Here is a 63,388-nt window from a genome sequence, read left to right on the forward strand (position 1 = left end):
CCCCATGTTAACCCTGATATGCCACCTTACAGCCCTTCCCTGCACAGTCATGGGAGAAATCCTCTCTCGGGTGAGGCTCAGCTGAGCAGAGCTGTGCTGTGGATCTGAGGGAATCCCTTTGCTATCCAGGGAGCAGAGCTGGAGCTGGAGCTGTGCTGAAGGGACTCCGGCATTGATGAGCCACTGTCCAGCAGACCTGTGTGTCTGGGATCATCTGTGCTGTCCAAGTCCTGGAAAGCTTCCCTAGAAATGGCAGCAGGAAAGCATAAAGAACACACTTTACACAGTTTGTGCTGGATTTGGCAGCACAAAACTCAGGGCAGGTTAAACTCGTGGAGTTGAGTTACTACAGAAAGCCAAGGCGCTTGCAGAGCTCAGACCACCTGTGTTGAACACTCTGCCCTGGCCATTAAACCCGCGTCTAGACGAGGCCACGGGGCCGGGCTGTGCTGCTGTTCAGAGCGACGGAGCAAACCACATCCTCACGTCCTGGCGCTGCAGGAAACTGGAATAACACCGGCGATATGAAAATAGCGTGTGAACAGCTCAGACCTCCCACCGCTCTGGAGCCCTTCCTTTCAACCTTCGCTCCGCCGTCCAAAACACTCCCGTGAAATCTCTCCCCGGAGTCGCTTTAGGCCGCAGCGCGGAGAGCAATTCAATCTAATGGCATTAAATGGATCCCCTCAGGCTGCAGTGTCAGACCACCTGCCTCGCTCGCACCCTGCGGCCCGGACCGGAGCGGGGCACGGGGAGGGCAAGGACGTTTAAAAATGTCTTTTAAAAAGGACACTGTGAGGCAGCAGCGTGTCCAAAGAACGGGAACAAGGCTCATGAGGGTCTACAGAACACCCTGTGAGGAGCGGCTGCGGGAGCTGGGCGTGTGGAGCTCGGAGGAGCTCAGGGAGCTCATCGCTAACCTCTGGACAGGAGGCTACAGCCAGCTGGGCTCGGTCTGTTCTGCCGGGCCTGCAGTGGGAGAACGAGGGGAAATGGCCTAGCTGAGACAGGGGAGCTCAGATTAGATATGAGGGAAAAAAATAAAAATCACAGTCAGGGCGGTCAGGCATTGGACCAGGCTGCCCAGGGAGGTGCTGGAGTCACCATCCCCGGCGGTGTTTAGGAGGAGTCCGGACCTGGCGCTGGGTTTAGCGGTTCCAGGGGCGCTGCTGAAAGCACGGCTACACTGTTCATCCCACAGGCTTCCTCCAGCCCCGGCGGTTCCACGGCTCCCGCTCCTGAGGGGGCTCGGAGGTAGCCGCGCTCTCACCCAACATGGCGGCCGGCGCTGGGCGGGCCGCGCCCCCGCGCGCTGAGGGCGCTGCGGCCGCCGGGCGGCAGGGGGCGCGCGAGGCGGGCGGCGCTGCCGGGCAGGCCGGCCGGGCGGAAGGACGGACAGACAGACAGACGGAGCGGCCGGCGGGGCCCAGCGGCACCGGAGCCCCGGCCCGGCGGGGACAGGTGAACGGGGACGGGCGGGCCGAGGGTGAAGGCTGCCGTGGGGTCTGACGGGCGGGCCGGGCCCTGCCAGCCCCGCTGGGAACGCAGTGCCGCCCCCCGGGCCGGGCTGTGACCCGCGGGCAGCGGGCGAAGCTCCCGCAGTGGCGGCCCTGGCTGTGCTGTTCGGCAGCCGGCGTTACCCGGGGCTCCCGTGTGTTAAAACCGCGCTCTGCTCGGTGCCCGGGGTCGGAGCGGCCTTGGGGGGAGCGCGGTAGAGCCGGGCTTCCTTCCCAGGGGCTGCTGATGGCCCCTGCCTGCCAGGGGCCGCTTGTGCGGGTGCCGGGCGGGCACTGGGAGGTGTCGTCTTGGGAGACTTCTGCCGTCGGGAGCAAAGCCCCCGCACCGCTGAGAGCCCTTCCCGGAGGCTCTGCTGGCCTGGGAGCTGGCGGGCAGGGCGCCTGGAAAGCCGGGAACAGCCGCTCTGTGAGCTGGTGTGTGTTTCAGGTGAATGCTCTGTATGCGGCTGTCATTCACTCCGCACGGAAGCTAAATGGGAATTCCGCCTCTTTCTGGTAGCGAATCCACATTGTCCTTTACTACCAATCCCTCTGGCTTTCCCTGCCGGGCTCCTGTCTCTTCCAGGGTGTTCTGTGTCTTACTTCTGACTTTCACGTTTACAATCTGTTAAAAATAAGATACAAAAGGGTTAATGCTCTTAACTCATAGTTGCGTGAGTAATGGTTTGTTTTGGCTCCGGAGAGCCGCACCTGGGCACAGACCTTTGCAGATGCTTTTGCCAGCTGGAGTTTCAATAGCCATTAAAAAAGCTGGAAGGCTGGGGGTGCCACAGGCGGCTCCGTGTTTGATCCGGAGAGGAGCTTCCCTGGAGAGGGGCGGTGTGTTTGCAGCTGGCTGTTGTACAGCAGGTCTCAGCTACATCCCAGGCGTGAGGATGACTCTGGTGTTGCAATATTCAGCATGAGAAGAGCATGGAACTGTTGGAGCAAGTCCATGGTAGACCATGAGGTTGATAAGGGAACTGGGGCACCTGCCCTGTGGCTGGTAGAGTCGGGGTTGTTCTGCCTGGAGGAGGTTGCATGGAGACCTCACAGAAGCCTTCCAGTATCTGAAGGGGCTACGGGGAAGCTGGAGAGGGACTCTTCATCAGGAAATGTGACAGGACAAGGTGGGAATGGCTGCAAATGGAACCTGGGGAAAATTAGGTGAGGTGTGTGGAAGAAATTCTTCCCTGTGAGGGTGGGGAGGCCCTGGCACAGGTTGCCCAGGGAAGCTGTGGCTGCCCCATCCCTGGAAGTGCCCAGAGCCAGGCTGGATGGGGCTTGGAGCAACCTGGGATAGTGGAAGGTGTCCCTGCCCATATCAGGGGAGTGGAATGAGATGAGCTTTTAAAGTCTTTTCCAACCCACACCGTTCTGTTCCTGTGTGTGTGTGTGTCTCTGCAGCCAAATATGTCCACGTGCACTTGGAGGAACCTGAGGCATCAGGTTAGCCCAGATACTTTCAGGTGTCCTGAGTGAGAAATCATTGAGGTAGAATAACTAAATGAGGCACAGCTGGGAAGAGCAGAATGCAGAGAAATGCCCTGGCTGTGCCCAGGAGCAGCAGCTGCTGCCTTGCACACAGGTGAGGAGGATGAGCTGGGGCAGCCGGGGCAGAGCTCCCAGGTTGTGTCTGGAGAGGAGAATGTTCTGCTGGGGGCAGCTTGAACGCTTTTGTGCCAGGGAGCTCACTAAAGAAAAACCAAGTTTAGAGCCATGTGTTATTGCTGCATTGTGTTTCCTTTTCACCTGTCAGCCCCTCTGTGTAGTGCTGGGAAGCTGTAGTTTAGATTTCCATAACTTTCCCTTTATGTCTTAAAGGTCCCATTTAAGGAATCAGTGCTGAAAAGGTGCAGATCCATGCCTGACACCAGAGGGGAGAGAATGAGGAAGCTGCAAGCTCTGTAGTTAATTCAGTTCAGATTTTAGGTGGATCAGGACACAGAATTAATTAAAAGCCCCTCTTCCCCCTCATTTCAGGCTGCAGGGGTTGTTGTACCCTCACTTGGCACTCTCTGGAGGGTTTAAGAGCCAGGGAACTGTAACAGACTTCTGACCTCAGGGCTCCTGGGAGACCTAACTGGAGGCACTGGTGAGGGGCCAGAGCAGCAGCTTGGGTGGAACAGCTGTGCTGGGGAGCTGGGAGACTCCTGTGTTGTTGCCTCCCTGAGCCTCAGGTCATGGCTGGGGACAACCACAATAAAGCAATTCTCCAGTTGCAAAAAATAAAAAGCTTGGGGGTAGGCAATGTCCCCCACCTTCCCTGAAAACTGAGGGTTTGCTCTGTCCCTCTGATTCCTGAGGAAGGTTTGCTGACTTCTGTGTGCAGACAGGTTCAGGTCTCACCCGTGGCCTGTGATCACAAGGCCTGATGACAGAGCATGTGCTGGGTCAGTGTTTTCCAAAAAAGCCTCTGCAATCAGTGTGTTTGTTTTACTGGTTTTGTGTGTGAGGAAACAGCACAGAAATCTGTGTCAGCCTCCTCCTGACAGGCTGTGGGAGGAAGGAAGGTTTGGCAGGCAGAAGGAATATTTGTCACATGGAGAGAAGGTAATCAAGGGGGAAAACATCCTCCTGATGGAGGGTACCTGGCTGTAGGTAACCTCCTGAAATCCGGCTTGTAACCCTTCCTCCTTCACTGAATTCTTCTCTGGCTTGGAGAGTTGAGGAATGGTGTTTTTAAGAAGGCCAGGGGCTCCTTGTGGAGTGGCAGTCACACTTCCTAACTGCTGGCTGTGCTTGGTGTCAGTTAAACCCTTGGAGTGGGTGTCTGTGTGGCTGGGGTTGTTGGTGGATCCTGCTTTTGGTGGATCTCAGCTCGGCAGCCAAGTCAGGGATGGGCTGTGGGTGCTGCACTGTGTCAGAGCTGCTGGTGATGCTGACACCATGGGTGCCAGTGCAGTCCAAGCCCCACTGCTGAGAGCTGCTCACCTGTTGATCCAAACCCTTTTGTGGACACTGGGTTTCCTTTACAAAGTAAACTTTGGGGATTTCATTCTTGTCCTTAAACTCAAGGGGAGGATACTGGCAGGAGGAGGTTCTTCATGGCTGTTCTGTGCTTTGCAGAAAATGCTCTGAACGTGACCTGGACAGCACCTGCTGGAACTAAACCTGCCCAAAGCAAATCCTCCTCCAGCCAGGGCCTGTTTGTGGTGAGCAGGGCACCTGTGCAAGGGATGGGCTCGGAGAACAGTGCTTTGAAGAGCTACAGCCTGGAGGAGCCGGCCCTGACGCTGCCCAGCGGGAACACCCTCTACCCGGCCGTGCTGCAGGATGGCAAACGCGCCTCCGTGTTCGTGTACAAGAGGGACAGCCAGGAGAAGGTCAACAAAGCTGCCAAGGTACTCCATGTGCCTGGGACACACTGCACAGCTCTCCCTCCTTCTCTTGGCAGGATGGGAATCTGTTAATGGGGTCAAAGCCTTGGGAGTGAGGGCAGGAGGAAAGTGGAAGCCAACCTGGCCATGGGGCAGAAGGGGGTTGGCAGCTGCCGAGGTCGTTGTGTGCTGCATGCTGAGGGCAGCAATGTTCAGGCAATGCAGTGTTCAGACAGCCTTTGCAAGGTGCTGCCTCCTCCTACTGATTCAAGTCAGGGTCTTTCTTGGGTGAAACCCACGCAAAAGACCATATTTATTATGAGTAAGGCTTTTATTCTGTGTAAGATTTTTCTCCATCCAGTGCCAGCAGGGAATTTTCAAGACAGATGGAGACAAGAACATGTAGTGACAGGACAAGGGGAAATGGCTTCAGACTGAGAGAGAGAGTAGGTTTAGATTGGATATAGGGGAAGAAATTCTTCTCTGTGAGGTTGGTGAGGCCCTGGCACAGGTTGCCCACAAAGCTGTGGCTGCCTCTGAATCCTTGGAAGTGTCACAGCCAGGCTGGGCAGGGCTTGGAACAACCTGGGATAGTGGAAGGTGTCCCTGCCCATGGTAGGGGGATGGAACAAGATGGTCTTTATGGTCCTTCCAATCCAGACCATTCTATGATTCTGTTTCATTGTATGATAAAAAATTGTGCAGTCTGAGCAAGGAATTTTGCTGGGTGCTTGGTGAGGAGCAGGGATGGGCTGTCTGAATTCCATGAGACAGCATGGCTAAGGGGGCAGGACTAAGCTGTGCACCTGGAGGAGCTGCCTCAGAGGAGGTCTAACAGACATCTTTGTTCCTGGAAGCACCTGAAAACCTTGCGCCACCCTTGCCTCCTGCGCTTCTTCTCCTGCACCGTGGAAGCCAACGGGATCCACCTGGTCACAGAGCGGGTGAAGCCCCTGGAGATGGTCCTGGAGACACTCTCTGCTGCAGAAATCTGTGCAGGCATCTATGATGTGTTGCTGGCACTCATCTTCCTCCATGACAGGGTAGGTGGCCCTGGCTCTGCTGTGTGACAGGAGAGTGTTGTACCTGGCCTTGTCTGGGTGACTCACTGCTGATTCCTCCCTAAAGGACAGACACGTGCCCCACAGTTCTTGTAGGCTGAAACTGCTAAACTTGCCTGCTTTGGAGGAGAGAGGGTAATTAAAAATGTTGTGGAAATGAGGGAAGAAGCAGTTCTCAGTTCATGGATCTGCTTGTAGTACTTCTTGCTTTAGGGAACTGGGATTGCTTGGCCTTGGTGTTTGTGTACAGCTCATGCCAGAGATTGGTGTCACTGCTGTCCTGTCTGGGCACTGTGTGTTTGCCCAGGACTCCAGGTAAATCCCAGCTCAGACTGTAGCTCTGGGGTTTTGTGTTCACAGTTGGAGAACTTCCCTGGATTTTCAGTTGCATTGCAGGGGCTGTGACAATTAGGGCTTTGTCTGCTCTAAAACCCTGGCCCTCCTGCCTGGCACCTGCTGGTCGCCCACAAAGTCCCAGAGGAGCTGTGTGGTTTTTGGCAGCTTTCCCTCAGCCCCCTGCAGTACCTAATTAGTGCTGATTGAGATTCTACATCTTCATCTATCCCCCAAGTCAGTTACCCTTTATTTGGTTTTTATGTTTTAGGGAAACCTAACACATAACAACGTGTGTTTATCATCCGTGTTTGTGAGTGAGGATGGGCACTGGAAGCTGGGAGGAATGGAAACAGTCTGTAAATTCAGTGAAGCCACCCCAGAGGTAAGAGCCAAGCCAAGTGCACCCTGGATGGCCAGGGGAGGATTCTTGGCCTGTGGAATCTGGCCATCTATGGGGGTGAGGGCCCAAGTCCTTCCACTTAGCTGGATTTGCTATTAAATGTGTTGGCTCACTTCCAACTCTGTCCTGGATCTTTGCTCTGAGGACACTGTTACTATAAACTAAAATGTCCACACAAATTAATTTTCCATTAGCCAAAACACTGCTGCTTTTCTAAGGGACACTGCTGGCTGGAGAGTGAGAAATCTTTGCTCTTCTGGACTGATATAAAAGTTTAAAAAGAGCAGGAAGATTCAGGTTGAAACGAGCCATTAAGGAAAATAATTTAAATGCCTCCTTAGCTTTTCCTAGTGGCGTTTTCACTGCTTGGTAGCAGAAAGAACAATTCCTGTTTTGATTTCTGCTGCCTGCTGTGCAGAGTCAGGCACAGCCTGCCCTGGGTGCCAGCAGAAGGGGCAGGGGCACAGCTGCTGCCACCCCCTAGCCCTGGCTCAGGGGCACAGCCTGCTCTGCTGCTTGTCACCGAGGGGACAGGGAGGCAGCTCATGGCCCCCTCTTGTCCTTGCAGTTCCTCTGTCACGTGAGGTCGGTGCGAGACCAGTCGTGCATCCCCTGCGAGGAGATGGTGAGTGACAGCTCAAGGGCTCCCTGCTGCCAGCAAAGAAAAACCTGGTGGTCAGAAAATACTTTTACATTCATGTTGTATTCCCTCATGCCTAAATGGCATGGAAGTGGCTCTTGGATATTATCTGAGGTTTCCTCTGTTCCTTTTGTCCCTCCTCTGTCCCATCCCTGCTTTGGCAATGGTGTTGGGCACAGGTAATGCTACTTTTCAAACTCTTTGTGTTGCTTCTGAATCACCAAAGTTTTGCAAAAATCAGAGTAGTTGCTGAGAGTGCCCAGATCACTGTATTCCCGTGGTTGTGTAATTTCAGCACAGCCTTTTTCCTACCTGTTAGTCACTTCCTAGCCATTGGGAATCCTTGGAGCTGCTTGTTCTGAAGGAGCACACTTCTGCTCTCTAATTACTGCCTGTTTCCATAGAAATGCTGAAAGCTGTTGACTGCCTGCGTTCATCAGGGAGTTGTTTCATCATGATGGAGTTGCTCCTTTGGGTTATAAATTCCCCAGTGGAGGTTTTTTTAGCATAATATTTTTTAGCATAATATTCTACTTGTAGGGTACACAGTGGAGCTTTGGTGCTATAAAAAGATCTAGAGAGTGTATATGGTGGGGTGGGGGAATAAAGACTTATAGAAAACACTACATATTTCATAAGCTCCTGCCTTGCTGGGTTTTTTTCTTTTTTTGTTTTTTTTTGTTTTGTTTTGTTTTCAGTCTGCAGACTTCAAAATCCTGCCCAGCAGCTACGGGCATGCGAGGGACGCCTACGCATTTGGGACAACAGTTGAGAATCTCCTGACAGTTCTCAATGATCAGGGTGAGAATGACACTGGTTTGTTTTGCTGGTGACAGGCCCTGTGCTTCACTCCTTGGGTGGTTGAACATTCCACCTTGCTCTGCAGCTGGCAGGAGTGCTGTGGGCTCAGTGGCCAGTGTTGTTCCTTGTCTGCAGACTTTTTTCCTGTGTTCCCCTTTTCCTGTGGGGAAGTGATCAGGTGTGGCTGGAGGTCACCAGCCCATGTGACACGAGCACTCCCAAACCTGCTCTGGTCCTGCCAAGGGTTTTGGATGTGGCAAGTGGGTCTTGAGAGCCACAGCTGAGCAGGGGCTGCCACTTCCAGCAGAGAGGCAGCAGGAAGTTTCTTGGGAGAACAGTAGCACTCCTTGGAGGCCCAGTAGCCAGGCAGGTTAGGAAGGGAAATGGAAATGCTATTTTCCCCTTCCTTTTGCACTTTTGCTAAAAATAACTTTTGAGGGGGGTGGAGGAGTCCTGAATGTATCTTGTTCAGTGTGGAGAGAGAAATCTAACTGTAGGTGCTCTGGATTTCAGTTTCAGCAGATATTCTCTCCAGCTTTCAGCAAACCTTGCACTGTACACTGCTGAATCCAGACCCAAAGTGTCGCCCACCACTGTCCAGCCTATTGTCTCACCAGTTCTTCAGGTAAGGACAGGAATATCAGGCCTCTCTTGATACGGCTTTGAAGGTGGGATGGGAGTGCAGACTTAATCCCTGCATCTTGCAGGGATCTTTGACAAAGAGGTTCTTTGAATTAGGAAGGTGTTACCAGCTCTCCCAAAGAGGTGCTGAGCAGCAGCCTTCAGCTGTCACCTCCTTGCTGGCACTCTTGATCCACCAGCATTTGACTTGGGTCCCTCTGTCTGTTTTCTCTGCTAAAGGAGTGGTGGGGGGGGGTTTCGGTCTCTTCACAGTGGGTGGTTTAAGCATCAATGATTACACTTGACAGCTTTTGGTTTTGTGCTTAGGAATGATTTTCTGGAAGTTGTGAATTTTCTGAAGACCTTAACGCTAAAGTCTGAGGAGGAGAAAACTGAATTTTTCAAGTAAGTGAAGGAACTGTAATGTGGAAACTTCTTATTTCAAAATGATAAAGCTCACTTCTGCAAATGGTTTGTGGGGGGACCTGGGAAGGCTTCTGGCCAGAGGTGCTTCCTCAGGTGGCAGATTTGGTGGCTTTGGCAGAACCTTGTTCACTCTGTAACACTTTGGGTACTCCAGCCAAAGTAAGAGCCCTGTCAAAGAGGAAACCCCCCACCTCTCATTTCCCAATTCCTTGTGACTGGTTTGGTGTTTGGGAGGAGCAGTCCCTGCTAGACTCTGCAGCATCCTCATGCTCCCCAGCCTCCAGAGGGATGCAGCTGCCAATGAGAGAGTTTGCAGTAAGACTTGCTGGGTGAATAAATCATGTGGTGCCAAGAATAAAGCTGTTGCCTGTAATGGATGTCTCAGCTGCAGTAGTGGAACATCTTGCAGTAAATCCCACTGTTGTGGTCCCCAAGAATTTTTCTGTCAGGGAATTTTCTGTGTAATCATGGCATTATCTAGGCCTGAAACGGGAGGAGCTGATTTTTTCTTTTTCCATATAAAATAGCCTTGGTGTTCTCAGAGAGCTGTTTTCCTGCCTATTTTATCCATCAGTTATTTTTAATTAATTTGAGGTTTAAGTGGAGAACTAAGAGGAGAATGGGGATTCTTAGCAGGAACATTCAGAGTGTTTCTCACTATCTCTGTGTCAGCAGAGTTTACTGAGGGAGGGGATGAACACTTTGCTAAAGACTGGGGAATGCTGCCCTTTCATCTGGCAGAGGTGCCTTCACAGTATGTGCACCCTCTCTTGGTCTCCTCCAAGCACAGAGAGAAAGCAGTAAGTGATAGTTAATATTTTAAAAATGAAAATGTGACAGACAAGAGCAGTTGCACAAAATTAAACTCTGATAAACCCAATCTGTTGGCCTCATTAGATGGAAGTGGTTTCAAAATTGGATTCCCTTTGTGCAAGGGAAACTTCCCTTGTGTGGTAGGTAGAACAGCCTTTTCCAAAGCAGCAGGAAAATCCTTGCAATGGACCAGGGTGTGGAGTGAGAGGAGAACTCTCTGCTGCAGTTCTGACTGTAGCTCTTCACAGGAGATGCCAGCAGCTCTGAGGCAGTTTGATGCCCCAGCAGCTTCCTGTGCCAGCTGGATGTGCTTGTGCCAGCCCGTGATCCGGGTGTGGGGTGTTACAGGATGTGGTTCTGGCTCCTGGTTTGTGCTGTCTTTGCCTCAGGCAGGAGCAGAGGCTTCTCTCTGTAGGTCAGAGTGCAGACAGAGGAAGAGGCTGCAGTGGGACACTGGCTCTAGATGAGTCAGACACAAAAAGGGGAAAGTGATATTAAGGGAAGCAGGCATAAATGCATGGAAGGCTGCCTTGATATTAATTGCTGTCTCCTGGAATGCAGATTCCTGCTGGACAGGGTGGCTGGCTTGTCAGAGGAGCTGATAGCATCACGGCTGGTGCCTCTCCTGCTCAATCAGCTCGTGTTTGCAGAACCTGTAGCTGTCAAGAGTTTTCTTCCTCATCTGCTGGGCCCAAAGAAAGGTGACCTTTAAATACTTCCTCATCACAATTATTCCTGACAAGTTTGGAATGAATTCAGAGCAGTTGTTTCATTGGGTCAAGGGAATAGTGGTGTTTCCCTAAGCAGAACAAATGCTGTAAGAGACAGAACTGGACAGGACAATTATCTGTGCTTCCTCCTTTGCACTGCTCTGCTGATGCTGGGAGGAGAATTAGCGACGATCCTGGTGTCACCACTCAGTAGCTTCTGGGTGAGCTGTCTCTGGTGGGTGAAGCAGCCTTTTCCCATCCTCACCTCTGTTCCCTAGAGCAAAGTGGGGAGAGCCAGACCAGCTGCCTGCTGTCACCAGCCCTGTTCCAGGCCCACGTGATCCCTGTGCTGCTGAAGCTCTTTGAGGTGCACGAGGAGCACGTGAGGATGGTGCTGCTGTCTCACATCCACGCCTACGCCGAGCTGTTCTCTCGGGAGGAGCTGAAGAACATCATACTGCCACAGGTCAGGGGCAGCACAGGGGGTGCTGCATCCTGGAATATGGGGGTGGGACAGACAGACACCAGAGATCTCTGCAGCCAGGTCATGGAACTTGTGGGTTATTGCACAGGGCCTGGGAGCTGCCAGCCACAGCTCAGAGCAGGCCTGAGAGAAGTAAAGAGAGAGAAGGCAAGAATGTGGTAAAGAGGATGAGAGAGTGAGGAAGAGTAAAAGAGAGAGAAGTTCCCGTTACAATACCATAAATCTTCTTCTGTGCTGAATGTTCTAATTCTCACTAACCAATCTAAGATACAAATCCTATAGCATGTACATACAGCCTGTAAGAATCATTACATTACCATACTGTGTTACATTTTAAACCCTAAAAACTCCTCTTTGGACCCCTACTGCCAAGCCAGCAGAGTCTGCTCTGACCCTTGGAGCTGCCTGCAAGCAGAGGGTATTGTTTCATCAAAAGGGAATTACCTTCAGCCAGCCATACCATTGTTTTCCAGTTGTTCAGTAACTAAGGTATCTCAGAGCTTGCTTTCATTTCAATCTCGCTTATAGTTTTTATATTCTCAAAATCTTTTGCCAGGCAATCGTATTTATAAGGCTTTCCTGTTTCATCTTCCCCAACATATGGGACTTCACAGAATCACTGAATGGTTTGGGTTGGAAGGGACTCCAAGGACCATCTAATCTAATCTAATCTAACCCTCTGCCATGGGCAGGGACACCTTCCACTAGAGCAGGTTGCTCAGAGCCCCATTCACCCACTAGGATCAGCCACCCTACTTAATTGGTAGCACAAAGTGGAAGGCTGATTTTATGCTAGGAAACAACATCCAGTCTCTAGTAAGAGCTGTAGGGGATTAGAAATGAGATGTGCTGTAAAAGTAGCACTTGAGGAGGCAAGCAGTGCAAAACTCGAGTTTTCTGCTGTGCTGACATCAGTGTGTTGTTGGTGCAGGTGTTGCTGGGCCTGAGGGACACCAGTGACTCCATCGTGGCCATAACCCTGCACAGCCTGGCTGTCCTCGTCTCCCTGCTTGGGCCTGAAGTGGTTGTGGGTGGAGAAAGAACAAAGATCTTCAAAAGCTCTGCACCAAGTTTCATGAAAACTGCTGATCTCTCCCCAGAAGGTAAAAGATACAGTCAGAGTGTTCTTGGGATGCTCACCTGTTCTGTCCAAGCAGCATAGGCTGAATTTCTTGGATTATTAATCTGTTCCTGGTGACAGGTTAATTGCAAAAAAAAAGCTAATTTGCAGCCAAACTTGGATTTTAAGTTAGGGGCTATTAGCAGATACCAGAGTTGATATCAGAAGAGTAGTTACATAAAAGTATTTTAAATACACCAAAATATATTGGGAAGAAGTGAAACCTCTTCTTCAGTTAAGAGTAACGTATGTGTGTGTGTGTCTTTTGTGGAAAAACTGTGTTTGCTTTCTGAAGGACTTATATAGGCAGTTATTTAATATTCCCTCTGTCCTTTCTGTTCTTAAAACCAGTAAATCTCACATTCTTCCCCCAATTTCTATTCATAGATTGGAAAAGGAATACGAACTTCCCTATTTTATCAGCTCTCTGGAGGCTTTTCAGCTAATGCAAGTGAAGACAGTAGCCCCTGCACCTGCTAGATAACTTGGAACCAAGTGTGCTAAGGGAAAGCTTCTCTGGATATTGAAACTAAGAATGTTTATAACAAGGGAAAAGTCAGCATCTGTGCAACTTTAGATGTAGAGATACCAAATGCAATACATGACAGATCAGTTTAAGTGCTTGCTTCCTGTTTATGTGTGTACTGGCAGCTACCACCCTTCATTAAAATCTGTGGATGGCTCACTGCATTAGTTTCTTTACATTATTTATTTTGGTAGACTGTAGTAAATAAACCACTTTGGATCACAGGCTGAAACCAGGTTTATTTTTCAGAATATACTTAAAATTAGATCTGATTTAACTACTGATAAACAACAGAAACCCCCCCTTTGTCCTCAACAGTGAGCGATGATCTGCCAAAAGCAGCACAGGAGGCTGAGCATATGATGCTTAACGAGCTGTTTGCTCAAGCCTTTCAAAGGATGTGTCCTTAATGAAGGGCACTGGGGGAGGGGATGTTCCTTGCAGTCCTTTCCCATGGGCCACACGTGTGTCTGGTGGCACTGGTGATCCCTAGCCTAGGCAGGCACAGCTGGCTGGGAACACACATGAGCCCTGTGGAAGGAAGTGGCCCAAAATGTGCCATTTAGAAGTGGTGGCAACAGAGTCCCACACAGCTGAGGCTGGTAAAACATCACCAGTACTGATCATACCCTGCAGTGCCCAAAAATGACCTGCAACCACGTGCTTGCCAAGCTGGCATCACTGAGCCAGGGAAATACACCTGCCTTGGGCAGCCCTAAAGCATGGCCTCGACTGCCCACCACCCACCTCACCTCAGGCTGGGATATGAGGGCAGCTGGCAGTCAGCCTTCAGAGTAGAGACTCTCATTCCAGGAAGCTGCTGAGCCCATGCCCAGGCATGGAAAGGGCTTTGTGCAGTGTCATGAGTTATGCTTGGAATTGCTGTGAGTGAGTGCAGTGCTTTTGTATAAGGCAGGTACCAGGGGATTTGTGATGCAGTTGGGATTTTGGATCCAGCCAGGTGGCAAACAGCATTTTTGAAGCATCTGCTCTGATCCTAATTAGTTTATTCATGGTGTGTTTCTTGAAAGAACATCTCAGTGAAAGCTGACCATGTACAGTTGCCATAACTTTGTACTGACACAAGCTGCAGGCAGCAGGAACAGAGGAGTATTGCATTCTATAGGGATCAGGAGGTGCAGCTGTTGGATTGCTGTGCCAGGCCTCAGTGTTGTTCAAAAAGAACATTTCAGCGCTGCAGGCAGTTCAGCTCAGACTGACAGCACACCTTGTGCACTTGTGTCCTTTCTTTTGCTTTATCCTGGCAGGCTCCCCCAGTCACAGAGTGATCAGTCAGAGAAACCAAACCTCTCAGCCCCTGAAGAGCAGTCCCAGCTCGTTCCCCAGCTCTGGCAAAAAGCTTCCTGTGCAACAGGACAATCCCCTGGCTTCACAGACAGGTAAAACGTGCCCTAGTGCTTCCTTTCAGAAATCCAGTGTTCACCATGGAAGTGTTGCTTGAAAAGATGTGCCTTTTCCCCCCATGTGCTGATCTGAAAGTCAGTGAACCACAGAAGGCAACAGTGAAGGAGGGGGAGTGTGATCCTTAATATCCTAGGGAAAAGCTCTTTGGGAAGCTGACATACTGGGTGCCTGGACTTGAATTTGTTTTGTTATGGCAGATTCTGTGCTGTGCTTTCACCCCTCACAGCTCAGCAGATACTCTGCATTTACAGGGCAGCTCATTCTGACAGAGCTGATTCTGTTTCCTTCCATGGCCTTTTCTCAGTCACCTCGAGCTTATCAGCACTCAGCTTGTATTGCCCCGGGGCTCTGAGGTGCATTCCCTCCTTTGCAAGCAGGAAGGTGTCCCTGCTTTCTAATCCAAAAGGATTTCTTTCCAATCAATTACTGGCTTGTTCCCATGCCAGGTGGTGCCTGTAATGTCAAAACGTTTTAGACATAACTCCAACTCTGCCTGCACTTGCTCTCTTTAAATGGGTAGGTAACACCTTTGTCTTCCACAGGTGAGCAAGGCACTCAGCCCCCCCTGAATGGAATTCCTGGAAGCATTAATACACTGGGGAGCAGCAGGAGCTCTTTGACTACCTCGGAAAAGCCAGCAGAGGAGTGGCCAGACTGGAGTGAGCCGGAGGAGACAGACCCTGAGAAAACTGTGAACATTCAGATCCAGCCCCGGGAGCTGCAGGGCAGCACGGGACCTTATTTTGCTGATCATGATGTAGATGAGAAGCCTTGGGATGACTTTGAACCCAGGAGCCCCAGTCATAAACTGTCCTCAGGAAACTGCCCCACTGTGACACAGGCTGATGCAGCTGAAAGGCCTCTGCCAGGTACCCAGCAACTGAGCAAAGAATTCAAAAGCCTCAGACTGAGTCCCCCCACAAAGCCTTGCCCTGGGAACAGCTGGAGCAATGACAAGTGGGACCACGAGGAACAACTGGGAGAAACTGTGTTGCCAAAAACCTTTCAGGAAAGGCTGAAGTCTTCATCAGAGTCTGGCCTGGGAGAAGAATTCACAATCAAAGTGAAGAGGAAACTGGTGCAAGACCCAGAGCTGGACTGGTTTGCTGACATGATCCCAGACATTAAACCTTCTTCCTCCCTCTTGATTTTACCTGAGGCAAGGACAGAAGCAGTTATTCCCACTCACTCAGGTGGGGTATCCAGCAGAGAAGGGGCTTCCCAGACTGTGCTGTTTTCATCCAAATTTGCAGCAGCTGATGTGATTGAGGTAAGAGGCTGGAGGTTTAGGTGACTGCAGCCCTGAGAGGCTCCTCAGCACACAGCATCTTAGCAGGCACTAGGTACTGCAGTGGGCACTTGATAGAGCAAAGAGAGCTCTGTTAGGGAACAGGGAATGGACTCCATTTGTACACTACTACAAGTACTAAGGAGTTTTAGCTCCAGCTTTTACTCTGTACTGCTGTATCCTGGAATCCTGTGATCTGTTAAGGAGAGTTTTGGTTTGTCAAGACAGGTAAAACAAGGCTGGATCCTGGCTGCTGAACAGACAAGGTCCCATCCACAAACAGAAGGGGCTTTCAGGCACAGAGAGTGCTCAGGACTGAAGTGTTTTTCCTGACTCTTTAGCAAAACATAATAGCATTATAATTTAAGGTCCAGAAAACCTGAACCTCTGGATTACAGAGTAAAGATTTTTTGGGTGTGTTGTTTTCATGAAAGAATAGCTGAAACATTTCTCTATTTCAGAGATGGGGTGGGGGGGGGAATCACAAAACTGGAGTTTCTTTAAGCAGATAAATCCCTGTAGCCCAATCAGGGAGACTCCAAAGACCATTGCTGTTTCCTAGGAGGGGAAGGCAGCATTCCCACTTGAACATGTAACTCCCTTAGGGAACAGGTGTTGACTTCAAGTTGTTTTGCTCATTCAGCCTCAAGAGAGCTACCCCAGGGCCAGCAGGGAGCATGGGGAGAGGAGCCTGGGCTGTAAACTGAAGTTGTTTATGACATTTGAAAGTGGCACAGTGTCCTGTGGCTGTCATGACCCCAACCCCATTTTAGGAAAAGGCAGTGAGCTTTGTGTCAGTGAGAAGGGGAGATCAAACAGTGTAATACAACAAGAAAACAGCTCTTTCCTAGGGGAAAGATACCATCTACTGTATGGCATCCTTTTTTTAATGGAGAGTGGGTTTGATAAAAAAAGTAAAAAAAAAAAAAAAAGACTCCCTGTTAAGTCTGTTTTTGAACTACAAGAGGAATCACCTTAAAGACAAAGTTCTTTAAGACCAGAAGCTGCAAATACTGACTTTTCATTTCTGGGCTTTTGGCCTTGTGGATGGATGCTCTGCCATCCCAAGCCACACAAGGCTCCTGCCTGGCTCCTGGGCCTGTGCTAAGCACACAAGTACATTCCCCATCCCTTAATCTTGATAATTTTATGTGATTCTAGGCTGAAGCTACAGGCTGGGGTGAAGAAGAGGAGTTGAACTGGGAAGATGATACAAACTGGTAACAGTTCTGAAGGAGACCAAGGTGATTTATGGTGTGTGGGATCCTGTGACAGGAGTTGCTGCTTCCCCAGTACAATGGATAAAGTACCTCAGCGCTGCTTTAGCCACAAGGCAGGCACTTGCTGCACAGCCACAAGATCCTGTGGGGCCTGAGCTCTTGCCAGGGATGCTCCTTCCCAGTCTGTGCCAAAAGCTGCAGGGGTGAGCCTGCACTCCAGCAATATGCCCAGCTGTGGTGCTGCCCCTGCTCCCAGAGAGAGGACAGTGTGATGGTGGTGATGGTGCTGATGTGCTACGGCAGGCCAAGAGTGGTGGAGGAGATTGATCCAGAACTCACCCCTTCCCTGGAAAACTGCTGACAATAAATCAAAGTCACACTGAGTTTCTTGGTTAATGTGCCTTTTTCCTTTGGTTTTCCTGTTTGTTTTTTTCCTTTCCCAGAAAAATAAAGCCCTTAGAAATGGCTCCTTTTAACTTTTCAGCTAAGAGATGATTTTAAAATGAATGTACAGTTTATTCAACTTATTTATTTCTGTTTGTATAGTTCTGTCAGTGGATGGCACAAGAGGTGCTAGGAACCATACAGTGAATGACCACACACTGCTTAAGCACCATGTTCTTTCTGCTCTTAACTGTAAAGACCAATAAAGATTATTTTTAAAGGATCACCCTAGCCTGGAGTACCTGCATGTGACAGGAAAAGGGTCACTGCTACTTTTACAACAAATTCAAACCTCTCAGTATTCAGAATCCAAGGTCATGGAATGTTTATCTCCAATCAGTAGAAGAACAAGCAATATACAAACCCACAGCTCCCATGTCCAGTAGTGTCCACTCAAACCCCTCAGGCCATGCACGAGGGGCTGGCACAGCACCCCTCAGTCCCTCCTGGCACACAACCCAAGAGCAGCAGTTCTGTAGAGCACTGCCCCATGGCACAGCTTTTTCTTCTGCAGCACTCCTGGCACAAAGGCACCTCCTCCCTCCACCAGGGAGCTGAGCTGGGTCATTGTCCCCAAGTCCTGAGGAGCACCTACCGCAGGCTGTCCCTGAGGGTGGCTATGGCTGCGTGCAGAGCCTCCAGCTTCACTGCAAACCAGCCTGGGGGGGACCCTTTCTGGAGCAGCAGCTTCACAGCCTCCACTGCTCCCTCCATGGTGCCTACTGCTGCCTTGTACTGCTCCTCAGAGGGCGGGTGACAGGCTCTTTTGGCCACAGGCTGCAGATTTAAGCAAACATGAAACATCAATTTAATACTGTACTTGAGGGATCAGTCTTCATCCAAATGCAAGAAAGCCCTTAGGTGGAACAGAGCTGCAAGTGTCCCTTGTCCTGTGAGAGTTCTTGCTGCCTGGCAGGCACTCCAGACCATTAAAATATCATACAAAGGGCCAGGAGTGCATGTGACCTTTCTTCTTAGGACATGGAAGGCAGCAAAACCAGCTCAGCTTTTCAGGGACTCCCGAGAACTGACAGAAATTAACAGTGTAAAGAATCACACATACCTCTCCTGTTGACTCCAATTCTCCATCCACTTTCAAAACCTGTGCACTCCAGGTAATCCTTTCTTGCTTCAGGCGTTCTGTTCTTGCTTCTCTTGTCTCTTGCACCTGCCTTGTCTAGGGAGAAAGCCCCAGGAGAGGTAACTAAACCCAGGAAGCATTACCAACCTTCATAGGCACAACTTATAGGCCAGAACAAAAGGGAGAGAGGGAGGGATTTTAGTGTGCAGTTCAAAGAATATTATTTCTCACAAACTCTTCTGATCAAAGACTGAGGTTATCTACAGCTTTGGGTTAGCATCACTGGCAGCTACCAGTTCTTTTGTAAATTATCTGCTTGCCAAAAGCTGCTCAACCAGAGAGCCCTGCCTCAAGCTGCAGCTGCCCCCCCTTTCCCAATGCCACTGTTTTGTAGCAACAGCCACCTGCCCTGAGAGGATTTCTCCTAATATGCAAAAGGTACTGCGATGTTTCATACACATTCATTTAGATTTCAGAAACTCATCTAAGAGAAATGGGGAAGGAAATCAAACCAAATTATCAAATCCTGTCTTTTAAACAGGTAACTTCTTTCAAAAACAACAGAGCAATTTAATAAGTATTTTTTGTTTAAGGATAATAAATGCTTTGCTTTTAAGTTGAAAGTACTGGAGGACCAGTGTGCATAGGAATGGCAGTTGCTAATTCTACCGATTAAAGCAAGTAGTGAAGTTCAACCAGACAGTTTATTTTAAAGTTATTTAATGGCCATGCAGATAATGCAAGTGTAGACCCATGCTGTGTATTGCTGATAGCAGATGTACAGCATCAATTAAGATAGCAGTAAAATGGTTAAACAATATACATACCTTAGCCAGAAAATTAACAACTTTGTTCTTAGCTTCTTCAGAATTAAGGCACCAAGGAACAACATCTTCATGTCTTGTTTCCTGTCAAAAATGTTATTGGTTGTTCAGTACATTCATGCTAACAAGGGAACAAAATAGATGTCTCTGTGACAGTCCCTGCCCTCTTGCAACCAATCTAAGCAAGCAGTGCCCAATCCTTCTTTATTCCAGCTCCTGAAATCTCTTCCAATTACACCAGCCCCAGCACTTTCAGTGTGCAACAGCTGTAACTCAGATCCAGATTGTGCAGTGAGGAGCAGCAAACATTTGAGTCAGGAGAATTTGTGTACAGCAGAAGTTAACAGAACCAAATGCCTGCACCCAGAGTTGTGCTCTGCTCACCTCTGCGAAATGTGTGAATGCCTCCAGTGCGTGCTGGTGAATCAGCCAGGTCTGGTCAGCCAGCAGGGAGGCAAAGAGGCAGGACAGCTGGGGCACAACCTGCCTCTGCAACAGGAACAAACAGCCATCAGTTCTCAAGAGTTAGTTGAGCATATCTCACCATCATGATTTATTATTGAAGACTGGCTGTCAGACTGAGGGACAGGTGTGGGAAATGTGAGAGTGCTACTGCCCTGTCTGGCTAAAGAACCACTGTGAGGGAGGTGACATTCTATTCTCACTTCTTGTTGCTCCTCACCAGTGAGAAAGGACTGGCATTTGAAGCATCTTGCATGCACTCAGCACATCTTGATGAAAAATAAACCTGCTGCAGAGCATTAATCCAAGACAACTATCCTGGCATTCCTGTATCTATTTAATGAACTTGATCCCTTAACTGTATATTTAAATAAAAGTCATTTTATCAAAAGACAAGGCAATTTCTCTAAGGCCACAATTCCATTTACCTGTGCTTCTTGAGGAATAAACACCTTTCCCATGGAAGACAGAAAATCCACCATGGCTAGACGGACATGATCCGGGGGATGCAGCTGGAGCAGGGATGACTGCAGTGCAAACACCTGCAGGACACAAACCCCAGCAAAGCCCCATCAGACTGACTGCAGGTGAAAACTGAGCAGGCTCATCTTTCAATCCAAATACATGGAGTTCAGAAACCTGAAGGAGGTATGCTACCAGGATGAAGCTGCAGGGGGCATTTTAGGAAGAAATGAGCATGATCCCTATAGCACTTCCTTACATCTCAATTATCTTACAGAGGAAAGGGATTCTCAAAAGCAGTGTTAACCAAAATGTCATGTGCTTGGTTTGAAGGCCAGGAAAGTAATCAAGGAAGATTATTTCCTTGTTAAAAGAAGGTCAGACCATGAAATAACTCTTTTGAGATTTCAACAAATCACAAAAAACTTGGTTTTCATGTAGTGAATTATTCATAAGGTGGTGTTGGGGGTTTAAGGATTTTTTTGTTTTGTTTTTTTTTTTACCTGGGTCATCATTTGAGCATCTAATGCTTGGATGAAATATTCCAAAAGGTGAAGTAATAAACACAGTGTCTTCTGGAGACATGGCTCATCTGAGACCTTGAAGAGAGCACAAGGTATCAGCAACATTGCATTTCAGCTCATGGAATAACTGCTTAGGAGAGAATGTCAAGTTACAGCAGCATTCCAAAACTGTTAGCCTGATTTCACAGATGTAAAACATTGCACTGTAAGCAGCAAAGAAAATATTGAAATATTCATATCAGTATTTCTAGGAAGTCATATTTTATGAGACCATTTTCTTTGATTTTTAACCCTCCTCTCCTACCACCACTCACTAAAATAAGCACCTAAAGATTATCTGAACTCTTTCTTTTCACTTCCAGTTGCTAAATGTCCTCACAGAATGGCTGAGGTTTGAAAAGACCTCTGAAGGGGCACATTGTTGGCTCTTCACTCCCTCTCTCAAACTTTCTTTTCTAATCTGGAGCATGTAAACCTGACAATCCTTTTTTTCTTTTCTTTATGCAGCTGCAGCCATGAACAGGTACGTGGTCACAAGGACATTGCCTGGCCACCTTGGGAGGAGGGTGACTGGCCCTGTGTGTCTCCATGTGCTGGGCTGTGCTCTAATTAGACACCCTGAGTTTTGGTCACATTCTGATGAATATTTAAAATACACTGAATTTGTAACTGCTATGAAGCAAAATCAGGTATTTCAGGCTTCTCCTTGAGCAAGTCTGGATGTGACACTGAGTAACACATGGAGTAACAAGGAACCATATACGTAACATTCAGGAAATTTAAACTCAAGCTTCCCAGAGCTTGCCCTATACAAAAAGCAGCTGAGAGCAGATGGGCAGCACTGGTACACTGTGCTTTACTGAAACAGTCCAATCCAAGTCACAGATGAGTAACAACAACCTGAGGAAACAGCACCAGCCTCCCCAAGACACGCTTTCACTGCTGGAGCAGCAAACTCTCTTACCTGCTTAGCCTGGAGAAAAGACCAGAACTGACTGAGCACTCCCAAGACAGATGTCTTAAGTTCTGCCTCCAGAGTGGCATCAGCAGAACTGCAGGCAGCCAGCAGGACAGAAAGGGCGGTGTTCTAGGAGGAAAAAATGTGTAAGACCACCCAAAACACATTACATGAGAGCCAACCCAAAACTCATATGAAAAATCTAAAATGATACAAGGTGGCAAGAAGCCCAATGTGCTGCCTCAGCTGTACAGAACAGCTAATCCAGCAGGAGAGCAGCCAACCAAGATTCCAGAGCTGGGAAACCAACCACTACTCCTGGGAGTTTCACAGACACTGCAGGACATTTGCTGCACTGGCAGGTGAAGTCTGGCAGCAGACACTTCATGTGGAAGCCTCTGGTTTCTCACGTTCCCTCATCAGAGAGACCAGTGAGCATCTTTCAGATCTGATGCTGCATAAAACCAGCAGGTTTTAAAACTGAAGAGGAATTGTATGCTAAGGTACAGCATAAATGAGAAATTCTGAAGAAAAATACATCTGCTCAGCCAGAGAGCAAACAACAACTAGAATAACTAGAGAATCACAGAACCTCTACTAGCACAGCAGAGGCCCTAAGGCGCTGCATATTACAAGAAGACATTAAAATGAGAGTTCTTGCTTCTGCATATGCCAGCTAGGCATGGCAAAAAGATGTGCAACAGACTGAATAACAGAACTGAGGTGACAACAGAAGCCTTGTAGTGTGAAAAACTGGAGTTCATTCATTTTTCCAGCGAGAAGCAGAGCTCCTTACCACAGGAGGGAGCCCTCCCAAGGCCCGGCTGCTGTTCAGCCACTGCTGGCACTGCTGGAGCCCTGCTGAGCACAGCTGAGACGCCACTTGTGCCCTGAGGTCAGGGTTCAGGGCTCTGAGGGACACGTGCTGCCACACAGCCAAGTTCTGCACCTCTTCAGGAGGAAACTCATGAGCAAATTCTACCTGGAAACAAAAGGCAATAGAAATTAAACAGACCAGAAAACAATTTTATAGCCTGGAAGATGAGAAACCAAAATGCCCTGCTGGTTTGCTTCAGATTTATTATGTGAAACAATTTGTGCAAAGTATTTCAATAAAATCCATCTTTTTATATGAAAAACGTTTAGAAACTGCCACTTCTCCTGTCACATACAGGACATCAGAATGATTAAGCAACTGATTCTTTAAGCTGCTTGAAGCAATGCCCCTAGTGAGTAGAAGAGAGGGCTTCAGCCCCTCCAGGGCACACAGAGAGGCACTGACAGGACAGGACACTCCCATTGACACCTGATGTCACAAGAACACTCACAGATGCAATGACAGGACACAGTTTCAGCCAATCTGGGAAGATGTGCTGTTTTCATACTTTGTCAAAAAAAAAAAGACTTTATTGCTACCCAGCAAGACTCTAAGAAAGGTCAACGTGCTTTTCTTGTTTTAAAGAGCACAAAGTGGGACCCACAATAAGTAATAACTTAGTGACTTAATGACTTAGACTAAGTAATAACAAGTACAATAACAAGTGCAGCAAGCGAGCACTCAACATCTTGTGACTTCTCCAGAACTGAATATTTGAACACAGGGCACTGATACAAATCTCTTCTACTGACAGCAGCAGATGCTGGTGCTGTACTTGCCTGATGCTCTGGAGCCATCAGGAACAGCATTCGCCTCAGCAGCACACCCAGGGCAGGGACCTGGCAGCAGTCACTGGGCCAAGCCCTGACCTGCATTAGGATAAAAGAATAATGCACCTCATTACACAGAAGGAAAAATCACCACGGAGCAAACAAATTCTGTACAGGATATTCTGAGAGTTGCTATGCAGTAACACTGTAAATATAATAAGCAGGGCATATTGGTTTATATTTTCACTGTACTGCTTCTGCTAATTACTAAGCCAGTTTGAAGAACTGAAAAAAAAAATCTCCATTTGAAGCTTTGCTGGTAGCACTCACATTAAAACTGGTGCCAAACTGAAAACATCACTGTGGTTCTTACCAAGTGGGCAATCACATTAACGTGGTGAGCACACAGCTCAGCTGTTCCATATCTGAAACATGAAAGACAGCAGCTTGTGAATCTGTATTCCTATTCTTCTCCAGACTAAATATCATAAATCTGGTCTGAGAAATTGCCATTTCCTCTAGCATATTTAAACTTGATTTGCAGTGACACACTTTACTTGAGACAACCATTTCAAAAATCAGTTATTAAAGAGAGAAGCTATGTTCCTCTTGATTGCAAAAACATAAAAATGGCTAAGCCATTTCTGCTCCTAATTTTCAAAATATTTTCTGTATCTGAAAATAATCCAAGACTGGGAAAATTCTGTCTTACAAAAATCTCTCTCAAGCAAACTGCAAATTATGTACAACAACAGAATGAAGTGGATCTGTGGGAAAGCTGCTTGACTTGTACTAGGAGCATCTCACCGGGCAAGGAAGCACCAGGAGTCCATTGCCAGCAGAGATGTGATCATACTGGAACCCAGCACAGCTTCCAGCAGGGCACACTCCTGAGGAGAAACAGGAAAATTAGCACAGTCTGAATAGCACAGAAAAGAAAGCACTAAACTTTTATAACAATCTGACCTTCCCTGGTCTGAAAGAGAACAAAAATTGCCAAGACCACTGAGCAAGAACTTTCTTTTCCCCTTTCCCAAAAGTGACATTTGCTGTGTAACTGAACTCCAGATATGCAACTGTGCCACAACTGACTTCTACAAAACCCTCTTTGAGATGGTTCCCTCTGAGCATCTTTTCAGAGCCACATCATTAAAAAGAACCCATTCTTTTTAAGTAGCATCTATGCATCACAACAGCTTGATAAGCAAATTGATAAGCAAAACCCAATCTTACCAGCTGAGGGAAGTGTGATGGGAGTGTGGAAGCAATGAAGGAACACAGGTGGACACAGACATAGTGATAGAGGGTGATGGGAACTGCTGGCTGTCCTGTACTGACCACCTGTGGCAAACACACAGGGAGAGAAAGCTCCACACAACATTGCTGGAAACTGAGGAAGAGAGCTGAAAACAAAGACAGGCTGCAAGGGGGAAAGGAAAAAAAACAAAACCAAAAAAGAGAAAAAGAGAACAGTTTGGTTAGAGACATGTAAGTCTCAAATCCTGCAAGCAACATTGGTATTACAAAATCTTTGTCTTCAGCCAGAAAAGATAGCAATAACTTCAGTGCTTTTACACTAGATTTATGCTGCTGACTGCCTTCCTTTTTTACCAATTCAGGTGATTATTAGAGGGTTCAGGCATAAAAGTGTAAGACTTTAATTTAGTTACATTCAGAGCCTTATTCCTACCCTACAAGTACTCTAAATACCACTCCTTCCCTGAAATAACAAAGACATCTCTGTATCCTTCACTCGTGAGGTAATGAACATCAGATCCTGTTAGTCTTGGCATAAGGATGGAAATCCATAGTGACAATTTTCCAAGTTCAGTTGCAAAGGAAGCTCCAGCAGCTGAGCCCCTTTGTTTGCCTGTATGGAATGACTGCTGTGGTGAAAACAAAAACCTTTTTAGTACCTTTTTCCTGTGTTCCAGAGAGTTTGCACTTCTTCTGGCTGAGAGGACAGCTTGTCCATTATGGTGAGCAGGAGGAGACATTGGGGGAGCTGCTGCTCAGGAGGGAGACCTGTAGAAATTTGGGTTTCAAGAGTGAAGTAAGTTGTCTGGATATATTTACTGTGTGTGTCAACTGGCTTTTAAGCAAGTGTAGAGGCAAACTGATGGGGTATCTCAGAATTGTGAGATGTTGGTCAGGGCAGAAATCAAGGAGAAGAGCTTGTTGAAACAAAAAGCTCATATTTTCCCAGGCATGCTACTTTTCACAGAAAATATTTACTTTATGAAAAAAAAGCTGTCTTTCCCTACCAACACAATAGCAGAAAAAAAAAATCCATCTAACTTTGAAAGTTTGTGGCAAATGTGGACTGAAATTATGCAAAAGAGCAGAATTGACAGGATTTCTGTTAATCAGATTAACAGGGCAGTTGCTATGCGTACTTTGGAAAAGATAAATCCAAAAACTGTCATAAACAACACATCTGTCATAAAATCCACCCAAATTAGCAGGTAATCAGCTCTATCACAGCACTTACAGAAGAACCAGAGACAAGCAAGTGAGTACAGAATATTATGGTCCAGAAAGTCAAAATGTCAATGCTGACCCCTCAGACAGCACTGGGATTGTACTTTCAACTCACCTAAATTTTCACTTAACACTTGTTCCATGAAAGGACTAAAGGGAAGGAGCTGGGTGATGAGAGGGTCCAGAGCCACAAGAAAAACCTGGGATATTTCATCTTGATGAACTTCCAAGATCTCTGGAGCATAAAGACTGGGAGGAAATTTGCTGAGGGGGAATGGAAAAAAAAAAAAAAGTTAAATAGTCTCAGTAGCATTTTTAGCAATACTACTTTTCTCCAAAAGAACACAAAAAGGCAAATTCATTATTTCCTGGTTCCTGTGAAATAAAAGACAGAAAAGGCTCTCCATTTTAGAACATCTGTTATAGCCCAAGAGTTACAACTCTGCATCCAGCCTTTAAAATAAGCATCACAATCCAATATTTTACTAAATATTTAAAGAAAACCTTACAAGCTCACAGAAAATATGTATAAAATACATAACATCTCTCAGAAGAAACATATCAGATCACAAAGAGTCAAGTGAAAGGGAAAAGCCAAAAAACCACCTTTATACATGATTTTAAAGCCATAAATATCACAGCACTAACTTAACACATGACCCTAAAAGGGTATCACAGCTTCTCTGAAGAGGAAAAAAATTACCTTGAGCAATAAAAGAAAAAAAGAACCAATATGAGAATAAAGCAAGAGATCATGAAATGAAAACCTTCTACTCTTGCAGCTTATAAAGTGAACTGTAAAAATGCTACTTTCCTACTCAAAAATCCCACTCAGTTTCCCTGAGTGAATAAAAGTTTACAACCTTCCACTTGGGAAAAACCTACAAGGGGAGTAAACTTAGAAGAAGAAACTCATGAAAAAATATCCACCCAATCCTGCAGTGGGATATGCAGTGAGCTCAGGTGCACATCTCACCACAGAACCCGGTTTGAATTCCAGCAAAGGGCAGAAATCAGCCCTCTGATTTCACAGAATAAACCATTATTAGTATAAAGTCTGGGTTCTCTTTTGCTTCTCCACCACTGCAGCAACCAAACTTTTTGAAAGGAAAGTAATAAACCACTTGCAGATATTTATAAGTGTAGTATTAAAAGAGCATCTATTTCCAGGAGAACCAGCATCCTTCTGTGAGATTCCACAAGATTATTAACACAACAGTACAGTTATGAAAAATTTCAGGACACTCTGTTTCTGATCCCCTCTTTCTCCAGGACAAATTTTTCCAAACTTTGTGTTAAACTAGAAACAATCTCTCAAAAGGCACTGCTGACACCTGCATTTAGATGTAGAATTTTTTTTCTGCATATCCTACACATAATTTGTTAATAAATCTTGCATAAATAATCACAACTAAGTTAATGGTTTGTCATTATGAGACATGCACAGTATTGATCAAGAATGGAGTTTAAGGTAATTATCAAACACTAAACCATCTAATTTATTTAAAATATTTTAGCTTTCTGTACATGAAAAAAGATGGCAACAACTCTGGAATGAGAAGTGCATTTTTACATCTCAAAGTATCTGTAATTTAAGAATGTAATTTTGAAATGTTTTTAAGATACTATCAATAATCAATTATTTGTACTTCACATACCTGTATATCTGAAGAAAGAGCTGATGCAACTGAGAACAGGAATCAGAGAGGCAGGCACGAAATTCCTGTAAAAGCCATCCATTTTGAGTGATACTTTTAAAATAAAATCCATTATTACATGAATTACTGCACATCTCCTACCAACTCCTCAGTGCCACTGCATGAAACAACCCGTTCCAGTTTATTTTTCTGGGAAATCCCAGCAGTAACCCTGCACAGGCTTGTGAAGTATTTACAGGTGGAAGAACAAAAGCAGGTTATGCATGGATGTTAATTATACTGCCCATATGGGACAGCTGTAAATCATAAAGATATTACACAGTACAAAATTATTCCATTTGCAGACCAGAGGCTTAAATTTAACACTAACATAGCATTGAAGTATTAAAACCTACCCTGGTGTAGTGTACAAGGGAGTTAGCAAAGAACCTGCACAGTTTCACTGTCTTCTGGAACAGCCTGAAGTCAGTGCCCTCCTGTCCAAAAGAAGCAGTTCTAAAAGTTAATAGAGAGTAAAACAGTAAAATAGGAAGTTAGATTGCTAACAGTGTTCAAAAGCTATTTCACATTTGATTCTCCACTGACTCTAAAGCTAAGGGTGGAAAACTTTAAAAATATTTTCAGTATGTATGCTTCAGTACTTACAGAGAAATATTAAGGATTTGCCCAACCTTGGGATTTTGTCAGTTTAGGAAATAAAAAAAAAATTCTCACATAGTATGGTGAAAACTTAGTGCCTCACTAAAACATCCTCAATCTACACAAAGCTGTGGGCCTCCTTTTCATGTGGTTTCAAAGCTATTCTGTCATGAATAAAGAAAACTCCAAAAAACCCAAACCAAATGGCTCCAAGCAATAATACAGCACAAAGAATTTCTCCTCCTCAAGTTCACTGGCAGCTCTGAGAGCTTTTTAACTCACCTGTATTTCTGACAACTTCATTTGCTCAGCCAGCTGCAAACAGGAGTCAAAAGAAAGAGCAATGTCCTTGCACAGGCCACTGAGGATGTCACTGTGCTTTAGGTGGCACTGCAGCAGGGAGTGATGCTTCAGGCTTTGCCTGAAAGACAGGAATATAACCAGGTATTTAATTGTCAGCAGTGATCATGCAATGAGCTCTTACAAATCCAAATAACTAATTCTTCTATTTAGCCTTTTATACAGCAGTGATTGGTGCAATATCCATGAACACTGAAAGCAGAAACTCAGAGAGAACAACCCTCTCCATGGCCATGACTGAAACCCAGGGCAGAGGCAGGATGGAAGTATGAAACAGCCAACTCAAGGCAAAAACATCTACAGAACTGCAGGTCAGACCTCTTAATGCTCCTCACTCAGACAACAGTGTTGTAAATTTTCTTCTGCATTTTTTGCAGTACAGAAAGTCAAGTTTCTATTACTTTTCATACCAATTCCTATCAACTTTCACTGGCAGTGCTTTAATATTACCTCCTAGCTCAATTTCCTTACTAAATAGCTACACTGAATTCTCTCATTTAAATGATATTAGAAACTCTGAGCAGAAAGCAATTGAGACATTAATTATTTAAAACTACACCACAATAAAACCCAGAGTTTAGCTACATACTTGATTATGAACTTCCATGTATTGGCATGAAGAGCATGGTCCATATTGGAAATGACAGAGCAGATCTCCAGCACAGTGTGGATTACTAAGGAAATAACAGCAGCAGCAACAGAGTTAAATCAGATTTACGAGTTCACAGCAATCCCAAGAGAATACCAGCACACAGACATGAATTAGGAAAATGGCTCAGTGTTTAGGTGCTGCCCCTGTCCTACAAACCTACAGAACATTGCCACAGAGGAGGCTTCAGGAGAAAAATGGAAATATTTCGGGTTCAAAAAGCTGCTTTCTGAAAAGTTGGTCAGGACAGCAGGAACTGAGCACACTAAGAAACCTGTTTTAAAATTTCAAACATACTCTCCAAGGAAAAAAAGAATGAGCAAGACTAAAAAAGTAACAAATCCAGGTATACCTGACACCATATATGTGATGTCATCTTCAGTGGAAGCAGAGCCAATGGAAATCAGATCAACCAGTTCCATCAGCTGTTTCTGAAGGGAGTAAGTCTCCTTGAACACTGATTGTAGGAGGTCAGAAATTAAATGCAGGTGCCCATAGTACACTGATTCACTGTCCTGAAATAGGAAGAAGAGATTTGTAAAACAGCTCAGGATTTACAGCCTGATTTTTCACATGCAGAAAACACCAAGAGCTTTGGCATACATTTCTCTGGAAAAAAAGAACAAGGCACAGATGTACCTACTTTAACTTAATACACAACCCCTGAGCACTCAATATAAAACGTGTTCACCTGCAGCTCGTGGGAAACTAACAAGGTCTGGCTGGCTCTTGTGAGTTTAGGGGGCTCTGGATCAGACCTCCATGTATGAACCTGAGATCATATTTCTCAATCAAACAGGACAACGTCAACAGCAAAGGAAGTGGCATGCCAAAGACTTCCCAATGCTTTCATATTAGAATTACTAGATAAAGACAGGGCACCTGAGTTTGAGTCCTGACATGGAAAACTGATGTAAATGTTCCCATAAGAAAGAAATATTAAAAGTGAAGATGAAAGGCAACCAAAAGTTAGTGTGTCCTTATGATAATTTTGTTTTATTTTCACTGCTTAGAGGGAATTACTGTTGCATCTGAAAATCCAGACCAGTCCATATCTGAAATGAATACACACTGCCCACTGTAACCAACATAAACCAGCTAATGTCAACTTTCAATCCACTCTGGAACTTGCCATTTGTAGCTCTGTAACTACTGTAGCCATCAGGACTGCACAGATCCCTCAGAGCATTCTGCTCCTGAGCAGAATGCTCAGTTAACACTGATGCAAAGGAGGGAAATAGCCCAGTCTGAGTCTCTCACCAGCAGGTCAGATTTGCTGGGCAGGCAGGTGAAAAATCATTTTTGTATCTGTGTACTGAGTTCAGTCTGAAAACGACTTAAAAACTAAAATTAAAAGAATAATACTTTAATGTGGTATTCACATTCTCTGAACAGAGAGAGACATAATTCTCTCTCCCAGGATTTTTACTGGGAGAGGCAGTGATAACCTCAGAAAGAAAACAATTCTTGTCTCTATTCACTGCTCCTGTTGTTTGGCACATATGGAATGTGTTATGGAGATTGTTTACCCAAAGTGATTTGTTCATTGGACACCAGTGAAGGTTGTTTTAATTCCTTGTCCAGCTGGGTCAAAGCTGTGTCCTGGCTGCCTGCAGACAGTCACAGTTTTTTCTTTAGTATCTCTTTTAATAGAGTATTCTTTAGTATAGTATCTTTTTAATGTGTAATTTAACATAGTATTCGTATAATATAGTATAGCTTAATAAAACAATTGTTCAACCTTCTGAATCACAGAGTCAGAGCACATTACTCCCTGCACTGGGGTCACCTTACAACTATACTTCAACAACAGTATAATTTCAAAATAAGATCTTCTTCTGAAGTGTTTCCCTGTTGCATTGCACTCAATAGTTATTTAGTTGGTTGCACTGGGTGTTTGGTAATTTGCACTGTTCAGATGATTTGTGTCCTACCACCACATGGTCTTGGTCTTCCCTCCCTGACCCCCCAAGTGTCAGTGGTCTCTCCCTGGTTTACTCCTCCCGTTGCCCCTCCTCACTTGTATCCCATCGGCTGTAGTCCCTCTCCTCCAGCCACCTTTCCCAGCCCTTAAAACCCCCCAGAGGCAGCTGGCCTGGCCTCTTTTTTCCATGTGGGTCCTTTCCATCTGGTGGTTCTCCTAGGAATAAACTGAGGACATTTGTCCCCACATGGAGAAGAGCACTTCTGGTGCCTTTGTCCATGTAAGATGGTGTGGGCTGGGGTCCATAGCTAGCCGGATTGGACCCGAACAGCCCACCCAGACACGGATTCTTACACTTCCCAAAAGCCAAAGAGCAGCAGGATTTCTGTGCCCCCAGCAGAGCCCTACCTTGCAGTGTGTGAAGGTGCTCTTCACCACGCAGAGCACGGAGGAAGGCAGGGAGCGGATGCTGTGCAGGGACAGCTCCTGCCCCGAGCACACGTAGCGCACGCAGCCTGTCAGCGTCTCCAGCAGCTGCACCACCGTCTGAGATTAAGACTGAACAACATCAATCACTCCTGCAATACCTCCAAAAGAATCTTTTCTTAGCTGAAATACACCTGGATTCTCACAGCATTTAAAGTTCACTGCTAGTTGCATAAATAAGCAGTTTGTTAAAGATGAATGAAGCTCCAGAGCTTTTCTCTGATACCGTACCCTCTATGAAAACTCCTTGACTATTGCTCTCAATTTACAAAAATGTTAAAATTCAGAACAAAGTGACATATGTACAAACAGGTGTCAGGTTCACTCTTTAAATATGGGGAGTCACATTCCCTCTGCAGGAAGGATTGGAGTAGAATTTGAGATGATTTTTTAAAATTATTATTAGCATCACACGCTACATGTAATCAAATCATTCACAAAATGTTAACTAAACTACAAAGGAAGATTAAATTACATTTTAACCACCAGTAGCTGGCAAAAAACATTCTAAAAGCCTTTCAGTAGTTTAGGTAAAAGCAAAGAGTGATGTAAACATTATTTTATGAGATGGGACTTGCCTGTAGCAGACTCCTTACAGTACTGCATAACTCTGTACTCTGGCTGGTCAGTTCTTTGGCCTTGCTGGATAATTCACACATCAGATTATCAAAGAACTGTAGAGTCTGGCAGAACACAACAAAATTGAAACATTTTACTTACAAAGGTGAACATAATAATAAATAATAAGATTAAAGAAATAACACCATTCAATATACCTGCTTGCTGCCTTGGCATAGAGGCACAGAGAGAACTTACAGCAGAAAACACTTTGCAGCATTTCAGTCATAAAGCATGATATAACAAGAAGCAAAAACTATTTATACATATATATATTATAGACAGAAGATATTATAGCCATTATTTTTTCTAAGATCTGTTGCTAAAACAAGTTTTGCAGCTAATTTGCTTGAAATATATACCTCATTCTACCAAACCACATAATTTTAAAAAATGTTTTCATTTTTTCTCAGAAAAAAGATTTGTTTGTTTAGAATGATTAACATTTTGAATACATTAAAAAAAATCTGTGACATACAGACAACATCTATTTCTACTTTAGTTGAGGTTTTTGGATGAATGTTACTTTTGAGACTGCAAAGACACTCAAAGACTTTTGAGGCACATGCAGGATAAACAGTGGTACAGTCATCCCTTCTCAGGATGTGCCTATTATGAGACAATTTTCTTGTAGTCTCCAAAAACTTGTTACTTGAGATAAAATAAGAGAAAGGAAAATCAAGTGGCCATTTTTACTGGCTTTTAAAAACGGACAAGCTGAGTCTTGAAACTTAAATCAGTAATTTGGCACCTCTGTATTTCATTTAAAATGCAAGCACTGATTTTATTACACCTATGGCACAAATTTCTCCATCATTTATTCAAAAAAGAAAAGGTGAGGTGTGTGAGGTCAGTATGGTCTAAAAGATTATTCACTACATTCATTCACAAATTTCACAACATTCATTTGTGATATGGGAGTGTTGATGTCTTCAGGTTACTTGTCCTGAGAAGCTCCCTCACTTAAAAATTCTCCACCTTGGTCCTTTTATAAAAAGCCCAGTCTTCTCAGAAAGAAATAAAACCCAAGTCTATTGCTGAATATAGAAAGCAGAACACTGTACATTTGATTCTCTCCCTACTGTAGAGAATGAGAACAATCACAGAAACAATTCAACACAACACTGTGAAAACTCTTAACAGGTAAATTTCAATTTTTGTATCCCACAGATATTGTGCAACCCCAAAAGAAGAATCACTGCAATGTAAGCAGGTTCTAACACTGGACCGACAGACAATTCCACAGTTAACTGAAGCTGTCCTACCTTAGGTAATACTTTTGAGAAAAAAATTCCTTCTACATCCTCGAGGCTGATATGTGGCAAAAACATTTCAGTCAGGATCCTCAGAATACCTGCAAAGAAAAACATCGACAATGTGTAACTCTCAGAAGTATACAGCAACCTACCAGAGGAAATAAAGAACTGCAGAAAGCAAAACCAAATCAGGTCCTTGATTCTGAGACAGGCAACAGAGCATTTGCCTTATCTGAAATGCATGAAAACACACAAATATTATCTGAAAAATCAAGGAACTGTAATAGCTCCAATATGCACAAACCCATCAAAAATAGCAGCACACTTGACTAAACTCAGTTGAAGGCTGAGCCCAACTGCCAGCCTACAGATCCGGAATTTGCCACATTCCAAACTGCAAACATTAGCAGGTTTTAGAATGCAACATAATATGCAATGTAACACTTTTAGCAACACTCACAAACAGTTACATAGGAGCCTCATTTTCTTTTAACTATCAGCTTTCTCACCTGGAAGATAACAGCCCAAAAGACAATAAAACACCAGATTAAAAACACCCTTTTTTGGTGCATTTAAAGATGAGAAGTAGCAGAAAGGAAAAAGCAGCCTTAGATGCAGAGTTTCTATAGGGGCACTTATAAAGCTTATTCAATGTGCAGTGATTGAAGGGTGCAAGGTCCAGCAGGAATGCTGAAGACTCCGAAAAGTTGTAGCAGAAGTATTTTAAGCACTGCAGTGATTTTAATTTTAATGCAATTGCAAGGCAGGGCTCCACAGGAAGAGGCACTTCTTAGCCATTACTTACGAATATGCTCAGTCAAGTCGTCAGACTCTTCATACATTGAGTAAAAACGTTAAAGAAAATCAAATTTGTTCTGCTATGAAGGCTATCTTTAAAGCGCCCGCAGAAGCCACAGTGACTTCTATCACTGTCTCACGTTCCTATGAAATTGGTGGGGATGCTCCACAACCAACGCAGGCTGATAGCCCAGAGCACCCACAGGATCAACAAAGTTTTTCCAAAATGCATTAGAGAGTAAGTCTTGAGGGGCTGGATTTTTGGGATTTTTTCGGTGCTTTGGGTTTTTTTTAGAGAGTTGGGTTTCTTTTGTTTTTATGGGGGTAGGTGAGAGGTGTGTCGGGGATTATCTACAGTGCTAAATGAACCACACGCGATGTTCTAGACACTATGAATCTTTTATTGCAGGGAAAGGCGGTACCCGTCTCCAGCGAAATTCCCGGCATCCGGCCCCTCACGAAGATCCCACCGCTCTCCCTCACACACACTCGGCCGAACCGTGGAACTCCGAAGGAAGCACACACACCCCCGCTCCAACACCACTCGTGTGCCTTTCCCACAGCCACCCCAGAGCCCTGCCGGCAAGGATATCAGGAGCCGGGGCAGCACGGCGGGCAGCTCCCGGCGGCAGAGCTCCCAGTCCCAGCCGTCCAGCTCCCGCAGGAGCAGCTGGGGGTCCGCCTGGGACATGGCGGCGGCCGCGCTCTCCTCAGCGCGCGGCAGCGGCGGGAACAGCGGCGGGAACAGCGGCGGAGCTCCCACAAGGCCCCGCGCCCGAGGAAGCGGAAGCGGCTGCACGTGGGAGCGGCGGAGGATGGCCCGGAGCGAGCGGCGGACGCGGGTGGGTGAGGGCACGGCGCGGGGAAAGCGGGGTGGGAAACACTCCCGGAGCCCCGAACCCGGACTGCGGGGCAGCTCCGCGACTTGGGGTTGCGCCCCTCGAAACGCTGAGTCTGAAATGCGAGTTTTAGCGGAGCTGGCAGGTGTCCTAATTCCCTTGTCTGGTATGTGAGATGGGGTCAGCTTTGACGCTGTGTTTTAGTAAATATAAGTCGTTAGAGAGCGGGCTTTTAAAATTACAGAATAGTTAGGGTTGGAAGGGAGCCCTGGAGATCATCCGGTCCAATCCCCCTGCCAAGGCAGCGTCCCCCAGAGCTGGTGACACAGCGACGCGTCCAGGTGGATTTGGAATGTTTCCAGAGGGAGACTCCACGGCTTTCCGGAGGAGCCAGGTAATAAAAATCAGGATTCTACCTCTAGACGGTTTGTGCTGATATTATTGATATATAAAACTATTTACTCTTATTTCCATCAGCAGTTCACCTGGCTCTTGGCAAGACATCTGATACTGCACCAGCGAAATACTCTGTCCTGCAACAATATCTACATTAAAGCTTGGCTGTAATAAATTAAGCTTTTACAAAACTGTTATTCCTGAAAATGGATTTTCAATTTAATTTTGCTGTTGATGAAAATGAGAACAGCGAGGCAGACACTCACTTCTTACTGCTGTGCTCTCCAGAACACAAGCAGGAATCCAGGGAAAAGAGCAGGGGAACTGCCGATCTTGCAGCAAAGCCCAGCCCGAAGCTGGCTGCTGCTAAGCACCAGGATGAGGCAGCTTTGAAGAAGAACCTCTGTGTGAAAGCTGCCAAGGAGCACAGCATTCCCCAAGATCTCAACAAAGCATTGGAAAATAAAGTCATGGAAACAGTATTGGGCCTGTCTCATGTAAAGCTGTCTGTAGTGGAAAAGACGTGTTCAGGTGATGCTGACAGCGAAGGCATTGTGTCCAAAAGTGTTTCTTCTCACTCTGATCTCATCCCAGGAGTCTATGAAGGAGGGCTGAAAATCTGGGAATGCACCTTTGATCTCATGGACTACTTGTCTGAGGCTGAAATAGAATTTACCAACAAGACTGTATTGGATCTTGGCTGTGGGGCTGGATTGTTGGGAATTGTTGCTTTACAGGGTGAAGCTGCCAGAGTCCATTTTCAGGACTACAACAGCACAGTGATTGATGAAATAACCTTGCCTAATGTGGTGGCCAACTGTATCAGTGAAGGCAGGAGGATGGGCAGTGGGAAGGACAGAAAAGCCAGCAAACCTCCTTCAAAGAGGCCCAGAAAAGCAGAGGGCTCACCTGATGTGCTCAACAGATGCAGATTTTTTTCTGGAGAATGGTCTCAAGTCAGCCAGCTCCTGTCAAACAGCAGCAAACCCTGTGTGAAGTACGATATAATTCTCACCTCTGAGACCATCTATAATCCTGACTACTACAGTGCTTTGCATGATACACTGGCTCAGCTCCTGGACAGAAATGGCTGTGTGTATTTGGCAAGCAAAGTGCATTATTTTGGAGTTGGTGGTGGTGTCTATCTCTTTGAGAAGTTCATTGAAGACAAAAACGTGTTTAAAACCAGGATGGTTAAAACAATTGATCAGGGTCTGCAGCGATGCATTATGGAAATTGCCTTTAAAAATTCCTGTTAAAATTAAACTATTGATCTTCCAAAAAATAACTGAAAAATGTTTTAATCCTCATGTCTCTCTTTGCTATTTCCTCTGTTATTCTGGTTTAACGAATTAAGGATGGTGGTTGTGGAAATGTTTGACAAATTCTAGTGTTTGACTAGAAGTGAGGGATTTTTCTGATGTTGATTTTGCATAGAGTTCTGTTTAAAGCAGCATCTGTTTATGATAATTTATACACAAAGGTTAAGCAAGTCATTGTCTCCAGCCAGGCTTTCGCATTCTCTGTGAGCAGCAGAACTGTACAGCACAGGAATGACATACATGAGGTATTGTGGCTGAATGAGGTAAATTTAGCATCCAAAATTAGTGCAAGAGGCTTTTCCCAATGGTTGGGGTAGCCTGACTGCAGCCAGATTCAGGCAGGGACCACAGTCCTCTGAGCTCTGCTGCTTTGCCAGCAGAGGGGGATGTGATTGTATTTATCACTCATGGGGAACTCAGAAATCCATGTAACATTTCCATGTGTAATGCACACATGATGTACTCAAGCTCTTTAAAGAGTGTAACAATATTAACCACCGTGGTCTTTAAATTTTCACATTCAGATTTTGTCATAGGCTAAGAAAATTTTAGCAAGGAATTAGAAAAAGCCATGCTGGTTTAGAAGCTGACTTGAAAGAATATTCTACACAAGACAAGCTCCTTCTACCAACCAACAAGCCTACAAATGAAATACTGGAGGATGATGATAGAACTGAGCTTTAGGAGATAATTGGAAAAGGAGATAAACTGTGCTGTTACAGGAGTTTAATAGATTGCTGTACTGTTTTAAACAAGATTTTTCCAGAAATTATTTGCCCCTTTTTCTAAACTTGCTGGGGGTACTACTGAACATCCACACCTCTTCAATCTTCTCACAGCAGTTTGGCAGGACAGAAAGCACTCAGAAAAGCACTTCCCTAGGCTGAAGACAGTGATGTTACTGAAAGAGATCACTGCAGAACTACACAACCTGGTCTTGAGCACTCACTGCCACTGGCAACTCAAACAAAAAGAGGAAATCCACTGCATGTTTTGCCCTGGCCAAAACCAGACAGAGAGCTCTTAGACAGCTGTTGTCATCATGCACTGCTTTATCAGAAATATAAACTTGGGAGACAGTGACCACTGCTGTAAACTGAATGCAAGGATCTTCAGTGTAGAGCAGAAGGAAATAGTCTGAGGGGATGGAAAGAAACTTAGTACAGCAGTGATGTAAATCACTTTAATTACACCATCAAGTTTCCATCACTGAAGGTGCTGAAAGTCTATGCCAAGGTTCCTATTTTGAATCTCCTGCTATTAAGATAGAGTTGTAAAGGATTTCCTGCACTTCACAGAAGAGCCTTCACTACTGTTTCAGATTATTTTAAAGGGATCCTGTGGAAACTACTGAATTTAGCCTCTCATAGGATAGGAGAGAGAGGGAAAAAGTCAGTTTTGCCATGACTGCCATGGTGCTTTGGAATTTTTCTGCACCAACTCTGAAACTTAATGATGGTAACTGCTGACTACAGAGCAAGAAACAAAGAAAGTTTTAGCTTTGGCAAATCAAGAAGGTACTGTTTACAGCTCTTTTTATCTTTCTGTCAAAACAGAGAAGCTGGAAACAAATGGGATACCATTTGTCATTTTTTCACACTCAATCCTAAGATAAATCATGGCTTGTACTGTATAGGTTGTTCTACACCTGCTAGTCTAGTGCAGTTCCAGAGAACCATACCTCAAGTAATAAGAAATGTGACATCTATGACAAAGAATATGGGTAGGAACGAGAATCTCATGTAATTTTGGATGAATAAATGAAGAAGGTACTTAAAATCTTCTACTATAACATTTCCTCTTGATAATATTCCACTATCAAACTCACCATCTTTGGTTTAATTACTGTGCCTTCACTCAGCATTTGACTCAAACATAGCTGGTTTTGTGCAAATACAGAATCAGAATTTTTAGGACTTTGAGGGAAGAATGGCAGAGCCACAATGTTATCGTGACTGCACACCTGCAAAACAAGTAACACCCACACAGCATAATTAGCTTCCAATTTCAGAATCTGATTAGAAAATGGAAGATGCTTTTCCTCAGGTTAAATCAGCACAATTAGCATTGGGACTTCCGTATTTGAGATGAGTTCTGTTCTTAGAATTCAGCAGGTCCATGCTAAGAGGAAACAGAATTCAACACTTAAGCTTTGTAGGTTGTTGATGTTTCAACTTCAAGTAATACTAATTTCCCTCATCTACATGAAGGCTTGCTCTACCTGAGAAATCCTCACCACCCTAGTGACCAGTGTCCTGCTCCTCTTCACAAACTGGAATACAAGAAAATAAACTTTTCATTGCTTTATAACACTTGTATGTATTACTTAATGACCAGGGAAATTAAATTGCCCCAAATGAAATTGCACTAAAAAAAATAACTGAATTGGGAGGTCCCTCAAAGTATTTTTTTTTTATGACACATTAAAATCTTTCTTCTATGAAGAAATAAAAGGTAGAGATCAGCTCACTCCAAATCATCACTATTTTTCCTCCCCTCACATTTTGAACACGTCATTACAATAATAAGTCCAATGTAAGTTATGTCTTTCCTGTAAGTATTGTGTAGACAAAGATTAAAATCACTCATTAAATACCTCAGGAAACTAAATTGAAAGGCTTGTTTGTTTTAGCACAGTTATCTCTAACTGATGACTTCCATTTGAAGACTATTTGCCAGTTTTGGGAAATGAGGCTATTTAAAACTCTGGTCTGTATACTGGCAGCTACAGTTATTTTACTAAAGCTTAGGGGAAAAAAAGCCCTTGATAATGGAGCTGGGAAGTGCCCAATCTGCAGGTTACTGACTTGTGTGCTATTCTTGGTTATTGGGCACACAGGCTCTGAAATCAAAATCTTGCTAAGTAAAATCAATCCTGCCATCATTACTACAGTATTTGAAGTGCAGCCAGACAACCACTGCACAGGAATTCAAAGAGAAGCACAAAGAGAAAAGCAGGCAAGGGTGCTGGAGGGGAAAATCCAGGCTGCAAGTGGGGGAATCTGGTGCCAACCAAGAGACCTACAGCACCAGGTTTAGGAGATTCTGCTCTGAGGAGATTACTGGGATGGAGACCCTGGAACTCTTCTGGTGAGGACTGGATTGAAAGGTTTGAGGATGAGAACAGAAAATTCCTCTCCACCACTGAAACAAGGGCACAGAAAGGTGACTTAAGATGGATCACAGTTGTAAGAGGGGAGTAAGAGCAGCATTTTTGGTGATAGAAACTGGCCTAAAGTGTCTCAGATTTCCTGGTTTGTACTGTTAGAGTCACTTGCATGCTGAAAAGAAAAGGCTTCCCTACACCAGCTGGGTAAGGAACCACAGAAAAGGGAAGACTATATAATACAGAATATAGCACCATCCAGAATATAGCACCATCCAGAATTACCTCTGGAAGTCAGCAAGCCTTCAAGACAGCAAGTCAATAAATCCACAAATGAATTAAATGAAAAGTATCATGAAACAAAGAGTAAAAATTGTAGCAAGTAATTTCACAACACACAAAAGGCAACATCCTGTCACAATAGAAGGGTGATGTTAGCTAATTCAGACACTGTCTAGGTGTACTGAGGAGGTAGTTCACTATAACATAAAAAAAAGCATTCTTAAATTCACACAAATCAAAGCAGTCCAGGGGAATCAGAATGAAAGAAGCATTGGCAGAATTTTTATATTGCCACCAGTCTGCTATAGGGAAGGTTCTTACAGGAAAATCAAATATTTTGATCATTACTTCTGCAGAAGACTAGATTTTAAAATCATTGAGTAAATCAAAGATTTGGATCATTGAAGAACTGTAACAAAGCAACCCCACCCTCCAAACCAATATTTTTAAAATGTGGGTAAGAAAGATGAGAAGCCTAAAAAGTAATAAAAAAACAAATTGAAAACACTGTGGGTCAAAAGATCAGTGGACAGGTTTGGCCCAGTGGTGTTTGAAGTTGATGGTAAATCCTTAGGTATCCTACAATAGATCAGTGAAATGGGACTGGAGAAAACAAATTAGAGGTAAGGAGGTGAGGGAGTATTTAACTAAAGGGCATATTAAAAGGAAAAAAAAAGGGTCAGAACTTCATGTTCTGCACAAAGGAATGACCTAAAAAATAAGATATATCTGAGGATTACCAACCATATTAGAAACTATGGCAGAGTCCAGTTACTCCAGATTTATGGTTGCACACATAGAACACACATTCAATTTTATTTATCAAAGTACAGCTCACAGTAACCAGGCTGGAACTGCTCATTGTGTTCACAAGTTTATTTCTTGTCATCTGACCATGTAATTTCATAATCTGTATACTCTTTCTTCAGTATCTCTACAGTGACTGAGTGATCTGCTTTTCCATAGCCCTGCAAGACAGAACAAATGGGACATGAACATGAAGTCTTCAAAACCATTCAGTTCTCATCAACACAAAGTTGTTCACAGGCAAATCAAAAGTTCTAAAAAAGATACTCTTGCAGTATAATGTGGTTTTTTTTTTCTATTATCCTCTCCAATTCCCTCCTCCCCAAATTGAAGTTCTACAAAATAAACGAAGTGGGGTCAAACAGAAAATGCATTTTCTACACAATTTCTCCAGCAGAAAGCTTGTTTTAAAAGGTTCCCAACCCATCAGCCACTATATTTACAGAATGTTGCTTTAAACCACAGAGATTGCATTGACCCACTTTAATGTGTGAGCATACAAACAGCTGATTTGGCTCAGCTGAAGGGAAAGGGAATAAGCAAAGAAGTGTGAGCATTTGAGCACTACTCTGACCACTAAAGAAATCAGAGTCTTCATGTTTTATTTATTTCCCATCCTGCCTCAGCTGATAATAGCACAATTTAAAGTATCTGTGCTCTTCAGCCATTGCAACTCCAAGGTAAGGTCAGATGACCCATGTGGTTTTTAGCTCTCATTTAAAAATCACTGGTCACAGTGTTACTGTTTCACTGAAATTTCAGGCAGTTGTGGTCAAAGTGGCCTCTCCATTATTGTCTTACATGATCAGAGTTATCTTGATTTCTTATTTCAGAACTACACATAACAAGAGTGCAGTACACAGACAGAAATCTGTGATTTACAGGTTATTTTTTCCCATAATATTTCAAATGAAAGTTTACTTAGAAAACTGAAACAAAAGAGCTCAAGGTTGTATTATCAAACAAACACACTCTTATTCATCAGTGACAGCCCCAGAGAGGAACAGCTTAAATAAACAAGCATTTAAACTGAAAAGGTTAAAGTTGATGCATTATAAAATGCAAGCTTTTCAAAAATAACAGATAATGTAGTCATGTCAGTTGGAAAGCAACAGAATCCACAGCTCACTCTTGCCTTGGCAACCATTTTGGAGACCTCATCCAGCCTTAAAAATAGCAGCACAGCTTCAGAAGAAATAAATGACTATTTCTCTGGTTTCAATAAAACACCAAGGTAGTTCTGTTTTAGAGTCTGACACCAAACCTTCAAGTCAAAAGAAGCATTAAATCAATATAATTAATATTTTAACTTCTGACCTGGGACTGAGGTCATCTGAGCCCCAGAGTCTCCACTCCCTCATGGCAATAAAACTCTGCTTTTATCTGATGCTCCTCCGTGAGCATCAAGGCACCAAAAGCAGAGAATAAAGTCTATTTCTCAGACTGCAAGAGCTGACCACTGCCTCTAACACTTTATTTGGCAGCTAGATTAATAATACAGGTCTTCTGCCCTAAAATTATTGTTTTTCTAATCTACCTCACAAGTGAGCCTGGCAAGTTTTCCAGTTAGTGCTTAAAATGAGATGTAAATTGCCAAAAGCCACCATGCTATTAACCAAAAATCCCAGAGCATCAGAGACAGAAGCATTTGAAGGAAAATGAGAGATGCACTTACTGTTGAGAGCCCAAATACCCTGATTTTCTTGTCTTTGCTATTATGTTCAATTTTCCCTCCTCCAAGGCACTTGCACTCGTATCCCAGCTTTTCCATCTCAGGATTTACTTTTTCAAATATATGATCTGCACAAGAAGAATGGTGAGAGATATTAGAACAGGAACTAGGCATTAAATAGTCTAGAACTAATTTTTGGCTACTTTCTTATTTCACCTACAAGGCAGGGAGGTTTCTCTTCAGAGGCACAGAAAAGCTGCAGTTAAAGCAGTTGAAGTTTTTTAGTTAGCATACATCGTTTTCCAAAATGAGGCTGATTGTGCCAGGAAAATTAGTCTACTAACACCAGAGGTTTATGTTCACAAAGGAGACAGAGGAGTCCTGTAAATTTATTCGAATGAAGGGAGAGGTCATGGGCACTTCCCGTGGGGTCTCTAAATTGTTAGAAGACACAGCCTCCTTTTTATCCTAATTTTTCCATTTCTCTTTCCCTTGAAAGGCACAGGCTTCCCCAGTCACCTAACAGACTCATTTCTAACGTGTACCCCCACACCTTTTTTTTTTTCCTCCTTTCTCCTTGTGTCTCTGTTCTTTTTCTGTAAATCCAGGGATTTAGCACAGTCTTGAGCGAGTAACAGCCTGTGTCAATTAGTGGAATTCCGTAGGAATTTATGGTTCCCCCTCCGTTGCTTCTTTCACCTCTCAGTATTTACCCTTATCTACCATCAGGCCCGCGGTTTGCAAAGACACCTCCTCATTCCTTTCAGCTGAGCGCCGAAGCGGCACATGACAGATATATAGCCCCAATTTTCCTATCATATGGGGGACGCAGAAAGAGGGGAAAAGGGGATTTTTGAGCTGTTTAAGCCAGGGCTCCCGCTCCGCCTCACACCCGCCGGGGGGGGCCTGCTGCGGCCGCTGCCCGCTCGGCCCCGCGCCCCGCGGGCTGTCACGCACTGTGGAACTCGGCCGCCTTGGTGCCGCGGACGATGTCGCGCTGCTCGCCGCCCCCCGGGCGCTGCAGGCGCACCAGGATGTACTTGAAGGTGCCCTCGGGGTCGATCTCCACGTCCCGCACGCCCGCCATTGCTCTGCCGCCGCAGGGGCGGGGCGGGGCGGGGCGGGCGCCATGGCGGCCGTGAGGCGGGACGGGCTGTGGGCGGTGGCTCGCCCTGAGGGGACGGGCTGTGGGCGGCGGCGACTGTGCGGCTCTCTGGGGTGGCCGCCGATAAAAACGAGCCGAGTTCTGTCGTTAGGTCAAATTGCAAAGCTGCGCTTCTACAGATTGCTCTTGTGTAGCCGCATGCAACCTTAAAAATAGCAGTACAGCATCTGCTTAAAAAGAAGTAAATTACTATTTCTCTGGTTTCAATGAAACACCGAGGTAGTTCTGTTTTAGAGTCTGACACCAAACCTTCAAGTCAAAAGAAGCATTAAACCAATATAATTAATATTTTAACTTCTGACCTGGGACTGAAGTCATGTGAGCCTCGGGGTCTCCACCTGACCGAAGCCCTCACGGCAATAAAACTCTGCTTTTACCTGATGCTCCTCCACGAGCATCAAGGCACCAAAAGCAGAGAAACAAAGTCTTTTTCATAGACTACAAGAGCAGGAGCTGACCACTGCCTCTAACAGTAAAGTGCCCTTCAGAGAGCTCTTGTCCTGCATCCTCCCTTTGCCACCGTGGGCTCTTCTCCGTTGTCCTCAAGCTGGGACTTTGTAGGTGGCACCTGCAGGGCCAGGGCAAAGCAAAATGTTTGTGCCAGAGCAGAGAGCACTAATATTGGCTCTAACAGCCAATATTCCTCAGGTCATGTTGTACTGAAGCTCAGTAAGAAATACAATACAACAACTCGTGGTTGCTTTGCTCTATAGGTGCACCTGATGATTTAGGCAGGCCCCACACGAATTGATCATACAGTCACAGATGTGTAGAATGAATAATTTCATAGAATCACTGAGTGGTTTAGGTTGAAAGGGACTTTAAAGATGCTTTATTCCTAACCCCTGCTAAGGACAGGAACACTTTCCACCATCCCAGGTTGCTCCGAGCCCCATCCAACCTGGCCTTGAACTTCCAGGGGTGGGGCATCCACAGCTTCTCTGGACAACCCGTGCCAGAGTCCCACCACCCTCACTGTGAGGAACTTCTTTCCCATATCTAATCTATATCTATTTTCTTTCAATTTAAAGCCACCCCCTTTTGTTACCACTTCACTGAAGACTAAATCTATAACATTGACCAAAGGAGAAGTAATTGCTTTCATGCAGTGCTGAAGTAAGAGCATAGTTTGTATCTAGTGTTTACTCCAAAATCAGGGAAATTTCATATTCAAAAACTAGAAATTTTTTAAAAATTCAAAACATCTGGCACTTCCACATAGCTACATTTTAAGTTACATTGTAGATAATTTCTAACTAAACTATTTTGCTCTTTTCATACATACAAATTATTGTTGAAATTAATTTCTCCATCAACAATAGCTTGAAAATCTAAAACTAGTACTTGAATACTTTCTCTAAATACATAAAATGCTATGTAATTAGTGCTTTGAATTTGTTTCCAGTAATCTAGGAAGGTCTGGTTTGGTTGTGGTTGGTTACTTTGTTTCCCAGTCTACCCTAATATCTCATGCTCTGACTTATACTGTTCTAACACAGCGTTATGGAGGTTGTTTGTTTGCACAAACTCCATTTTTTCTTTCTCACTGGAATGGTTTCATTTCCTCAAGCACAGGAATCTGTTGCGTGACTGTGAAAACCTTTATTGCCCCATTTCATTTATGATGCACGAAAGGAACTAGCAATGAACAATAGTGGTGAGGATGGCAGAGGAAATACTTGTGGCACACCTCAGAAGCTAAAGTTGAAGGGAATTTTCTCTCAACAAGGAGGACAGGTATCAGGCTTGACCCTACATGAGTTTGAGCAGATAACTGAGATTTAGTAATAATCCCAGCAGAGCTTTGTCCAGTTCTCTTTAATTCTTCTCCCTTCCCAAGGATCCATCTAATCCAAGAGTAGTTTCCTACGCCATGCCCAGGTATAGGAGCTTCCTGTTGGCTTTTAGGCCATTTTTAGACAAAAATTCCCCGCTGCTGGTGGGAACTGTTGGTGCGTCACTTTGTGGGCCTCAGGGGTACAGAGAGGATGGCATGAGGAGACAGGGGTCCTCAGCCAGACACAGCCTGTCTCCAACAAAACTGCACAGAGGGACTTTCCTTTTGTCTTGGTCTGGCACTATTTTCTGAAAAAAAATGGGGGGTTTTTTATTTATTTGGTCAAGTGACATCTTGTCTCTTTGCAGCGGAGTCCTAAAAAACATTGTTTGGGTCTTGTTTTGCATTGCAGTTTGCAGGATTTGGATTGCACCCAAATAACTAAAATTGCTTTGTTTATGTCCTTCCTATCATCAGATCCTGTGAGCCAGGAGCATCCTAATGCCAAAACATCTTCATTTTTTTAGCAATTTGAACTCTAAATGGCAAGTGACTAGAAAAGTTATATTATTATTTTGCAAATCTCTTAACTATCCACTGTGCTGCAGTGAAACTCAACATGAGGCTCTCTCAAGCCATTGGAACAATCCATGCTACTGGGATCAGGAAAAGGGAAGCAATCACTTTGAACTCCAGGTGTGTAAATTTCTCCTTTTATTGAGCTCTCTGACAGAGATCACAAGATGCAAGGATACATTTAGCCCGTGCTTGTATTACAGGAAAATATTAAGGAAAGGCTTTTGAAGTAGGTGCTTTCCATCACATGTAACCCTCACACAACAGAGCAAGTAAAATGAAGGCTAATGTTTAGCTGTACTTGCAAATTTACCTTTTGTTCCAGAGCAGGAGTAACCCTGATCATAATACACTTGTGCAAAGGAAATGCATTGTTGTAAATTCTGCCATGGACACCAAAGATCACAGGTCTTCTTTGCTGCTTGCCCCATTCAATTTAATAGGATTTAATAAAGATTCTTCTTCTACAGCTGTTGATTAGCAGCTCCTCAGATTAGCAAAGAGGCCAGAACAAATGCAGGTTAATAACATTATCTCTCTTGGGATTAACATCTTTGGCGTCTGTGAAGGGCCTTTTCTGGACCCCTCATATCTTGCTTTCATCAATAATGATCCCTTTCACAAACTGAACAAGATCTGGGGAAAACTAAGTTTTGTTCTCCTCCTCAGAGAAGGCAGTTTTATAACCCCATTGCTCTGCTGGCTGAAAACCCTCTCTAATTTCTAGTCTACATTTACTCACAAAAGGTTTTTTTATCCATTTGGGGTTTTTGTACCATCTGTATCTGTCTATATACAGAAAACTTCTGAGCACCTTCTCTACTTTTCTGAGCGTTCCTAGCTGCTTCCTCCTCCCCAGGCTTAAACCCAAATTTCTAATAGGCTTCTGGAAAGGTATTTCTTTAGAAGGGACCTCATGGCATGCATCTATACCTTGAAAAGCCTGGACTTTCCTACCAGGAGGTGTTGTTCTCCTGGCTCTCCTTCTGAGTGACCATAAATATCACCAGCCTGTCACAGGATTGTCAATGTTTGAAGTGAGAGAACACAGGACATGCCCAGAATCCACTACATCAATGAAACAGCTCTCTAGGTTTGTTTCCAGGGCCCTGCTGTCCTTTGGTTGTCCTTCCCTGCTCTTGGTGTCCATGCCTTGCACCATATGCTGGGGGCATGATGGAAGCAGTATGCAGGTGATGGTTCCTGAGGCCCAGCTGTTCCTTTGTGGTCTGCAGAGACAAACAGTGTGAATGAGCTGTTTAATTGATCAGCGTTCATTTATGTGGGATATGTGACATCCTGAATATCAGGATGGGCCTTTCAGCTGCCTTTCTTCAAGATAAGCTCACACATTTGCTTTCTTGGAGCAGAGATATGAGGGGTTTTTGATTGGTAGATTTAGGGCTGGAGGCATTCAGCAGGGAAACCATGCCCTTCCTTTGTCATGGTATTGGGATGGCAGCTCCTAAGAAAAAATCAGAATGAAGATGATGGATGGGGGAGTGTGATGGTATGAAGTCTTACTAGCATAATTCTGGACATAAATTGAAGTTATGTCCTTTGACTTCACCTTTAGATAAACCTTTGTCTGTCTTTGACTCCAGAGGATATAGAGCATCTGCACTCCTAATTTACTTATATTCAGGTGGCCATAAATCTGGATCTTTCATTTTATTTTGAGACTAAGGTATCTTCCCCACTGTAGTTGTGTACCCCCATTGTGGGGATTTAGATTAACTGCACTCTTAACTGCCTAAAATAAGAATGTTGTATGCAGGCCCAGTATTATTTTACAGCTGGTAAATGGCAATTCCTTCTCTTCTTGCTGATACCTGTTGTGAAAATGATATTATTTCTGTAGGCCAAATAACCAGACTCTGCTACTGATTGCAGTCATGTGACTGCAAATGATGGGTAAATGCCTATTGATAAATGAGAGGAAAAAACCACAACTAGTATGCACCAGGATGGATAAATACAGAATCACAGAATCAACCATTTGTTTGGAAAAGTCTTGTAAGATCAGAATCCAAATAGAAACCTACCACTGCCAAATTCACCACTAAACCATGTCCCTAAGCACCTAAATATCTCCTCCAGTACACTGGGTAGGCTGTTCCAGTGCTTGACAACTCTTTAATAACATTGAAGGATTATTAACAGGGTCTGTTGGGTGGGGTACATGCTTAGCACTTGAGAAAATCCACTTTGTGGATCTCTTCTTAGGCTCAAACAAAAAAGCAACAATTTCAGGATAGGTGACAGATCATCCTTCCTGATGAGTCAAGAAATCTAAAAGTGTTGGAAGTGCAAAATGTTTGTTGGAAAAGTTAAAGTATTGTTTTCAAGCCCTGGCAATAAGGGAAGTCCTAATTTTCCTGGTAGCAGTTAACTGGAACTTTAAAGGCCTTGTGGCGCCAGTTTGTTGGGGTTTTCTTGTCTGGGAAGTGATAAAATTAAATAATTTAACACCATTGCTTTCAATGTTAGTGATGAGTTCTTTGTTCTTGAAACAACAATCCTATGCAGCAATTAAAGTAGATTTCACTAATGATTCCATGTTAAAAACACCTGTCCTAAAACGTAATTACTTATTCTGCTGATGGAAATAAATTTCTTTCTCTGAATAATTCATAGATGGTATATTTGTGGCAAAAAAAGCTCCTGAAAGAGTCCTTAATTCAAAGACTTTTCTTGAATATAAGAAGAACAGGATTCAACTTCTGTTCTCTCATGGTCTACTGACTGAGAAAATTCAAAAGTGGTATGAATGATACACTTTGATGGCTGTTCTTGGGTCAGGTTTTACTTCTCAGTGCTGTGCAGTTGTTCCTTGTGCTATGGTCTTCTGCCTTGAAGATTTCAGATACCCTGTGGCAAGTTCTCATTCCACAGAATTCCAGTAGTTTTGGTGATGGACCTTTCATGACTGTTCTATTTGTTATAATGAATGCTGTGTTTAATGATTTAATGATTGCTCTTGAATACTGCTGTAGTTAAGGACTCAAGCATGTTAAATACTGTGTCCATTGATGTATAAAAATGATGTACCTGAAGCTGAACTTGAGCACTGAAGAGAACAGAGCTGAAGCCTGGAATCCATAAACCCATGGAGAAATGCATTAGTAAGGAAGTGAAGCTGCTGCATCTTCTTCCTTTTTTGGTAGCCTCTTCCTCCTGATACAGCAAATGAAGACTGGTGGGTCATGTTGGCCATCCAGTGCTGCTGATAAACTCACATGCTCTCTGATAAGTCAACACAATATTTTAATGGAACAGAGCTAGGCAGAAGCTATGCAAAGAATCTGCAATACAAAAACTGTATTCCATGATGACCACTTTTACAGTCTCAACCACCTACTTAATCCCCTAATCCCAAAACTTGCTCTCACTCCTCTCACTTGCCAAAAGCTGTACCTGTTCTCTTCCTCAGAGCCAGCATCTCCTGTCAGTGACACTTCTGGGACATCTCCCTGCTGAGACCATGGGGCTGTGGAACAGAGCTGGACAGTAAATGAACAGCCAATGCATGCATTATATACTTATTCTTTCTATGTGTACATGATGGGTGACAAGGCTCCAAGAGCTTCTCTGCCACAATATCCAGCAGTGGAATTAGAAAGAATCAAGTTCTGCATGGGCTCAGTTCCACTTGCAGGCAGCCAGGGTGTGATGTTAAGGCCAGTCCTGCTTTTATCTTAACTGGAGGTGTGAGTTGTTGTTTCCTGTGCTCCTTGGCTGTTTCATGTTTCACTGCTCTGAATCACACCTGGCCAGTGCAAGTGACCCCCCAGCCTCAGGTTAGATTCTTCAATGAGTATTTTTGCCTGTTTGGAGGAAATTGTGCACTGCATCAGAATTCCCGAAAGGAGAAGTGGAGATAAGATTTTCTGACTCCTGGGGTTCCACTCCAGACAGAGTGGAGACTGCCTCAGGCAGGCTTGAGAAATTCCAGGCTCTTTGTAGCAGTTGCACTGCCTACCTTATTCACACTTAATCAGACACAGAGGCTGAGGGGTGAGTATGTTTTCAGAAATTATCTTTTCTTCCCATCTGGACCTCAGGGAAAACTTGTGCCTTAAACCCTTTGTCTCTTAATTTCTAAAGAATTAAGTGTTGCAAGCTCCTCTCCAAACAGGAAACACCTTCACTACTGGCGCTAGAACTCCTTTTCCCCCCTCCAGGCTGGCTAAATCTCTTACTTTTCCTCTCCTAGTATTACTGTGGGTGAAGCTGGAGGTTTTTCCACTATTTCAAACATTTCAAGTGGTTCTATGACTCTTTGCCATGGGATAAATGTCCATTATACAAAGCACTTGGAAATAAATACGTATACAGTGTTTTAATTTAGGAATGACAAAAATATCTTCTAGGAGAGATGGAACTGGATTACTTGGAGGCACTTAAAGCTCTATTTTTTTCTGTTGATATGTAAATGCAGATGCAATTTTGTAGATAAAGAACCAGTCTTTAAAAAACACATGGGAAATTACCCTCTGTGTTTTTCTACATGTACAAATGTACATCTATATACTCTGTTTACCTGGGATCCCACCACATTCTCTGCTTCTCTTGAATTTGTGATTTCTTCAAGTCCCACAGAATTTCAGATAAAATCAAAGAATTTTTCACTGCATTAAATTTTCTTGATATACTGATAGAGATACTGAAAAAAAATGTTTCTCAAACCAAAACTTACAAATTTCCAACAGAAAGGCAGACTCTACAAAACCCCTGTTTTAGCAATTCATGGCCTCTTTGGAAAGTTTTCAATTAAAACTTTGTCCCTACAAATCAATCTACCACTACTTGTTATGCACCAAGTGGATGTGAAACATTGTGGGTCACGTGCCTCCTAAGTTCTCTAAAACACCTTTTGGGTTTTAGTGGATTGTAAAAATTTCTTTCCTCCAGCACCCTTCTTTACACTGGGGTGGGAATAAAACAGTTCTCTTGGACAGACAGGGCTCTTGGAAAATCTGCCCTTTGAGTTCTGATTCCGTCCCTTGTGTGCTCATTTTATGGTGATTTCAGCTAAGCATTGTTTCACTTGTTTCCTCATAAGAATGTCTCATGGGACGATATTAAAAATCTTCATTATTACAAACCACAGTGCACTATTGTTTCTTTATTACTGACACAGCCTTGAGGCACAAGCCAGGTTGATCTGCCAGGAACAGATCAATCATATCAATGTCAGCTGTTCTTGACAGCCTGGCAGCCTTCTGCTGATTTTTCAGTGGTTTTCTTTAACATTTTTCAATATTCTAGTGTCTTTTCTAGGCACTCACATGGAAGGCCTGGCTTCTGATTACCTTGATCTTCTTTTCTGAGATACTGAGAGGCAATATTTGCTTTTTTTCACTTTTTTACATCTTTTTGCTCACATTTTCAAAGATAATTACTGAGGGTTTGGATCTATTAACTGTAGCTTGATTGGTTGTAACCAACCTAAATAGTCTTCACTCCACTATTGCAGTGAATATCAACTTTCCTTTATAAGGAAAGAAATGACATTTGACATGTCCTCTGTCAGTTGCTGTCCTTTAAATGGCAGACCTGGCTGGATTTTATTTGTTTTATTCCTAATGTGTTTATAAAGTCCTTTCTTACCCTTTATGTCTCATAGTGGCCTCTTAAGTGAACCTTCCAACTGGAGAATCAGTTGTGGCAACATAATTGTCAGTGCATGTCTGTTTGTAAGGGAAAAGAGGTGATCTGGAGTGTTCCCTATAAAAAGTTGGGCCTTCACTTGTGCAAATGAAATTCTGGAGTGTATAGGAACAAGAAGTGTTCAGCATTTCTAAAAACTTGTCTTTAGAACAAGTTTTCTGAACTTGTCTGTTTTCTGGCAGAGAGGAATTGTAATAATTTTAAGAAACTATGTCTGTGCTCATGTAGCATAAGAAGAAAGACACAGTTTCATCCAGCTCTGTACAGCACAAGAAACAAGGATTCACATTCCCAAATCAATTGGCAAAAGAGTAAAAAAGCATGAATGTGAAATAACTTTGAAAAGAGAATAAATAACACAGAAATCAAAAATGGCATTTTTAGCTTGATTATCTCCAGTTCAACCTAAGAAAATATATCACAGGTATTTTCCCTGAAATATAAATGTAGTTTAGCATCCAAGATAAGCTTTAGCTCATAGGAATCCCAGTCCCCCTGAAGTTTTTAAGTGCCTTTGACTTTTAATAATGAGATTTTTACCTCTATTGTGGGGTTTTGAGAATGATTTTCAGGCTTTCTTTTTTCCTGAAAATTTTGCCTTCATCTTCCAGTACATTACCGGGAAATCGGAATATTAATCAGTGGATAGCAGAATTCCCTGGGAAAAACCAAAAAGAGCCCCATGGCAATGATGGAATACAGCCAACAAAAAGAATACACAAGGGAAAACAGCCAACAAAAAGAAACAGTCAACAGTCTTTTTTTAGGCTGGAATTTTTGCAAGCATATTGCTTGTAGGCTTTGGTGTTCTGTTACTTTTTGTGGGGCTTTCTTTATCTGCTGCAGACAAGAGGTCTCAGACAGCCCCTGCAAAGGAAGACTGCTGTAAACTATGAAATAAACTCTTCCTTCCTCCGGAGATTCCATTGGCAAATGAACTCTGATGAAGTTTCCTCAGAGCTTTCTTCAGAGTTTCTGCCATGACAAGGATGAGTGTTTACCAGTAGGAAGCTCATTAAGTGACTTGGAAAAGGGAATCTCCAGGAAAAGGCGTAGCATTTTCTGCCTTTTGGTGCCTGGGAGCATAAAAACTCTTCCTGAAGTTGTCTATAAATTTTCTGTGCATACAGTTGTAACAGCTGATCAATGTTTTAGAAAACAAAAACAAAAAACAAAACCAAAACAAACAAACAAACAAACCCTGCCCTATCAGAGCTGATTGACATTAGTTTGTAGTAGAATAATATTGAAATTATACAGCATAATGTGCTGTATAGGTGCATTAATATACAAGCTTCTGTCTGTGTCCCTCAGGTGGTAAAGCCTCCTAACAGAGAAGGGCTGGCAAACAGGAAGAGTTTTCATTGCCAGTTTGAGGCTAAATAAACAGCAGCCCTGATCTGATGCTGCCTGGAAGCCTCAGGATGTCTGGTGCTTCTAAGCAAGGCTTGCCCAGGCCAGCCAAAAGCTAACCTCAGCTTCCCAGAGTTTCTTGATTGTCCATTTGTGTTTCTAGCTTTGCTAGAAAGTGTTCCTCTGCCTACAAATACTCAGTGTGTTGTTTTTAATCCTCACTCTCTTCAGTAACTGACTTGCTTTCTAAGACCTTGTTGCAATTTCTAGTCAACTCTCCTGATTTGTTAGTAACTGAGGCTGTTTTCAAATATAGTCTTTATTCCATGCTCTTTTCTGAGCTAATTTCTTTGATGGGCAGAGATCTTTGGCTACTTGACAGTTCTTTCCTTTTTGTGAAAAAATTGGGTGATGACAGTGATGTTAGCTTGGAATCCAGAAGCCACTGGTTTTTATTCTGTAAGAACAGGCTGAGGCTCCAAAATCAGAGCTCCACATGCACTGTATGAACTCATACTGTGCTTTACAGATATGAATTGGGTGCTACCCTGTGGCCTTCTATTGCTGCCAGCACTTGTTGAGTCCTTTGCATGTTCAGCCTCATTAAATCCCATTTATAGCAGTGAAGCTTTATGCAGCAGTATAATTAATCAGGGTATACACAATAAATGTGCATGAATTCTTAGTGTATTGCCTTGTCCACTGAAATATTATATGCACCTATTCAGGTGCTTAACCCTATTGAGATCAGGACATTGAAGAATATGGTCTCCAAAGAAAGGTCCACGTTTCAAGCCTGCCACAAGTGGCTGATGAACCTGTATTGTGAAGAGTTCCAGCAATCCTGGAGCTGGCAAACCTGACCACAGATGAGAGCTCTGCACAACTGAGATCCATAAGGAAGGGCTTGTCCTGTGCTGCAGTTCCCATTTTTGCTCCAACTTGGTTAACCAGCTTTGAGTGTTGGTGCCTTTCCTACCGAGATACCAGAAGAACTGACTCCTCCTTACTGCAAAGCATTATGCCAGGTGAAAAATTGCAATCTGCTTATTCATGCATTTAATTCCACCTAATTGTCCTCCTCCTCCTTGATATCCTGGAATTGTGTGTTTCTGTCAGTAAAAGTTTGTCATGTGGCTCTTGGCACTCTGTCACCACAGTGTGTCTGTCTGGGAGGGTTGCTCTGGCCAGGGGAAATGTGTGGGAGGGCCAGATCCTGGGATTTTCCCAGAAATTTTTTTCCATACGGAATTTCCCGTCTCGTGGAGGGCAGGCTAGTTGAGGGAATAAAAGGCAGAGCCATTCAGAGTCCAGACACTTGGAGCTGAACTTGATTTTCAAGGCTGAGTTCATTCACTTAGCTACAGCCTCTGGGAAGCAACGCAGAGGAATTCTGTCACCTGGACACTGCAGCTACAAAATGTGAGTAGAAATGGACTCTGCTATTCTGTTTCACTGCCCAGCTAAAGGAGAACTGGACAGCTGGAAATCTGTGTCCATCTTCCTTAAAAGCTGCTTACACTTTAAAGTATCTTGACATTAAAAACAGTTTTTATATGAATAATTTGTGGAAATCCTACTTGTTTAAAAGTACATAGCAAAAATTGCATGACCAGTACTTCATATAGATTTTTGATTCATTTGTTTTTTACAAATGTGTTTCTTTGATTTCTCGTAGCCATCTGCTTAAAAGATAGAGAAAACTCTCAGAAACATGATTTGCTTGCAGTTCCTATCTCTTCTTACCTATGGTAAGTGTGTATTTCTCTGTGTAGAAAACTAGTGGGATGGCAATATTAATGTGACTGTTTTCTTTGAGCTCAGCATCAAAGAGAATTTTTGAACTAATTAACCTGAGGCTGTGTTCACACAGAAGAACCTCTGGATGCAATGGCACGTTTTCCCTGCTTGCTTGTCAAAGCCACAATAGGCTCCTACAAGTCTCAAAGCTTTGTGTGATCAGACATAGTTTCACAGGCTGAAGTCCTGGACTTGAAGATGACTTGCCTGGTTTGAAGCTTGCCAGGTGATTGTTTGTAAAATAATTACCATAGTTTTTATGCATTTTTTCAGATACTGACAAGTTTGCAGTGTTTATAGAGCTTAAATGTCCTTTTCTAGAGAGAGAGGAGGGGAGAAGTCAGACACCAACTTTTGGATATTTTCTTATTCTAGGACTTACAGTGCTGCAGGGGGTGAATGGGTGGACATACCATTATTCAGACACAAACATGACCTACAGGGAAGCAGAGCTGTGGTGCAGAAAGAAGTATACTAACCTGGTTGCCATCCAGAACAAGGAGGAAATCAAGCATCTCAATGCCTTCTTACCCTTCAATCCGGGTTACTACTGGATTGGAATCAGAAAAATTAATGGTGTGTGGACCTGGACTGGAACTAACAAAGAACTGACAGAAGAAGCAAGAAACTGGGCTTCAGGGGAGCCAAATGGCAAAGGGAACAACGAGGACTGCGTTGAGATCTACATCAAAAGAGGGAAGGATGATGGCAAATGGAATGATGAGCAGTGTGAGAAGAAGAAGGTTGCCTTGTGCTACACAGGTATGGTCTGATAAAGGTCACTCCAGTGTGACCCTGGGGAGTTCAGGTGGTGGCTGGGATGAGTTGTTTAACTTCATCTAATATTTACCTCACAACAAGTGGTCTGGAGTTTCCAGCCAGCAGAATCCTTTTACTGCGAGCTAGTCTGTAAAAGGTGTGCATTTCAGAAATTCTTCTGTGAAATACAGGATAATCCTAAATACCAAACCCCCTGATTTTCTTTTGCTGTACAAAGGGCTTGTTTAGTGTCAGAAAGACAAACAAAGTGCTAGCCAGGTTTTCTTAGTGGCTGTTGTTGATTCTTTCATAATTTGCTTTATTTTTTTTTTCCAGCTTCTTGCAACCCATCTCTCTGCAGTGGCCATGGAGAATGCATAGAGACCATCAACAACCACACCTGCCATTGCAACCCTGGCTTCTATGGGCCTGAATGCGAGTTTGGTGAGATTATTTCCTCCTGCTTTTTACCAACCCATGCTACCTAGTGCTCAGTTTGGCTTCTTGGTTTACCTGCTCAGCCAAAGACACTGACTGTGTACCTTCTTGTGCTTCTTTCAAGTTAAGAGTTGTGATCCACTAAAGAAACCTGATCATGGGAGCCTTGAGTGCCACCATCCCCTGGGGGACTACAGCTACAACTCTTCCTGCAAAGTTCAGTGTGAGGAGGGCTATGAGCTGACTGCACTGGAGTCTGTCCACTGTACCTCTTCTGGGCTCTGGTCTGCTCCCCTTGCAGCATGCAAAGGTGAGCTTGCTGCATTGCACATGGCCCTCTGCACCTCAGTGCTGCTCTGTACAAATGGAAGTTTGGCCAATTCCTCTGTAACACACCACATGCTGTAGGTGCTATTTTATTTCAGCACACAGGTCTCTGATCCTGAGGAGGAGAGATGAGTTGGATGATTGTTCTGGCCTTGTTCCTTGCAGGGAAAGACTTTTCCAACTCTTAGGTGGAAACAGGGAATTGAGATGACCTAGCTGTGAGACTGCTCTCAACAGGCCAGTTACTCTTGACTGCAGGAATCATTTTCTGAGGTGTTTGGCTTAGAATAAGATACTTTTCTAAGCAAATGAAAGCATCAAAGGTCACCCAGCAACAGTCAAAATGGGGAAATTTTGGATTTTAAATAGTTGCTGTCATAAGCTGCAGATGAATTAAGAGTCTTGCCTGAAGAGCTACCTTCCCATTTTAAAATATTTCCCTTCTGTCTGCTTTGTGAGATGGTGGCATAGTAGACTCTTTTCTAAAGCTGCTCCTGTTTAGTGGATGTGTTGCTAAGTTTCAGAAAAGAAAAAAAAAATTAAATGATTTGTTGCAAGCTAAGCTCTGTGCTGCCTCTTGTGCCTTTCAGCTGTGACCTGCCCTGCCCTGGAAATGCCTGTCCACGGGGCTGTGAACTGCTCCCATCCCTCTGTGCAGCTCACCTGGGGAACCACCTGTGAGTTCACCTGCGAGGAAGGATTTACCCTGACAGGACCAGCGACCCTGCAGTGCGGCTCTTCGGGGGCCTGGGACAGGCAGCAGCCAGCGTGTGCAGGTAATTTCCTTCTCCCCGCTCAGCCGAGCCCTGGGGGCTGCCAGCCCTGCCCGGCGCTGTCCTGGAGCGCCTGTGCTGATGGCCGTGCGCTCCTTGTGCTGCAGCTGTGCGCTGTGAGGCTGTCCCGCGGCCAGCAGAAGGCTCCGTGAGCTGTGACCGCGCTCCTGCAGAGCTCACCTCTGGCTCACGCTGCCACTTCCAGTGCCCCGAGGGATTTGTCCTGGAGGGCTCACCCAGCACGGAGTGCACGGCACGGGGACAGTGGTCAGAGCCGGTGCCCACATGCAAAGGTAAGACTTGCTGGGTTGGAAACCATTGATTAAAGTTGGAAGAATCTGAAGAGACTTTCTCAATCAGATGTAATCAAAGAGTAGCATTCATCCCCAGCACTTTTCCTAAGCAGATCCCAAGGTGGGGTCGTGTATTAGTGAGGAAACAGCAGTGCAGGGTGACAAACAGCACTCTGGGGCAGAGCCCCCAACACACACAATAACACACTTTAACCGTGTTGTTCTGGCAGGGATTCTTTATTCCCTAAAACACAAATGGGAGCAAGTGTCAGTTTATGCAGTCCAGGGTGGAGAGTAGTCTGGAGCCATTCCCAGGATGACTTGTGTGCTTTGGGTGCATATTTAAGGGTTCTGGCTGCACTATGCAACCTGCTGAAATCTCTGTTTGTGAAACACTGCTAGGTCTGAAGGGAGGTATGATGGCTCTGTAGGGAACAGCTCCAGGCAGGGCATGTCTTCTTGCCAGCTCCTAGAAGAGTGTTTATCTTGACCTACTCCAAGCTAAGCTCTGTGCTGCCTCTTGTGCCTTTCAGCTGTGACCTGCCCTGCCCTGGAAATGCCTGTCCACGGGGCTGTGAACTGCTCCCATCCCTCTGTGCAGCTCACCTGGGGAACCACCTGTGAGTTCACCTGCGAGGAAGGATTTACCCTGACAGGACCAGCGACCCTGCAGTGCGGCTCTTCGGGGGCCTGGGACAGGCAGCAGCCAGCGTGTGCAGGTAATTTCCTTCTCCCCGCTCAGCCGAGCCCTGGGGGCTGCCAGCCCTGCCCGGCGCTGTCCTGGAGCGCCTGTGCTGATGGCTGTGCGCTCCTTGTGCTGCAGCTGTGCGCTGTGAGGCTGTCCCGCGGCCAGCAGAAGGCTCCGTGAGCTGTGACCGCGCTCCTGCAGAGCTCACCTCTGGCTCACGCTGCCACTTCCAGTGCCCCGAGGGACATGTCCTGGAGGGCTCACCCAGCACGGAGTGCACGGCACGGGGACAGTGGTCAGAGCCGGTGCCCACATGCAAAGGTAAGGCTGTTGGAAATTGCTGTTTTCCGGTCACTGGGGAACAGGCAGAAATCCATATTCCTGTAGGGCCCTGGCTCCAAACTAAACTCTGTGCTCCCATGTTTGCAGCTGTGCCTTGGAATGCCTTCTCATGACTCTGAGCAGCTCCCATCCCAAATAGACTTGAAAATAAATTGTACATCTACTAGTGCAAAAAATTGGCCCAAAGACAGGACAGCCCTTAGTTGCTCCAGTTGCATTCTTTTGCAAAAGTTTATGTGCAAGCAAACCATGGGAAATTATATAGAAATTTTACCATTTCTTTGCTTGGAACCTCTTGAGTTTTTTTTTTTTCTTGCATACTTCACTCTACAGCAGGAATAACCATATCTTTTTTGTGTTTCAGTCATACAGTGTGAACCACTGAGCTCTCCTGAGAAAGGCTCCATGGATTGCTCCCACGGGGCTGGGATGTTCACCTACAACACCTCCTGCCACTTCAGCTGCCTAGAAGGATGGAGTCTCAATGGCTCTCGTGTTCTTGAGTGCAGCCACTCAGGAAACTGGAGTGCCAGCCTGCCCACATGTGAAGGTATTTTGCCTGTGAGCAGCCACAGGGAGGTGACACTATATTTTTAGTCAGATGAGCTTTGGAAGGGTGGCAGTGGTGGTAATAGCAACCAATGAGCTAGAACATGTAGAGAAGTCCACGAATTCAAAAGCCCAACAAAATCACTCATGCTTGAAAATAGAAGAGAGGAAAAATCCTAAAAGATATTGGTGGAAAATGTTGATTTCTCATATATAAAAAACCCTGCAACCAGATTTCAGTTCTTTCTGTTTGGTTTTTGAACAAAATATTTCTCACTATGAGCTTTTTTCCATGTGAATAGAGACAAAAGCTTCTCTAGACAAACAGAACCTTGTGGGGAAATCTGCACTCATATAAGTCTGGTTCTCAGTGGACAATTTTATAGGTTTTTTGATTTGGTGTGATAGTTTCTTGGACCCACTCCTCAGCCAAAAGACCTCACAGTGCTTTTCTCTCAGTGGCTGCAATTTTAAAGGACAGAAGCTCAGCCTTGCCTTCTCATTCAAGGCAATAAGAGCTCTGCCACTGCCCTCAGCTGGAACACCCCTGGCCTGCCTGGAATGCTTTTGCTTGAGGTCCTAAAAGCTCAATTCCACTTTCATTTGCTTGAACAGAATTTAGATCCTTGAAGAATTTCATTGATCTCAGCAGGATTGCTCAAAGAGGAAGATAGCACACAGGGAGTTCAAATAGGCACTGCAACATGAAAAATAAGAGGAGCACCAATTGCTATGGCAAGGCTGGAGGTTAGAGGCAGACCCTGGTGTAGGGAGCTTCTTGCCTTGCCATTACTTTGGCAATGGATGGGGTAATTTTTAGTATTCAGCTTCTTACCTTGTGTACAGGAGCTATCATGTTTCAGCAAGCAAATATTTAAGTGTTCCAAGCTGCACTTCTGGTTCCTCTTGAAGAGCATGAGGAAAGGAAAGAAATAGAGAGGGCTTCAAAGACCACCTGTGCCCCTTGATCTCACTGAAATCTTTTCATCCTTTCAGCGTCTGACCAAGCCAGCTACATCTCTGTGGGCATAGCAGCCACTTCTGCCTCTCTGCTGTCCACAGCATCATTCCTCCTTTGGCTTGCAAGGCGCTTCCGGAGAAAAGGTGAGCACCTGCTCTGGCTCCACTGCTGTTTTTATCTTCCTGAAAAGTTTTCAGTGGAGGAAACAAAAGAAGCCCAAAACCTCCAAAGCCCTATACCTTCTTGCTTGTTGAAAAAGTGGTAATTCCCATATTGGATAAATTCCAAAATTATTTTCAAGAACCCTCCATGTATGTCATGTTTGGCTTTTGGATGGACATCTGAAAAAGGAAAAAAAATAGTTAACACCAAATATTTAGACAACAAAATTTAGGGCTTTTGTCTTGAAATACTAATACCTTTTCTTATTCTTCTTGCAGCAAAGAAGTTTATTCCTTTCAGGTAAGTTGTGTCTCAGAAAACAACATGAAAAAACCACTGCCATCACTTTGCTAAAATCCATTTGATAGAAACCTGTTGTCACTAAAGTACTTTTCACTTTTTGTTTCACAGGAACTGGCAGGAAACAGCCAGTGAAGGCAGTTTCCAAAGTGCTGGCGAGAATGTCTAACTCAGGTGTTTCAGGTAAGCACATGTGATGGCTTCACTCACAAATTCTCTTCCTTTTAATCACACAAGCAATCAATCAGAGCTGCTAATTGCTATACAGTTGCTGACACAGCAATATGTGCTTTGGGACATCTAATATGCATCTTGGCATTGCATGGCAGTTCCTAACAAGAGGGATGGATTTATTGCTGTAGAAATGGTTGTTCAGCTCCTGAAGGATGATTGTGCTTAGCATTCTGTCCAGCTGCAAATGGTATTAGGAACATTTTTGTGCAGTTCTGCTACCTGCTGCATACAAAATTCCTCTGAGTTGAGAGCAAATACAAATCTCTGCCAGTTTTCTGATTTATGGAGGAATTTTGTTCTCTCCACAGGAATTGCAGCCACCTTCACTTACATCTCAGATTTCTGGAGAATGAAACTGCCTGCAAATCAGCAGCTGTCCAGATGTTTTTGCCTTTTGCTGACAAGATGATTGACCTTGTGTGTGATTCAGAAATCTTGAACTCAAGCTGTCTGGTATTTCCATTGAAGATAAAGAGAGAACTCTGGCCTTGTGGCCAAATCCTGCCTCCATTCAGGCATGTGGTTATCCTGAACTGGGAGCTTGCCATCTCCTGTGCAGGTGGTGAGTAAGCAGTGCACTGCTGCCTAAAGAGGAGGCTGGTTCCTCCTCTGCTCCACTCAAAGGTACTGAGTGAGGTGAAGACATGCTTTATTTCACATCACTTACTGCACAGCTGCAGCTGTCTCCTCTGGAGTCACATGGGTTATACTTGCAGAAACAGAAGAATCAGGATGGAAAAATATTCACTGAACAGCTTTTAAACTATTGATCTGGTTAGTGGAAGTCAGTTTATTTTCAGATGTCCCAGTCAATAGATATGCCTGCAGTGATATGGGCAATTATTTGGGTTTCTGCTGCATATCCCAGAAAACTTAGATGCCTTTTTTTAAAAAATATAACAGCACTAGGAACCATGGTGCTTACACGGGGTACTCTGGTTTCTGAACACAGCAGGCAGATCTGAAATTATCTCATCCCTGTGGGATTCTGTACTGTACTATGTGTATATACATATGTATTTATTTGAGCAGCTTTTACTGTGGATATTTCTATGCTCTTAACTGTATAGGTATTGTAAAATACTTGTTCTTGAGTAGGTCTGTGGCTGTTGATCAGAATTTATTTGAAAATAAATTGGAAGTGTTTGTAAGGATTGCATGCCTGCATATTGTTTACGAATGAAATGGAAGACTGAAATTTGTATGTATGTGTATTGAAAATATGAATTTTTTTAGCTGTTAAAAGTCTTCAAATGAGACTCTTTTAATTTATATTTAAGTTATGATTATAAATTAAAAATCTCTCATTTAATCCAGTATGTAGTGTCCTGTTTGTAACATTTTTTTAATAAAATGTTTTCAATTTAACACTCCCTATTTGTAAATGTGAATAATTTAAATTATTTGGGTCAGGCCTGTGACTCGTGGCTTCAACAGAAGAATGTGAGGGTAGGGAGAAGACTGGCTAAAAGCAAGGCTGTCCATTACTGCAGAATCACTGGGTTGGAAGAGACTTTTAAGATCATCAAGTCTGACCCACGCCCTAACACTGCCTCAATTAAACCACGGCAGTGACTGCCACGACCAATCCTTTTCTAAACACACCCAGGATGGTGACTCCACCACCTTCCGGGGCAGACGATTCCAGTAACTTCTTCACTCTTTCAATAAAAAAACCCTTTTCCCTAAGATCCAACCGAAATTTCCCCTGGAGCTTCCCGTATTTCCACAGCAGCCAGCAGATGGGGCTGACTGCCCGGGACTGCCACAGCCAGAGCCGATCCCAAACCAGCATCCCCGGGCTGGAAGGGAGGAGGAAGGACCAGGGCCGTGTCCCAGCTGCCCGGGCCAGCAGCGAGCTCCGGCTGGCAAGCGCAGGAGGGAGAGAAGAGCAGGAAGAGAAGCAAGCAGGTGATCTTGGTGCACAACTAACAGCACAAACCCCAGGCTTTTGCAGCCCTTTCTGCTGAGAATGGAAAGAGTTATCACGGGTCTGGAGTTGAAAGCACAGCTCTGACTGCTGCTCTGGGACCTCCATCCCAGCCTGGGCTGGGCTGCAGCCAAACGCTGCCATGGCTGCTGCTGGGGAGGGTCCAGTCGTGGCCACACACTGCTGGGGTCACCCTTTGCCAGTCCCTGGGATAACCAGGGGTTATGGTTTTGTGTGGGAGACATTGAAAGAAGTGATAGAAAACTTTTAGCTACTATAAAACTGGACATGTTTTTGTGAAAAACACATGAAAAAGATGAAAGAAACTTGAGATTTTTTTTTTTTCCTGACTTAAGAACAAGTAATAAAGCCTGTTTCAGCTCAACCAGGCCAGACAGGTTCTGTTGTGGGGCTGGGCCCTTCTCTAGGGAGCTCATTGAGCCTTGTTCTAGTTGGGTTTTATTCTAATTCTTATTAGAATAAAACCCATTTCTTTTAATTTCTATTAATACATTTTTCTTTATACGTTTTTAAAGTTTGAAACCTACTTTACCTTTCTCCTAATCCTATCTCACAGCAAAAAATAAACACATTAATAATTAACCAACACCGAGCCCACCACGCTCTTTAGTATGTTAACCAAGAAATATCAAAATTAACAAAATCTCAAATTAACAAACCAAAACCACTACACCAGGGAAGCTGCACTGCAGCTCTGAGGCTGCTGCCAGACAAACTCTGAGGGGCAGTAGACTTTTCTTGACTCTTCCTGCCCCAGCCAAGAGTCAAGAAAAGCCATCAGAGGCTTAAGAGGTGCTATTGTATTTGTGGGATCCCTGCAGCAGGAAGGAATGATGAATCTGACTCCATGTTCTCAGCAGGCTAATTTATTATTTTATAATACTA

General features: G+C 44.4%; 5 protein-coding genes across 15 annotated transcripts; 3 read left to right on the top strand and 2 right to left on the bottom strand.

The window, feature by feature from the left end:
- The first annotated feature begins 1,364 nt into the window (after window positions 1–1,364).
- SCYL3 (SCY1 like pseudokinase 3) lies at window positions 1,365–17,070 on the top strand. 5 transcript variants are annotated; one of them, XM_059854708.1, is made up of 14 exons: window positions 1,365–1,461; window positions 4,566–4,840; window positions 5,674–5,859; window positions 6,482–6,595; window positions 7,182–7,238; window positions 7,952–8,054; window positions 8,568–8,679; window positions 9,003–9,080; window positions 10,476–10,615; window positions 10,903–11,090; window positions 12,040–12,211; window positions 14,023–14,154; window positions 14,722–15,449; window positions 16,629–17,070. In XM_059854708.1, exons 2-14 carry the CDS (start codon window positions 4,676–4,678, stop codon window positions 16,689–16,691), a joined length of 2,238 nt encoding a protein of 745 aa, XP_059710691.1. In that variant the 5' UTR covers window positions 1,365–1,461; window positions 4,566–4,675; the 3' UTR covers window positions 16,692–17,070. The 5 variants fall into 5 exon arrangements, with proteins under 5 accessions (XP_059710691.1, XP_059710687.1, XP_059710688.1 ...); XM_059854704.1 differs by lacking the exon at window positions 1,365–1,461 and adding an exon at window positions 2,267–2,626; XM_059854707.1 differs by lacking the exon at window positions 1,365–1,461 and adding an exon at window positions 2,307–2,663.
- A 362-nt stretch (window positions 17,071–17,432) lies between these two features.
- On the bottom strand, window positions 17,433–34,686 carry FIRRM (FIGNL1 interacting regulator of recombination and mitosis). Of its 2 annotated transcripts, none has more exons than XM_059854702.1 (24): window positions 34,551–34,686; window positions 33,966–34,005; window positions 33,170–33,258; window positions 31,865–31,969; window positions 31,209–31,346; window positions 29,229–29,391; window positions 28,817–28,901; window positions 28,150–28,288; window positions 27,624–27,704; window positions 27,229–27,293; window positions 25,686–25,834; window positions 25,006–25,114; window positions 24,323–24,509; window positions 23,897–23,979; window positions 23,463–23,514; window positions 23,099–23,188; window positions 22,239–22,424; window positions 21,449–21,571; window positions 20,464–20,559; window positions 19,927–20,040; window positions 19,421–19,525; window positions 19,040–19,120; window positions 18,195–18,308; window positions 17,433–17,908 (listed from the first exon to the last, which is right to left on the bottom strand). In XM_059854702.1, exons 1-24 carry the CDS (start codon window positions 34,647–34,649, stop codon window positions 17,723–17,725), a joined length of 2,679 nt encoding a protein of 892 aa, XP_059710685.1. In that variant the 5' UTR covers window positions 34,650–34,686; the 3' UTR covers window positions 17,433–17,722. The 2 variants fall into 2 exon arrangements, with proteins under 2 accessions (XP_059710685.1, XP_059710686.1); XM_059854703.1 differs by having other exon boundaries at window positions 22,239–22,420; window positions 23,095–23,188.
- Window positions 34,687–34,689: 3 nt separating this feature from the next.
- On the top strand, window positions 34,690–38,825 carry METTL18 (methyltransferase 18, RPL3 N3(tau)-histidine). 5 transcript variants are annotated; one of them, XM_059854711.1, is made up of 3 exons: window positions 34,738–34,800; window positions 35,042–35,191; window positions 35,275–38,825. In XM_059854711.1, exon 3 carries the CDS (start codon window positions 35,400–35,402, stop codon window positions 36,450–36,452), a length of 1,053 nt encoding a protein of 350 aa, XP_059710694.1. In that variant the 5' UTR covers window positions 34,738–34,800; window positions 35,042–35,191; window positions 35,275–35,399; the 3' UTR covers window positions 36,453–38,825. The 5 variants fall into 5 exon arrangements, with proteins under 5 accessions (XP_059710695.1, XP_059710696.1, XP_059710694.1 ...); XM_059854712.1 differs by lacking the exon at window positions 35,042–35,191 and having other exon boundaries at window positions 34,690–34,800; XM_059854713.1 differs by lacking the exon at window positions 35,042–35,191 and having other exon boundaries at window positions 34,695–34,800; window positions 35,278–38,825.
- Window positions 38,826–40,684: 1,859 nt separating this feature from the next.
- On the bottom strand, window positions 40,685–43,512 carry LOC132331339 (14 kDa phosphohistidine phosphatase-like). The gene is made up of 3 exons (XM_059854714.1): window positions 43,340–43,512; window positions 42,386–42,510; window positions 40,685–40,871 (listed from the first exon to the last, which is right to left on the bottom strand). The coding sequence occupies exons 1-3, from the start codon at window positions 43,467–43,469 to the stop codon at window positions 40,779–40,781; spliced, it is 348 nt and encodes a 115-aa protein (XP_059710697.1). The 5' UTR covers window positions 43,470–43,512; the 3' UTR covers window positions 40,685–40,778.
- Window positions 43,513–54,224: 10,712 nt separating this feature from the next.
- Window positions 54,225–61,925, top strand: SELE (selectin E). 2 transcript variants are annotated; one of them, XM_059854715.1, is made up of 14 exons: window positions 54,225–54,348; window positions 54,605–54,677; window positions 55,102–55,488; window positions 55,822–55,929; window positions 56,048–56,233; window positions 56,841–57,026; window positions 57,131–57,316; window positions 57,850–58,035; window positions 58,140–58,325; window positions 58,711–58,896; window positions 59,892–59,999; window positions 60,297–60,318; window positions 60,430–60,501; window positions 60,861–61,925. In XM_059854715.1, exons 2-13 carry the CDS (start codon window positions 54,641–54,643, stop codon window positions 60,485–60,487), a joined length of 1,836 nt encoding a protein of 611 aa, XP_059710698.1. In that variant the 5' UTR covers window positions 54,225–54,348; window positions 54,605–54,640; the 3' UTR covers window positions 60,488–60,501; window positions 60,861–61,925. The 2 variants fall into 2 exon arrangements, with proteins under 2 accessions (XP_059710698.1, XP_059710699.1); XM_059854716.1 differs by lacking the exons at window positions 57,850–58,035; window positions 58,140–58,325.
- The last annotated feature ends 1,463 nt before the right edge of the window (window positions 61,926–63,388 follow it).

The sequence above is a fragment of the Haemorhous mexicanus genome, chromosome 9, assembly GCF_027477595.1.
Source record: "Haemorhous mexicanus isolate bHaeMex1 chromosome 9, bHaeMex1.pri, whole genome shotgun sequence".
NCBI classification, from domain to species: Eukaryota; Metazoa; Chordata; class Aves; order Passeriformes; family Fringillidae; genus Haemorhous; species Haemorhous mexicanus.

Coding starts and splice junctions, on each gene's coding strand:
- SELE (XM_059854715.1), top strand. CDS start 54,641: ATGATTTGCTTGCAGTTCCTATCTCTTCTTACCTATG. Junction 55,930..56,047: donor TGGGCCTGAATGCGAGTTTG/GTGAGATTATTT, acceptor GCTTCTTTCAAG/TTAAGAGTTGTGATCCACTA. Junction 60,319..60,429: donor AAGAAGTTTATTCCTTTCAG/GTAAGTTGTGTC, acceptor TTTGTTTCACAG/GAACTGGCAGGAAACAGCCA.
- FIRRM (XM_059854702.1), bottom strand. CDS start 34,649: ATGTCCCAGGCGGACCCCCAGCTGCTCCTGCGGGAGCTGGACGGCTGG. Junction 31,970..33,169: donor TCTCAAAAGTATTACCTAAG/GTAGGACAGCTT, acceptor GTGTTCTGCCAG/ACTCTACAGTTCTTTGATAA. Junction 19,121..19,420: donor CATTCACACATTTCGCAGAG/GTGAGCAGAGCA, acceptor CATTTTTGACAG/GAAACAAGACATGAAGATGT.
- METTL18 (XM_059854712.1), top strand. CDS start 35,400: ATGGATTTTCAATTTAATTTTGCTGTTGATGAAAATGAGAACAGCGAG.
- LOC132331339 (XM_059854714.1), bottom strand. CDS start 43,469: ATGGCGGGCGTGCGGGACGTGGAGATCGACCCCGAGGGCACCTTCAAG. Junction 42,511..43,339: donor CAAGGCGGCCGAGTTCCACA/GTGCGTGACAGC, acceptor CTTCTTGTGCAG/ATCATATATTTGAAAAAGTA. Junction 40,872..42,385: donor GGGTATTTGGGCTCTCAACA/GTAAGTGCATCT, acceptor TCTGTCTTGCAG/GGCTATGGAAAAGCAGATCA.
- SCYL3 (XM_059854704.1), top strand. CDS start 2,419: ATGAGAAGAGCATGGAACTGTTGGAGCAAGTCCATGGTAGACCATGAG. Junction 4,841..5,673: donor AGGTCAACAAAGCTGCCAAG/GTACTCCATGTG, acceptor TGTTCCTGGAAG/CACCTGAAAACCTTGCGCCA. Junction 12,212..14,022: donor TGCTGATCTCTCCCCAGAAG/GTAAAAGATACA, acceptor TTATCCTGGCAG/GCTCCCCCAGTCACAGAGTG.